The 53,787-nt window shown below is 39.5% G+C and overlaps 1 protein-coding gene across 1 annotated transcript; it reads left to right on the forward strand.

Annotated features, from left to right (window-relative positions):
- Positions 1 to 3,663: 3,663 nt before the first annotated feature.
- On the forward strand, positions 3,664 to 35,784 carry LOC127972607 (solute carrier organic anion transporter family member 1C1). Its single transcript, XM_052576241.1, has 15 exons — positions 3,664 to 3,761; positions 4,740 to 4,793; positions 5,873 to 6,014; positions 6,176 to 6,308; positions 6,534 to 6,658; positions 7,118 to 7,264; positions 8,054 to 8,152; positions 8,786 to 9,046; positions 9,160 to 9,324; positions 15,022 to 15,217; positions 26,815 to 26,980; positions 31,352 to 31,536; positions 31,812 to 31,876; positions 31,964 to 32,081; positions 34,967 to 35,784. Exons 2-15 carry the CDS (start codon positions 4,746 to 4,748, stop codon positions 35,184 to 35,186), a joined length of 2,070 nt encoding a protein of 689 aa, XP_052432201.1. The 5' UTR covers positions 3,664 to 3,761; positions 4,740 to 4,745; the 3' UTR covers positions 35,187 to 35,784.
- The last annotated feature ends 18,003 nt before the right edge of the window (positions 35,785 to 53,787 follow it).

The raw sequence follows: 53,787 nt of genomic DNA on the forward strand, positions 1-53,787 counted from the left end.
TGGCGTCTGGTAATTTGTTAACTTAGCCACTGTGCTAAATAAAAACCTTGGATTGTTTTGGTCATTTTCAATGAGTTTGTGTATATGCTCTGCCCTAGCAGTTTTTAGAGCTTGTCTATAGCTGGACATACTGTTTTTCCATGCAATCCTAAAAACTTCTAAGTTAGTTTTTCTCCATTTGCGTTCAAGACTACGAGTTACTTTCTTGAGAGAGTGAGTATTACTGTTATACCATGGTACAGTACATTTTTCTCTAACTTTTTTCAATTTGATCGGGGCAACAGCTTCTAATGTATTAGAGAAAATAGTGCCCATGTTGTCAGTAATTTCGTCTAATTCATGTGTATTTTTGGGTACAAATAGCAGTTGAGATAGATCAGGCAGGTTATTTGCGAATCTTTCTTTGGTGGCTGGAACAATAGTTCTGCCCAGACGGTATCGCTGCGACATATAGTTAATATCAGTTATACGCAGCATGCACGATACAAGGAAATGGTCTGTAATATCATCACTTTGAGGTACAATATCTATAGCAGTAAGATCAATTCCATGCGATATAATTAAATCTAGTGTATGATTAAAACGATGAGTGGGCCCGGTGACATTTTGCTTGACTCCAAAGGAGTTTATTAGGTCAGTAAACGCAAGTCCTAATGTATCATTTGCATTATCAACGTGAATATTAAAATCTCCCATGATTAGCGCCTTATCAACTGTAACTAGAAGGTCTGAGAGGAAATCTGCAAATTCTTTTAGGAATTCTGTATAAGGCCCTGGTGGTCTATACACAGTAGCCAGAGCAAGATATACATTAGATTTCTTTTGCATGTCTGACAGTGTAACATTTAGCAGAAGTATTTCAAAAGAGTTAAACCTGTATCCTGTTTTCTGGGTAGCATTGAGAATATCACTATATATTGTTGCAACACCTCCGCCACGACCAGTCTGACGGGGCTCATGCTTATAGCAGTAGTTTGGTGGAGTAGACTCATTTAGCCATCTTCAAGAATCAGCTTAAAACATCTCTTCCATCTTTATTTGACCCTCTAACTTTAAAACTCACTATTCTAATTCTATTCTTAAAAAAAAAAAAAAAAAAAAAAAAAAAAAAAAAAAATCGAACTACCTTTCTAATCTTTTATTAATCTATTTTCTTTTCAATTATTATTCAATTGTATGTGTGTGTGTGTGTTTGTGTGTGTTTAAATATCTCTAACACTAGCTTGCTGTATTCTTTTTTATTCTATCTGTTTTCTATTTATTTATTATATTATTTAAAATCCCATGCTACATGTACTGTGTTAACCTAACTGAGACTTGTTAAAGCACTTATATATATCATTGCTCTTTTTGTTGTTTTTGATTGCTTCCACTGTCCTCATCTGTTAGTCGCTTTGGATAAACGCACCTGCTAAATGATATATATATATATATATATATATATATATATATATATATATATATATATATATATATATATATATATATATATATATATATATACATACTTTTTTTGTTTGTTTGTTTTTTTTTTTTTTTCTTGTTGAATCATGATTTGAGTATGGCATTTTGTTCTGTGTATCACAGGCAATGTTGTGTGCACTGCCAGACTGACGAGGATGAAATCTCACAATTGCTGACTGCACACAGGAAGTTGAGCTGAGGCCCAGTGTGAGACACACAACATGCAATCCTTATATCTGATGTTACAGCCTGTTTGTTCTCAGCTAAGCTATAATATTTTAGTCATTATTATTTTAGACAGTTTGTTAAACAGACCACTTTGGATGTTGTTGTATCAAAGGCACAGATATGCAATCAAAAGCAATTAGCACATATCTTTCAAAAATTCCTTCCTTGAGAAATAGCCTTTTGGCCACTAGAGGGTATTGTCAGCGCAGTAATTTTTCAACAACAGGATTTATTTATTTTTGTAATTTTAATTTAATATGAATAATTAAACTATTTGCAGCTTAGGTAACTATATGCACAAAACTACAGTGCAAAACAAAGTGACAAACCCTACATCTGAAAAAAAGTATTTTTATCAAATATTAATAGACCATACAGTTTGTGCAAAATAAAATTATATTCCATAAACAGGCATGTTGATTGTCTGACATACATATGCATGAAAATCTAAGTTAATGTTACATGTGACTAACTTCAGTGTCTGTGTGTGTGTGTATTGAATATGCACAATTAATTAGCTAATTAAAATTAATTAGCTGGTGGTGTGTGGGATGATTTAGTTTAACTAAGATATTTCTGCCATTTGTACTTTTCAGTATGTTTTAAGTGAATCAGCTTTATTAATCGTCAGTCATCTGTCTGTGCCAAAATCAATGATTTTTCTTGTTATATAATACTCATTTTATTTGGTTTTGCTTCAGACCTACTGGAATTATGTGCAATATATTTAAATTATTACTTTAGTTTGAACTGTTTTTTTGTTTTTTTTGTTTTTACAATGACAGATATGAATAATGCCATATTTGTACTCTGAATGTGATATCATGACCAATTGTCATTGTAACATAACATCATGTGCCAAGGCCTTAAAGTGAAGGGTCATTTCTCAGAAACACAGGAACTAGAGTGAAAGTTTTAACTGTTCAATAAACTACACACACTATTTCCAATGATTGCACTCACCATGACCGGACTTACCAGTGGACTTGAGTAGGTTGCAGCCTTTTAAGTTTGTTTGATTTGTTCAGTTATATACCAGTCAGACATTATTAGATGCATTTCCAACCTATCATATAGAAGTTAGCCTATCACACAAACAAAAGTCCTCTTTTTCCAAATATCTGCACAATCACGAATGTAAAACAAACAACAAGTTACTGTGTAACCTTCAGACACAAAATTCTGTTTTACTCCTTTAAAAAAATAAAACAAACAGCAGATCCGCTCCATCTCTGAGCAATACAGTGTTCTGTTCCTCAGCCTTACACGGACCAGTAAATTTTCAATCAGGCTATAAGTACAGTCCTTTGATAAGTTAGCATTTTATATTTAGACTCAATATAATTTATGCAGAATTTTGCTGGAAGTGATTTAATTTGATTGTTAACAGCCAACATGTATTTTTATTCAGATTTAATTTATTGATTACATTTAAGAATCTGACATAAGTGGACACAGATATGACAATTAAATTTTATAATACTAATACATTTCTGATTTTTTTTATTCATTGCTGTTTCAGGGTTAGGGTTATAGGGTCTCAACTAAGAGAACACATTCTATTTATTTTATTATAATGACTATTTAATATTATATCTAAACTTTTACTAGGCTAGACAAGTTGCATATTAATTGTATTATATGTAAACCTCATATTTATATAAATGTATATTTACATTTTTGTATATTTTCTGTTACTGCATAATGATGTTCTAGTTGAGGGCATTTGTAGAGTTATAGGTATAGGGCCCCAAACATAACCTCAAGCCCAGGGGCCCCCGGCCCCCTAAGTCCTGCCCTGTCACTCAGCTTTCACTGTAGGAAATCCAAAGCTGTTTGTCAAAAGCATATAAGACAACATTGGTCTGCTCTGTCCTCTGTACCTGAGAAACTGAGAAACCCCAGCCCCCCTCGCTGTACAAAAGTGATCTATTGACATGATCACCAGATGGACACGACTGTTTGGTTACTGATTAGAAGAGATGTTATAACATTGAATGATAAGGCCTTCTTGTGAGCAAAGTACCAGAGTCCTCCAGCCATTCTGAGGGACACAAACAACAGCACAGGTATATTTCTGTATCTCTTACTGTCTGACTGTTTTTCTTTGTTTTTTAAAAAGATCCTGTTTTCGCATGTTGTAGAGATGATTTGATTCTGTATCAATATGCATTATATTTTTTGACTATTCGCATGTCTAGGGCTTTTTGTCACATCTGTGAATATTTCTAGTTTTATTTATTAATATTACTTAAATTTCTGTAAAAGCTCATCACATTCACATGGGTTACAGTTGCCAGTCTGGCATTGCATTACTTATTATGTGAATTCTATCAAAAAATAAGAGTTATTTTAAAAATAAAAAGGTAGCATACAAAGAAATGACAAATCATTATTTTGTCAACATAGTACAAAAATGTATAAAATGTAAAAAATAACTTGTATGTGATAACTGACATTCATGCAAACTATTCTTGTTAATATTAATATTCTCGATCCCATTTACACATTTCATTTAAAATCATGATATTTTTGATATTCGCCTAACTGCATATCAGTGCATTGCATTATTGTGTTCAAAAACTTTTTGTAACAACTCGTGACAACTAACCCTTGTCTCTTTTAGCCTAAATAAACAAATTTTCTTTTGCCAATATTATCAAAAAATTCAGTCTTTTTCCCCTCTCTTTCTTTTTTCTTACTTTCTTAAAAAAAAAAAAAATCATGTTTCATTGTCTTCAGCATCAAACCAGCATAAACAAAGTTTTCCCTGCTGTCCATGAATCTAGAAAAAAATTTTGAATTTTTTTTTTTTTTTTTGTCAAACACCCTTCCTCTTGCAGGAAATGTGGTGCAATTTCTGAATCCACTCTCAGCTCCACCCTCAGGGGTCTTTCCCCCCAGGTTATGTTTTCTTACTCCCATGAACAATGGACCCTGCAAAAAATGCTGTTTGCACGACAATTGTGTGATGCTGTTCATAATGATCCTGGTGTTGACATGCTCTGCACTGTTTTGTTATCTGTCATTCATATCCTTTGATTCAGGGCATTATGAGTGTGGAAAAGACGGCACGAGAGCCATGCTGCTCCAAATTAAAGGTAATTTTGACTCTTCTTCTTCTTGCTTTTCAGTTTCTTGTTTACATTGACCCATTATAATCGAAGACATGAAACTATAAATATTCATATTTAACTTTCTGGTTGTCAAGCATTAGTGGACCATGTTCATAGTTATTACCATTTACTACCCTTTCGTATTCTGGACACTCCGTTTGAACTTGAATTACCTATAGAGCTTTGAACTACCTTCATACATCCACCATAAATAACTTCAGCATCATTCATTTGCAACTTGATTTGATATTGTTGCCTAATATGTGCATTAAATGAGGCTTCAGAGTCTGATATACATGAGGTCAAAAACATATGTACAGTATGTGTGTATACATACACATACACACACACACACACACACACACACACACACACACAAATTGTGTGGACTAATCAGTGGCATGGTTTCTGACCCAAACTACAACTTTTTAATAGTTAACTCATGTAACGAACATACAATGGCAATCTGATGATGGTACAAATACTGAGAAAATGGTTTTACTAATCATCAAAATGTGGGTCACTCATATGTGCAATGTGTCACTGTTAAATACATCTGTCTTGTTTAGTGTTGAATAAGTGCGGCTTTCAATTATATTTACACTTATGAATCTAACAATTACAAGAACACAACAGCCTGGAAAGACCAACCTAAACCAACTCAATCCCTTTTAAACTATCTAAGAACAATAAACTAGTTTAGATTTGGCAAATTAGTACATTAGTATGCATTTGAGTCTCATTAGTTTGTTTTCGTATGATCTGCTCATGATTCACTTGGGTGAATCATGATTGATTGGGTTGAAATACCATACAATGTATTTAATATGGTATGTCTCAAAACAGCATATATAAAATTATGGACTTCCCTAAAAACAACCTAGCAAAATGTTAGGGACAAACCACAATATCTTAGCATCATGATTAGCGACTTTGCATTTCTTCTGAAAAATAAAAATTATTGTTTGTTAGTGTATAAACTCATAGTGGGTTTTAGTTACATGAATTGTTAACCGTGTGTTTGTTTGTGTGTGTGTCTGTGTGTATGTATGTGTCTTCTTCAGATGTTTTTGGCTGCCATGTGTTTTGTGTTCTTTGCCAAAGCATTTCAGGGCAGCTACATGAAGAGCTCTGTCACACAGATTGAGAGACGTTTTGACATTCCTAGCTCGCTGATTGGATTCATTGATGGAAGTTTTGAAATTGGTAAGCATAAAAATTACACATTTTGGGCCTAAATGTAGCAGTTTTGTTTCTTCTAAAAATCTTGCTTTTTCCATTTGAATCACATTTTACAAATTCATATGAAATCATCTCCTTGTCAAAATCTATGATTTTAATAGAAAACCAAATTTTGTTCTTTTCAGGTAATCTGCTTGTAATAGCTTTTGTAAGTTACTTCGGCGCTAAGCTTCATAGACCACGACTCATAGGAGCTGGATGTTTAATCATGGCCATGGGATCGTTCATAACTGCAGCACCACATTTTTTCCAAGGACTGTAAGTTTATGCAGATTAAAAAAAAAATACAAATTAATACAAAAAATGACATTTGCCTATTCAAGTATTTTTATTTTATTATTCAGGTATTTGTATTTAATTTTTTTAACACTAGTCAACTGCTCTATAAACTACTTTAGTCATCATGTTTGTGTCTACAAATATATGTTTCTAAATTCAAATTATAAGACAAATAATGTGTCAAATGTGTATTTGTTTTCCAAGGTACAAATATGAGACAACAATTTCACATTCAACTGCTGCTAATGGTACAGAGAGTATTCTACCATGTTTAACCAATGGGAGTCTTGCAAATGATAATGAAATTCCAACAGTGGAAATTCAAGCAGGTAAGTTGTTCAGCCCTGACCCTGAAACAGACCTCAGATAAGACATTAACCTAAATGATACTGCAACCCTTTTATTTATTGTGTAATTATTTTCATTATTATTGCATAATAAACTGATGGCAATCACAGGATTCTAGATAGTATCAATAGCCTCTCAATTAAGTTTCTTCAAAAAACATAATTAAAAATAAATATATATTATTACTAATAAGTTGAGTTGTGGAGTAATTTGTAATATTTGGCTTGTAATATGATTGTGCTACCCACAATCCCCTGCAACACTGATCTGTCACTCTAGTTTGCTTATCCAGTTTCTTATTTCGGAAATTTGAACTTTGGGAAGCTTAATATATTTGATTGTTTCACTTGGAATCTACAAAAATAGACTCTGATCTTTCATTAAGATGCTGATATTGAAGTGTGTGTAGTTGTTTACTTTTGGTGCTTTTGTTTTTGAAGAGTGTGAGAGAGCAGCTAGCTCCACCTTATGGATCTATGTCTTTCTCGGGAACATGCTTCGTGGAGTAGGAGAGACACCTGTCATGCCTTTGGGGTTGTCTTATCTGGATGATTTTTCGAGGGAGGAAAACACTGCTCTTTACATGGGTATGATTGATTACCAGTTTCAATCATTATATTATCAATTTTAGCATACATTCAAGCCTTGTTAACATCATGATAGTTACGTTGCAACAACATTAGATGTCAAAATGAACCAGTTTCACTTTTCCAGTTCACTTATTGATCATTAATATATGTATTTGCAGATATTATATTTTTAAAAATTAAAGAGCTATTTATATTTACTAAAAATAAATGACACTTTCATAACTGCTTCTTAACATACTGAAGTACACTTATAAAAATACTTTAAATCTAAAGTACATTTTAAAACATTGTTTTAATAATCTTTTGTCATGCTTTGATGCACACTCTCTTTAGAAAAGTCCTTTAATTATAATTATAAAAGTAGTGTGTTATTCAATATTACATTTACAGTTTATACATTTTGAATGTTGTACAAAAGAATATTTAAATATATTTAAATAAACTTCATTTCATGTGTATATATATATTTTTTTTATATATACTTTATACACACTTCAATCAAAAATAATCAAATAATAAATTGAGAATTAGTTTTTGTAGAAAATGAAGCCCCCCTTTTTTAGGATTATTAAATATTTGATACAATATGACTAGACAAACAATAAACCATTGTCAGTTTGTCACTATAAAAAATGTATAGTGATAGCATGTACAATTAATTTATTATTGTGCAATTTTATTTATATACATTATTTCAGTAACAAATTTTTGCACATGTTCTTGACCTCACCCTCCTACTTTTCTTCTGAATAAGATGATAAATCAGCATTTTTGCATTGATTTCAGCTCTCATACAGACTTTGGGAATACTAGGGCCCATGTTTGGATTCATGTTAGGATCTTTCTGTGCCAAGCTCTATGTGGACATAGGAGCAGTGGACTTAGGTAATGACCTCTTCAACCAGTGTATATTGCAAACCTATTTTTGTTGAACATCTAATGGCTGTTGCCCTACACTGATCTAACATATGATTATTCCTAGGCCAAAAAGGTGATCTAAGATTAACTCTGGTTATAAAATATGTGAGAAAAAAAAAAAAAAGAAAAAAAAAAACCACTTGAAATTATGATATTTTGCACATTCCTAAAAAAATTCCCAGAAACATTTCTTAAAGGTGTTTGATACATACAATGTAGCCTTTGCACCTTCAGTTTTATTTAGTTACTTGTTGCATGCGAACTATGTGAAAAGTGGATGTTTGTCTTTTAGTCTGATTGATTGGCTCCATTCACTTTGACTAAATAGGTTAAAAAAAAAATTTAACTTTGAAAATGCACCCCGTTTTCCAAAGAGGATTCCAAATCATAACTCTGCAGTTACACATCATAACCTTAAGTCAGTGTAGATCATCATTATTAACAAATGACTTGAATACTAATTATCATAGTCTATATAACTGATTGGCTGACCCAGTTACCCTTTGACATTAAGGGTCTTATTGCTTGTTAGGTTTTTAAATAACTTATTTTCACTGATTAATGAACAAAATTCATGTTTTTTTTTTTTTTTTTTTGAAGATACCATCACCATCAACCACAAAGACACACGTTGGGTTGGTGCCTGGTGGCTGGGCTTTTTGTTTACTGGTGGAGTGATGCTACTGGCTGGAATTCCCTTTTGGTTCTTTCCCAAGTCACTTCCAAAGCAGGGTGAGACTGAAACTGACAAAAAATCTAATATTCTAGAGGGCGAGCAGGACCGTTTCATTCCTGATAACAACAAACACAGTACTGCTCCAAACAAACCAGCTCCTGTTTCCATGGCAGTTCTGGCTAAAGGTGTGCTTTTCATTAAATATTTCATTTTAAATGTTTATTGATAAAATTAAGTCGAGATATTGAGCATACATGACCCTTGAATTTATGTAAAGCTTTTAATTTTTATATTCTAGATTTTCTGCCATCACTGAAAAAACTCTTCAGCAACACGATTTACCTGATCCTTGTATGCACCGCTTTTGTACAAGTCAGTGGTTTTATAGGAATGATCACATTTAAGCCAAAGTTTATGGAGCAAATTTATGGCCAGTCAGCATCAAGGGCCATATTTTTGATAGGTGGGTTTACATTTATTGTACATTTATTTTGTCTGCTTAATGTTAATTTCCAGTTTGTCTAAACACACGTAGTGAGGCCTTTCTACAAAATAGGTGCAAGTTGTGTCCCTCTTATTCATATATTTAAAAAAATAATAATTTCACAAGTTAGTCACCTTCTTTTTCCTATTTTTTCATGGAGGGAATGGATATATTAAATTGACATACTCACATATGAGGACTCCCTTTGAAAATTCAAGTCACCTCTGAGAAGTAAAATAAAAGGCTATTGAATATTTGTGTTTAAGAGCCGAGACTGTGTCATGGTCATTCAGCAGTGTAATTCAGGGTTGTGGCAAAAGGGACGTAACATGAGCATTCCCCCTTTAGGGAACAAGGGTTATAAACATAACCAAGACATTGCCTTTCAGTCAGTCAGGTTCAACTTTAAATCAACATACTGACATGTGAGATCCCTATGGAAAGCACCGCGACCACTGAAATGTGTTATGAGTGTTAACGATGCAGCTGTTGGAAAGTTCTTGTATGCCAAGTAACAACCAGTGCCTTGTCATGTGTAACACACGGACTCTGAGACAGAAGGTAAGAATGAGTTAGGCTTGACTGAAAGAATGGGGTATTGGGAATTTCCAGAGCCACCGGTGGGGTGACCAGGATGGCAGACACGTTGCACACACCTTAGGGTCCACGCTGGAGAGGAGGAGCTTGGAGAAGGGATAAGACACTCAGGAGGAATGATGGAGAGACACTGGAGAAACACAGTCTTGGAGTCTTGGAGAGTGGATCAATAAGATGTAGTAGCGAGGTCAGTAGTGAGTCAATGCAGGTAGATAAGCAACAGAAGTGATTCCGCTTTGCAGCTACAAAATCGGACAACTTGGGTAACTGAGGTGTGTGCTTTTATGTGGAAGTGAGCTGATGGGATGATTGTGAACAGGTGCTGGTGATTAGTATTCTGGTGAGGGAGTGTGCTGTGAGTGGCTGATTGATGAGCCTGACCGACTTGTGACATCGTGAGCCAGACAGTTTTTTTTTTTTTTTAACCAGATAGGGTTCGAAAAAAACAGTACTCATCAGGAGCTCCTTTCCCGAGTTTGTGACTTTTTCGCAAAAACAAAAGAGAGCACTTCAGGGGCCCGTTCTTCGTACGTCGCTAACTCAGTTAGCTGGATTTGAATGTTGACGATTTGGCGTGATCTTGGATCATTTGGTTCTTCGAAGCTCATCCCGGAGCTGCTGTCATAGCAACAGGTCCGTCAGCTTAAACCTGCTCGGGAGCAGGCTTATTTCATGTTAACAGGATTAGATCGCTTCTTTTCAACCAGAACTGATACTCAAAATATGTCTGCTACCACCGCTACTTTATTACAAGAGTATCGTACTGATCCAGGGACAATAATTTAAAATAATAATCATTAAAAAAATTATTTAAAAATAATATAAAAATGCTGTGTGGTCCATAACAGCCTAATATAGACAGCCAGTTTTACTCACTGAAATATTTATTTGTCATAAAATTATTACTTCATAATTGTGATAGAGTCTTTCACACATGCTATACAGATAATAGAGTCGTGCATTATTTTGAGTGATGACTGCTATTATAAAAGTGGCTTGATGGAGTGCAGGAGATGCAAATTACACGATATTGACCCTTAAGAAACTTTCATTAATGCTGTCACGTAACAAATCTTTCCAAATATAAAATGAAATTAACAGATAATTTCTACATTGAAATAAAAATGTAAAGACTGCACAACTATTATAAATTGCGATTCTAAATAATTGGGAATCATGAAAACAATTGTAATAAAATAAAAACATGCATCTATTATCTGTTTCATATATCTATTATAAAATTTATGTGGTTTTGTTTGCTTGGCTGTTTCCTTATAAAAGTCCAGAAATTTGTCAAGTTTTTCGTTAGGTGTCGTTTTAAATTATATGACGTCATTACATTGCCATCTTGCCACCAGCCAATCGCTGCACTGCTCATCATGGGTTTGAGTATCGATACATATCCCCTTTTAAGACAACACATGAACGCGCAATTATCTCAGATAACTCAATTCAGCAATACGAATCATACACAACAGTTGTGTTCGAAGAACCCAATTAGTCGGATCAGCATTAGCACGATGATATCATCTTGGATGTGTCATTTGATCTCAGATGTAATAAGCGACCTACGAAGAACAGTCCCCAGCTCTTTAAATATCTAATGTTGCTACAGCCATGACCAGTTAAATTACACTGGAGAAGGTTGTCTAAGACACTATGGAGACAACATCCTGCCCGAAGGGAGGTGACATGTAGACAGTGTTATGAACCACACTTCAAAAATGCTTGATCAGGAAAAGGTTAAGCAACATAAAAAGAATGCACAAGGCAGAAGATCAATTTAACCATTAATTAATGGCCAAACAGCTCACGAGTCACATTAATCAACCAGCAAAAAATATAATAAAAAGTTAAATCAACTAATCTAAAGCAAAAATAAATTGATATGCATCCAAAAAAAAACAAAAAAAAAAAAAAACAGATCAACAGAAACATCAAAGAAAGCACAAAAATGAACACAGAATATGATGGTTATGATATGATTATCAGCAATTCACACACAAAGCTCGGTGTAAACGCTCTTCATCAACGATAGCTGGATAGCCGGAGCTTCTCAACAAGTGGGAGTCCTGCTCAAAGAGCATAGTAGTGACTGTGGCAGACAAGCGCTGGAACAGGGATAGCCACAACACAACTCCCACCTTATATTCAGCCCAGAGCTTCCTTACTCAACAAGCTGCAGGTGTCTAGGGGCAGGCCAGCCAAGCCAGTATACACAATACCAACAAATAATTACAAAACTTTGACCGTAACAAAAGTACACACACTGACCCACCGACAGGGCACACAAGGAAACTATATATAACCATACTACACATGGAAAAGTCTCTCTGGTTGGCCCTACTTCAGAAGGGATGGAACCACAACCAGTGCAGAGACTCAGAAGGAGGAGATGCTCTGAGTGGAGTGAGCCCTCACTCCTAAAAGGCAGAGCTCACTTGGTGTCCAGTAAACCAAGATGATGGCATCCACTAATCAGTGGGCCAACCTCTGTTTAGAGTCAGACTTTCCATTCTGCTGACCCCCAAAGCTGACAGAAAGCTGCTCAGAGCTTCTAAAGCTGTATGTGCAGTCGCCGTAAATGTACAGAGTATGAACAGTACACAGCATTACAAAGGCAGGGTCTGCCTCCTCCAAGGGCAGCACTTGCAAGTTCACCACTGATGAGTGGTGGGAACTTTGGGCACATATCCAGGCCGGTGAGCTCAGGATAACTTAAGAGTGCCCTGTCCTTGAGAAAGAATGTCCTTCCTCAGGGATATTCACCAGAGAGGCCATAGCCAGGAAAATCAAGTCTGAGTGGGCCAGTTGGGTGCAACTATCAAGACCTACTCCTCGTCCTACCTGATCTTGCACAGGGTCTGACTCCAGAGGAGGAGGTGGCAGGTGAGTTACTACAGTCAATTTGAGTGTTCACTGCCGTGGTCATTGATGTATGCAACTGTCACAGTGTTGTCCATCCGAATGTGCACATCCTTGCCCTGAAGCAATGGTGGAAGGGTGCAGGGCCAGCTGTACTGTCAGAAACTTGAGGCAATTGATATGTCACTGCAGTCAAGGTCTTGTTCAGGAGCCTGAGGCTGGCTGCTCATTGCACACTGCTCCCCCTGTTCTGGAGGCATCTGTTGTTATAACAACGAGTCTGGATGCTTGTTCTAAGGGCACCCTTGCAATGGGCTGAAAGTCTAGTGATAACGATGTAGCAGTGCACAATGTACAGCAGATGTATGGGGCGAGATGTGTTTAAAGGCCTCCTTATGCTCCTGGACTGCTGAGAACTGCTGGGCAAAGTCCTCAAAAGTGTCACCGAAAAGGCCAGCCTGCAAGAGAGACTTAGACTCTTACTTTACAACCAACCCCTGAGTGGGGAAGCTCAGCTGAGACATCATCCTCTGAGGACTCTGGCACCTTCTCCAACCCCATTGAAATGCTGTGACAATTTCCTTTGGAAATCTGCAAATGCTGTCTCAGCATGGTTACAGCCCAGACTTGAGAGACAGCAATCGTAATCTTCAGGAAGTGACCTCATTCAGAAATGCATGGACGAAGCAACATCTTTATAATGACACACTGGTCCATTTTGCTCTCTAAGGGAAACTGCTCCAAACTGACAGGGAGGGGGATCACAGCACTTAACCATGCTCTAACCAGCAAATGCGTCATAAATCGTGATCCATTCCAGTGAAAAAAATAAAAATAAAAAAATAAACCCTTCCCATTCTGCTAGCTGAATTGTAAGAACAATTGTGCTATGACAGCTGCAACAGGATCAGCTGTTGATATACGCTGACATATTATATGGCCTTGTGTACAGGGAAGTGGCTGTGTATGCAAATTCCACTAGCCAGTGTTCATTGGCCTTTTCTTTTAATACTCAGAGGTGATTTGGGTCCCCAAGGAAGTCCCCATTAGTGAATATGTCCTTGTGATGTTGAACGTTACTGACTGAAAGGGATAAACAGATAATTTAAAGTTAAAGGGATGGTTGACTTTTTTTTTCTAGAGTTGATTGTGGTTATGGAGTGCAGTCTAACATGTGTTAATACTTTTTTTTTTTTTTTTTTTTTTTTACATAATTTTTCATATAATGTACCTTTATTCCACACCACTCTGTCCCTTCTCATTTGAACACTTCAATGAATTCCTGTTTTTTTCAAGCCTCTCCCTCAGAAATACATGATTGGTTAGCTGGTCCAGTGTGTTGTGATTGGCTAAACCGTCTGCTTGTCTGAACATCCCGCCCCTCACCACAAAAGCATGTGCTCCAGTTGTAAACATTGCGTTGTCTATATCGCTTATCAATTTGAGCATGATTGAGATGCGGAAGATATTAGTGAAGATTATCGCGCCGAACCTGTGCAAGCACAGCTCTTAATGGTATGTTTTCTTTGTTTCTTTGTTGTTTTCTCATACTTTTAGATACTCTACAATAAATGCTACTGCTTTGGTTAACTTTTAATATATGGGTTTACCCTGATTAAAGCTGTAAAACAGTAAGGCAACCGCATCTCATAGCTATTTGAAAATGCGTGTATTCATGTATTCACTGAGCTGATGATCTAACTGGGGGGGGGGGGGTGCACAGCATGTGCAAAGCAGGGCTACACAATGAACTGAGTTAAGAAACGCATTTGAAACTTTGAAATCACTAAACTGATAGAATTTTAAATGATGACATCTTTGCTTGCATTGAACTTTCAGTGCTGCAACTTTGCAGATATTCTTAATGCTCAAACAGCAACATTACACACAACCAAATGTTAAAAAAGTGAAATCGCTATCAACCATCCCTTTAAAACTTTACAGCAACACAAATTTTTCAAAACTTTTAATGTTATTTAAAATTGTCGGCCCTGCTAAACCTTAAAAAGGTACAATCATGTCCAATAAAATGTATACGTTTATGATATGCTGATGGAATGTTTTAAATATTTAGTTTTGTGTTTATTTATTCAATAAATTGTAAAAAGAAAATTAAGTTATTTTGGAATGTTTTACTTAAAAAAATATATATAATTAAATAAATTATTTAAATTAACAAACAATCATGAATGTACTCTACTTTTGTCTTTCTAGGCATTATGACTCTACCAGCTGTGGCTTTAGGAATCATCACTGGCGGGTTTATAATGAAGAAGTTCAAATTGAAAGTACTCGGCGCAACCAAGCTCTGCATTGGAACGTCTCTTCTGGCTTTCTCTGCACTGCTTATTCAGTATTTCCTGCAATGTGACAACTCACAAGTGGCTGGACTTACAGTGTCATATGAAGGGTAAACATGGCAAAAAAAAATAATAATAATAATAATGATACTAAACTTGTGTGTTTGTAACACCTGCAACACCTGTTTGCAATGGGTAGTCTATTTTTATGACTTGTTACTTTTCTCCCACTGCAACTGATTTTCTCTCAGCTGGCATTTCTTAGCATTGACCAGGGATGGATTTGGATCACACTCACATTGGGATGCTATATGGCCATCCTCACCACAGTGAAAACAATACCAGGGTCTTGCCTTAGTTGGCTTGTTATGTTGTGGGTTGGCCTCTCTGTTTGGCTTTGGCGTGAATATCTTAGCTGATCTTGACTGCATACTGGGCTCCTTTAACTTAGACTCTTTACATTTCTTAGATGGTTTCATTGAGGCAATCTGGTGTTGTAGCTCAACTACCGATCGCTTTAGTTCTCCCACTTCATCACACTTCTCAACAGAAGACGCAGGACTGACAGCGTGACGATTTGAGACAACACGTCTTGTGGGTCCATAGGACTCCTTGGCAATACCCAAGTGTTGGTTCACCTGCACTGATTTGATGGCTTGCTTATCTTCCTCTGTTCTCAACAACAGCAGTATATCAGAGAATGTGGGTGGATTTTTTTTTTCCGCTCTAACTGGAGCTCAGTTATTAAAGCATTATCCCAGCATCCCCGGCAGAATTGTTTCAACAGATGCCAGTCATGCTCAGCAGCAGCAACAAAGACTCTCTTTATGGCTGCATTCATGATCTTTTGTAGACTGTGCAGAAATTGAGATGGTTTCTCATCAACATTTTGGAATGTGCTCATAAACTTTGCAAAGAGCTTGTCTCCATCCTCCACAGTAGTAAAAGCTGAATCTAGGAACTCAAGATAATCACTTGGAGAAGAATGAGGACTTAAGTGTTTCACAATATCGACTGCAGGTGGAAGGAGACTGTCTAACAATTGTCGTGAGCCCTGCTCTTCCGAGAGTGTGGGGTCAGTCAAGAGGAATTCAACATTTGTGCGCCAAGTATCGTAGTCTATCTCATTAGTCGTCAAGTCACCTTTATTTATATATCGCTTTAAACAAAATACATTGTGTCAAATAACTGAACAACATTCATTAGGAAAAAAGTGTTTCAATAATGCAAAATTGAATTCAACGATGTCATCTCTGTTCAGTTTAAATAGTGTCTGTGCATTTATTTGCAATCAATTCAATGATATCGCTGTAGATGAAGTGACCCCAACTAAGCAAGCCAGAGGTGATGGCGGCAAGGAACTGAAACTCCATCGGTGACAGAATGGAGAAAAAACCTTGGGAGAAACCAGGTTCAGTTGGGGGGCCAGTTCTCCTCTGACCAGACAAAACCAGCAGTTCAATTACAGGCTGCAGTAAAGTCAGATTGTGCAGAAGAATCATCTGCTTCTTGTGGTCTTGTCCTGGTGGTCTTCTGAGACAAGGTCTTTACAGGGGATCTGTATCTGGGGCTCTAGTTGTCTTGATCTCTGCTGTCTTTCAGGGATGTAGGTCCTTTCTAGGTGCTGATCCACCATCTGGTCTGGATACGTACTGGATCCGGGTGACTGCATTGACCCTCTGATCTGGATACAGACTGGATCTGGTGGCTACGGTGACCTCGGAATAAGAGAGAAACAGACTAATATTAGCGTAGATGCCATTCTTCTAATGATGTTGCAAGTACATCGGGTGTTATGGGAAGTGTTCTTGGCTTACCTAATTAATGCTGCCTAAAAATCCTGTAATGGATTTGGATATTAAAAGCATATTAGTATTTTATGAGTAAGTCAGGTTAAAGAGATAGGTCTTTAATCTAGATTTAAACTGCAAGAGTGTGTCTGCCTCCCGAACAATGTTAGGTAGGTTATTCCAGAGTTTAGGCGCCAAATAGGAAAAGGATCTGCCGCCCACAGTTGATTTTGATATTCTAGGCATTATCAAATTACCTGAGTTTTGAGAAAGTAGCGGACGTAGAGTATTATAATGTAAAAGGAGCTCATTCAAATACTGAGGTGCTAAACCATTCAGGGCTTTATAAGTAATAAACAATATTTTAAAATCTACACGATATTTGATAGGGAGCCAGTGCAGTGTTGACAGGAACGGACTAATATGGTCATAATTCCTGGTTCTAGTAAAAACTCTTACTGCTGCATTTTGGACCAGCAAAATACGTAGAAACGTGGCTTTCTAAGGTAAGATTGCGATCAAATAACACACCTAGGTTCCTAACTGATGATGAAGAATAGTTTTTTTTATAGCGACTATGCATTCCATTAGTTTTTCAAATTGGTGTGTTTCACCGGGCCATGAAGAACGTGAGTAATAGAGCTGAGTATCATCAGCATAACAGTGAAAGCTAACAACATGTTTCCTGATGATATGAATATAAAGCGTGAAGATTAGCGGCCCTAGTACTGAGCCTTGAGGGACTCCATACTGCACTTGTGATAGATATGATACATCTTCATTCACTGCTACGAACTGATGGCGATCATATAAGTACGATTTAAACCATGCTAATGCACATCCATTAATGCCAACAAAGTGTTCAAGTCTACGCAAAAGAATGTTGTGGTCAATTGTGTCAAATGCAGCACTAAGATCCAATAAAACTAATAGAGAGATACAACCACAATCAGATGATAATAGCAGATATTTTGTAACTCTAAGGAGAGCAGTCTCAGTACTATGATACGGTCTAAATCCTGACTGGAAATCCTCACATATACCATTTTTATAATATAAAAATGTGAGGATACCACCTGTTCTAGTATCTTGGACAGAAAAGGGAGATTCGAGATAGGTCTATAATTAACTAGTTCTTTGGGGTCAAGTTGTGTTTTTTTGATGAGAGGCTTAATAACAGCCATTTTGAAGGTTTTGGGGACATATCCTAATGACAATGAGGAATTAATAATAGTCAGAAGAGGATCTATGACTTCTGGAAGCACCTCTTAGGAGCTTAGATGGTATAGGTTTTAACATACATGTTGTTGGTTTAGATGATTTTAACAAGTTTATATAATTCTTCCTCTCCTATGGTAGAGAATGAGTGGAACTGTTCCTCAGGGAGTCTATAGTGCACTGTCTGATGCGATACTATAGCTGACGGCTGAATGGTTACAACGTTAATTTAGCCACTGTATTGAGGGTTATGTTTTTTTTCTTCTAAAAGAGAAGTAATCGGATCTAGCAGTTTTTAATGCTTTTCTGTAGGACAGGTTACTTTCCCGCCAAGCAATATGAAATACATATAGTTATTTTTTCCTCCAGCTGCGCTCCATTTTTCGGTCTGCTCTCTTTAGGGTGCGATTACGCTCATTATACCATGGTGTCATACTGGTTTCCTAAACCTTCCTTAAGCGTAAAGGAGCCACTGTATTTTAAATGCTAGAAAAAAGAGAGTCCATAGTTTCTGTTACATCATCAAGTTGTTTGAGAAAATGCTATTTATAACCACTAGATAGCAGCGGAAGACCACTAATGGGCTCATTCAGCTAAGTTAAACAGTACAGTTCAAAAGTTTCACAGATTCATGCCAAAACATTATAAAATTACTGTTATAACATTTAAAATCTCATTGAGTCAAAGTTTTCCATTTTGTTAATACAGACATGTCAGTTTTTTTTACAATTTTGCCACTGTAATCATATTACAGTGAAACCTGAAAATGACATCTAAACTCTTAAAAAAACTAGTTTAATCATTTAATTTCTGTGTGTGTGTCTGTCTGTCAGCTTATTCTCCATTTTGGATGTGTTTAACATCCAGGTTGGCTCAGACCACCTCAGAGAGGTTTTGGATATGCTAAGGAATTCGGATACATCAGGAAGATCGTGGCAGAAGTTATGGTTCTTCCATACTTGTAACAAGAAGTAGAATTTACAATTTTGGCAATATGAAGTTTGCACAAAACTAAATAATGATCTGAGATATCATCACTTGGCTGCATAATTTCAACACTATCAACATCAGTTCCATGTGACAGTATTAAATCTAGAGTAAGATTTCGACAATGAGTAGGTCCTGAAATGTGTTGTCTAACCCCAATAGAGTTCAGAATATTAGAATGCTGATCCCAATGCATCTTTTTCATTATCAACAAGGATATTAAAATCACCAACTATTAAAACTTTATCTGTTGCCAGAACTAACTCGGATTTAAAATCACCAAACTTTAATAAAGTCTGTATGGTGCCCTGGTGGCCTGTATACAGTAGCCAGTACAAACATAACAGGGGAGTTATTATTAACATTTGTTTCTCTGGATAATGTTATATGAAGCACCATTACTTCAAACGAGTTATACTTGAAGCCTGCCCTCCAGAAATCCACATTTGCCTTTTAGACGCGGCTTATGTTTATAACAGTAATCTTGGGGGGTGCACTCATTTAAAATAATGTAATCATCAGGTTTTAGACAGGTTTCTGTCAAACAGAGCACATCTAGATTGTCTCTATGTGCTGAGAATTAACTGACCTCTGTGACGTGAGGCAGCTAGAGGATGGTCGGTTTAGCCAGTCTGTCTGCTTCCTGACCTGGGCCCCAGTTAGTCAAGTATAAATACCAAGACTATTTGCCATAAATCTAGAGATAAATCTAGTCTTCTCTGTCAGCCTAAATATTTCCCTGCATTTATCACATGTAAATCCCTCATCTGCGACAGAGATAGATAAACTGTACATGTGACAAGAGCTGCAAATAACAATAGCAGGAGAAGCCATTACTCACCGTGCTTGATGAAATATTATTAACAGTTTTTTGAACTTTTGAAAAACTGGAGCGAGAGAAAGAAGAGAAAAGAAAACAGCGATAGGTTCGAATTGAAACGCTAAAGGCAAGCTAACGAGTCCTAATGCAATGCAGTGTACTGCACTCACAGATATAAAATAAAAGTGAACGATCAAAATTAATCTGATAAGATTGATAAAATCAGAAATATGGTGTGAATTAAGTAATTTTTTTATCACTTTAAAAAACATTGTGAGAGTGATAGTAAGATAAAGATTCTAGAGAAAAGAACAGCTACGTGGAGCTGCGATCAGCTACAGCAAGGCCAGCAGGCCAACAGGAAGCAGAAAAAACACTGTCCAACAGCGACACCCGCAGACAGAGAGGGGTAGAGCATGTCAACCTATTTAGCAGAGTATTAGGGTTTTCCTGAGAAGGGTCTCAAGTCCATAGAAGCAAGGGAATGTGCAGGGGTATCCTCACTTCCCACAATATGCTCCACAAATAAACGCTGCATTTCAGCTGGAGTCTCGTCACCCTCGTGGTGCGTCTGCATCAGCATTGGGCCTTGAGAATGATGCACCAAGCTGTGACAGAGAAAATGAGTCAGGTCTGACTCATTTTAAGGCATGACATCATGTGGGAATACCGTCGTAGTATTCATTGACTCTATTCTTTTCAAATCACCTTGATCAGACTAACTAGCTGGGAACTCAGTTTGTGGAAGTGATACAGCACAGCTTTTAATTTAGCTAAATCTTGCTGCAAGAGCTCTTCCATGGGCTTGCCTGTTACTTTTGAGATTTCTCGTAGCCCTTCAATTTAAGTCTGAGTTGCACTGCTGCAGGTGTATACACACCGATAAGGAACTCAATACTGTAAGTAACATCAGAAGAAGTAGAGCTCTGCAAAGTACAGGGGAGAGAAGGTTCTAAAGACTGCATTGCAGAGTCATGTCTGAATTCAACTATGCGCTGTTCGTGAAATTCAGTCTCAGGATCATCAATACGAATGAATCGTTCAATTGAGCCATAACCCGACAGATTTCAGCACTTCTTCATCTCCCTCAGTGTGGGTGAGACCACTGATTATTACAGTGTTGCGGACACAAATGCCTTCAGTGTGCACTACTTCCATTTCTAAAACTAGCTAGATAAACCCATTTAGCAAGTTTGTTCTGTATTATCTGTACAACCAGGCTCCTGGCTGGCTCGCCAAGTTTTGTGTAACACCTGCAACACCTGTTTGCAATGGATAGTGTATTTTTATGGACCACTAGTTTCGTCTAGGGAACCTGAGATAATCATAGTGTAAATATATGTACAGATAAAATGAATCAGGACTTTTGGTATCAGCTGATTATTTAGTTTAAAATATAAAGATAAGAACGAGAACCATTTGTTGTAAACACTCAATAAGAACAATTACAAGGAAAATAACAACAATATGAAAAAATATACAAAAGTTAGTTCCCACAAAACCCTATAGGTGCACCTTTATAAATAAAGACACACTTATATGTATGTCAAATAAATTTTGTTCACATTCATCCAATAGTTCGGTATGAATTTAAAACTCAATCAATCAATAAAAAATTAAATGTAAAGAAAATCAATGAAATTCAAGCTGAACAGTTCTCATTTTTTTTCAGTCAGGGTTAATTTACTAGACTATCTTTTCCTCAAAAAAAGGAAAAAAAAATTGAAGGAAAACGATTTTCAGAAAAAAAAAAATAAAGAAAAGTCCAGTCTTTTGAGTCTGATCCAGGAAAATGTGATTCACTATCTCAAGTGATAGGAAAAAAATATTGAAGGAAAAAATGTGAGTGAAGATCCCACCTCAACTTTGAAGAAACAGAGTTCACAAATTGGGCTTTAGGTCTAGTCAATCAGATAGTCTAGTGTCCAGATCCATGGGGCTCACCATAAAAGGAAATATCCAGGAATTATTTCCACAGGAACAAAAACCTGACCTGTATTTTAGGTCAAAATGATAACATTACTTCAAATTACTTCAAACTTCTATCTTCTTATTTCAGAGTGAAATAATTTTAAGACAGTGGTAAGCTGCATTATCATCACATTACAGCAATAACCAAAATAAATTACAAATGCCCACCACATAAAGGAAGCTTAGATTCTTATACTCATATTAAACCATGCATACACATTATCATAAACTCAAGACTTCACTTAAACACATGCTTTATAGAACTTCATCACAAAATTCCATGTAACCCATTTACAGATCGTTATTAAACCAGCATTTATCTCACTTCAACCATAAACATACAAAACATATTTATAAAATATTTGGTCTCAAAATAACGATGTTTAGACACATTACCCACAGAAGCTCTGCTTTAACGCTCTTCTCAAAATGGAGGATTCAATTCTTCCTCTGCACAAGAGCACATTCTAGGAAGAGCAGGCTTAAAGGGGCAGTACTCTATTTTCACATACATGACATAACCAGATAAAAACACATACAAAAAAAATTCCTTTTCGTTTCTTTCTTTTCAGAAATATATTCTTGGAAATATATTCTTGTTTTGTTATAAAAATAAATTATATTTTTTTTTATAAAATCAACATAAATGAGCACTATTCTGTATTATGTAGTATATCTCTTGTCACTACTATGTAGCTAAATCACCTGTGCTACATGTTGTTTATCATAATTTTGTCTGGCAACTTTGAGTGGTCAATGGCATTGCATCTTTTAACCATGTTCTGTTTCGGTCTCAGAGGCCCCAATTATTTATGTGTAAAAATAACAATTTTGATATTAACTTATTTTCCTGCAAATTCTTTTTATACACTACCAGTAAATCTTTTTTTTTATGTTTTCAAGGAATATATAATGCTTACAATGGCTGCATTTATTTGATAAAAATCAAGTAAAACAGTTATATTGTGAAATATTATTGCAATTTAAAACAAATGTTTAATATTTTAAAATACAATTAATTCCTGTGAAAGCAAAGCTGTATTGTCTGCAGCCGTTACTTCTTTGTCTCACACGGTGCTCAATTAATCAACTAAATATATTACAACAAAACAAAACTTTTCTTTTAAATTGCAATCAAGTCAAATATGTAAGGGATAATGTACATCCAGTGTTGTTCTTGCAGAATAAACCCAGACGCAAAGCTTCGTGAAGATAGCAGTTGCGAGCAAGCTGCAAATTCAAACCAAACAGGAAAAGGTTGAGGTCTGCTTAGTTGCAGGGAGATCCCTCTTGGGAAGACCATGGCACATGAGCAGTTGGTCCCTCCTTCTCCACTGGCAGCTCTGTGGATGTATGTGTTGTGACGAGCACTCCCAGAGGAATCAGCGTCGCCCTGGCAACCAACAGAAAAGACCTGCACGTCCTTGTCACCGGCTGATCTGTCACAGCTGCTCCCCATCAGCCTGCACACTCTTAAGGAGCACACGCTGCACTCAAACGACGGTCTCGAACCGAATCCAACGCTGGTCTAATCCCTGTCTCATCTCTTCACAGAAAGCAGCGAGTGACAGACAGCCCACCCACTTTGGAGCACGTCAGGACACCCACTTTCACCTTAACTGGCACCGAAGAGCATGGAGTTCACACGGGAAGCACCGGCCACCGAAAAGCGGAGCAGCACATTTCACCAGGCACCCCAGAATATTCAATAAATCCACCCTCTGGGGCTTTTGATTTCAAGCACCTCTTGTCGAGTGATTCTTCACCCCGTGACAGTGTCCATTGCTCGAACTGGACACATACAGTTAAGCTTCTTCTGGTCGGGCTCCCAGAAGGGAAGAGGGCAGAAGGCCTGTAGCACTTTCAGTTGTGGTGTGTCAGAGGTAACCTTTGGAACATAACCTCCTCAAGGTTATAAAAATGCTTTGGCCGCAAAGTCAAGATGAGTAGGGGCCACTGAGAGGGCCTGACGGTCTCCAACTAACTTCAGAGATGTAATCGCCAACAGGAAAACAGTCTTTACAGGCAGATGATGATCTGATATCTTCAGAATCGGCTCAAATGGAGCTTTACAGAGATCATCTAACATCACAATCAAGTCCCAGGGGGGAACACGGGACCATACTGGGGGCCTCAGCCTCAGAGCATCGTGGAGGAAACTTGTCACTAGGGGGTGTCTTCCCACTGACTGGCCACCAAGGGGGACATGGTAGGCTGCATTGGCCATCACGTAAACTTTAAGGTGGATTTGTTAAACCTTGCAGAGAACCTGGCTTGCTCTGAGTGAGATGAGTTTTTCCTGGGACTACACAAGGATCTAGTGCAACAGCTTTTAAAAGGGTCGAGAATGCAGACCTCCTTTGTAGTTGATGTAAGAGACCACTGATGTGTTGTCGGTGCGCACCAACACGTGGTTACCTCTCAGGTCTGGAAGGAAGTGTTTTAATGCTTGATACATGGCCAGCATCTCCAGACAATTGATATTGACAATTGACCACTCCACTCATAACCACACCCCAGTCTGTGAGGGATGCATCTGTCACTAGCATTACACAGCGACAAGGAGCTCCCAGCACCGGGCCCTGATTCATGAACCAAGATTTCTTCCACATGTCTAAGGCATGGATGCATCGCCAAGTGATCTTGATTGTTCGAAATGGATTCCCCGTCGGGGAAAATCCCTTGGTCTTGAGCAACCACTGTAGGGCACAACTGTACAGCAGGCCAAGAAGTATCACATTGGACGCAGCTGCCATCATTCCCAGCAGTCTCTGAGACTGCTTGACAATGAGTGACTGGCCTTCTCTGAATCTCTTGACTGACGTGAGGATTGACTCAATATGAGAAGGCACTTGCCTGCATCGTGTTCAAATCCCACACCACGCCTAGATAAGGGGTCATCTGTAATGGAGAAAATACACTTTTCTTGGCATTCAGTCTCAATTCCGGCTCCCCCATGTGGGCAAGAATGACATCTCGATGTCGAACCACCATCTGCTCTGACTGAGCTAAAATCAACCAATCGTCTATATAATTTAGTATGCAGGTGCCCTTAGTCGCAGTGGAGCCAGAGCAGCATCCACACACTTCGTAAACGTGCAGGGTGAGAGTGCATGTCTGAACAGAAGTACTCGATATTGGTATGTGTCACCCCCGAAAGCGAACCGCAGAAACGTCCTGTGTTGTGGAAGGATGGAGAAATGGAAGTATGCACCTGACTGACTCGCGTCAGGACTTTTTTATCCAGAGGACTTCCTAGCCTGAAGTATGGTCCTCAGAACTGACAAGGTCAATGAGAGATGCCTCTCCGCTGCCACCATAGCTGCCATGGACCGCCCAATAGCACGGGCGGTCTCCTTGGTGGAGCGGAGAGCAAGATCAGCAGTTTTCCTCAACTCTGTAATGTTATCAGAACTAAGCTCATCCAGCTCCTTAAGCAGGTCTGCCTGGTATGCCTGTAACACAGACACTGTGTGCAGACACGCACTTGCCTGACCAGCTGCCGCATAACCCTTGCCCATCAGCACTGATGTTATACGCAGCGGCTTGGAGGGCAGTGCCAGAGCCTTCAGGGATGTTGTGGTCCTGGGGACAGATAGCTGGCTAGTATCTGTTCAACCCAGGGCATCGCTCTGTAACCTCGCTCACTCAACCCTGCTACATTTCCATAGTAATCGACATCTCAGTGTGGAGATCGGGGAAGAACAGCAGGCTCCGGCATGCAGGTGGTGACCTCGATTGCAGGAAGCGTTCATCCAGCTTGCTTCGCTGCAGCTCGGCTTGACTCTCAGTGGGCCAATTGATTTTTAATTGGGCTACCACACGAGTCACCACCTCCAACAACTCCTCGTACTGGGGTGGTAGAGGGGCGAAACCTCATCAACGTTCTCCACGTCAACCTCCTCAGAGGAAGACAGGCAAAGCGCCAAGCCTTTACCCCGGGAGGAAGTAGCCTAGGCAGATCTGGTGGGTGAGGAAGGAGATAGGGACACGCCCATCTCCATTCCCTACAGCAGATCTAACTGTGAACCCCATGAATGCAGCCTCCGCTCCCTCTCGGCGGAAGCGGGACCAGCACCTCTAGGAATGCTGCTGAAGTCTCCCTCGTCAAAGAGAGCCTTCTGGGAATGTGGCAAATGCAGTGGGAGCCTCGAGAGCTGACTGAGCGTGCTCTGCTCCCAAACAAGAATGTGGTCACGCAGAGGGCGTTCCCCATAGCGTTCGACGCAGCTCGAGTTCCTGGAGAGGAACCGCATACACAACATTTCATCACAAAATAATTAAGGCAATAAAATAATTAAGATGAAAATGTTTTAAAACCTTACCAGTTTGTTAGTTCTCTTATAATCCATTACAGCGTACAAAACAGTTGTAGCAAAATGGCAGCAGCTGCGTTTGTATGAAATGAGAGTGAGTCCACGATAACATAATTAAACAATTGTACACCATTTTGAATCAAGTTTCAAAATCAAAATCAAAATTTTATTAGCTAAACAAATGCAAAGCTTCCACCAAGGAAAAAAATGTTCAAACAAGAGTACAGCGCAGACTGCTGTTGATGAGCCTGTGTAATTAACTTTTACAGGTTGTTATCCAGGGATAATATACAACAATATTGCGAATGACCAATCAGAATCAAGTATTCCACAGAGCCGTGTAATAATCAATAATCAATTATGAATTAATTATTAATCAATAATTACATCCTTGGTGCACATAAAATACTTATTTTAGAAGAAACTTATTATTTATTCCAAAACATTTCACTAGTATTTTTGAGACATTAAAATGGCCTTAAGGTTCTCCCAGATCCCCAAGGGAGCACAACGATGATTTTTGTAAACCAATGAACTCACTGTCATTTTTAACTCTAATAAGTGTAATTCAACAGACTTTTAATTATTCAATGTATTTTTAACAGGGCCCCACAGGTGTCCTACCAGAAAAATACACTAATTTCTACATGTAACATGGGTTGCTCCTGCTCTATCAAACACTGGGATCCCATATGTGCCAGCAATGGCTTGACCTATGCCTCCCCATGCCTCGCTGGCTGTCAGACCTCCACTGGATATGGCAAGGATATGGTAAGCTATTCTTTCCAGACATCTACATGCCTATTGCTGAATCAGTTTTGCTAACAGACCTCTATACAGTTATGGCCAGAATTATGGACACCCTTGGCAAATATGAACAAAGTCTGTGAAAATAAATCTACACCGTTAATCCTTATGATCTTTTATATAAAATAACAACTATCTCAAAACCTAACCTTTCATTGAAGTAAAACAACCGAAACAATTAAATGAATAAAATAATGCCCCTTTTATTGTTGCCAAAAGAACAGCTCTAAGTCTTCTCCTATAATGCCTGATGAGTTTGGAGAACACCTGACAAGAGATAAGAGAGCACTCCTTCATACGGAATCACTCAAAACCCTTCAGATTCCCAGCTCCATGTTGGTGCTCTTCAGTTCACCCCACTTTTTCTATAGGGTTCAGATCAGGGACCTGGGATAGATGCTTAATAGAACAGAAGCTTAATTTTGTGCTCATTTAACCTTTTTTGTGTTAATTTTGAAGGAATTTTTATTTATTTATTTTTTGGATGGAAGATCCAACCATGGCCCATTATAGTCTTATAATCGGCCATGGTCTTACTCTATAGGCTTATTCACAAACCCATTTTGAGTGTTTGCTGATAAAAAGCTCATTTTTATTTTCATCTAACCATACAGAGAGAGAGAGAGAGAGAGAAAAAAAATAATAAATATAAAAAAAAAAAAAAAAAAAAAAAAAAAAAACAAGTCGTCCATGGAATGTTCCTATTTAGATAGCTTAATGTATGCAGGTGTGGATGTAAACGTAAATAAAAATAAATAAAATGAATACAATGAAACATATAAATAAAATGAGTCATCAGCCCCTAAAACTGGGTGCAATAATTTGGCATTTAGATCAAATGTTCCGTAAAGTGAGATTACAGTTGGGCCAAGATGCCCCGGAGATCTTTCATAATTTTCATTTTTGTGCCATTACAACTAAATTGTTAATTATTTCCAATTGATTCCCATAAAACTCGCATATAAAGGTGTCAAAGTTTATCAGTATATGGACATTGCTCTTAAAGGGATAGTTCATCCCAAAATTACATTTGGATGTTTATCTGCTTACCCCCAGGGCATCTAAGATGTAGGTGACTTTGTTTATTCAGTAGAACACAAATTATGATTTTTAACTACAGCTGTTTCAGTTTCTCAGCCGTACAATACTTGGCAATGGTAACAGAATCAATCAATCAATCAATCAATCAATCAATCAATCACCTTTATTTATATAGTGCTTTAAACAAAATACATTGCGTCAAAGCACTGAACAACATTCATTTGGAAAACAGTGTCTCAATAATGCAAAATGATAGTTAAACGCAGTTCATCATTAAATTCAGTTATGTCATCTCTGTTCAGTTTAAATAGTGTCTGTGCATTTATTTGCAATCAAGTCAATGATATCGCTGTAGATGAAGTGACCCCAACTAAGCAAGCCAGAGGTGACAGTGGCAAGGAACCGAAACTCCATCGGTGACAGAATGGAGAAAAAACCCTGGGAGAAACCAGGCTCAGTTGGGGGGCCAGTTCTCCTCTGACCAGACGAAACCAGTAGTTCAATTCCAGGCTGCAGAAAAGTCAGATTGTGCAGAATAATCATCTGTTTCCTGTGGTCTTGTCCTGGTGGTCCTCTGAGACAAGGTCTTTACAGGGGATCTGTATCTGGGGCTCTAGTTGTCCTGGTCTCCGCTGTCTTTCAGGGCAGTAGAGGTCCTTTCTAGGTGCCTGTCCACCATCATGTCTGGATACGTACTGGATCCGGGTGACTGCAGTGACCCTCTGATCAGGATACAGACTGGATCTGGTGGCCACGGTGACCTCGGAACAAGAGAGAAACAGACAAATATTAGCGTAGATGCCATTCTTCTAATGATGTAGAAAGTACGGTGTTATGTGAAGTGTTTCCGGTTCCGGTTTACCTAATTAATGCAGCCTAAAAATCCTTAAACGGATTTTGATATTAAAAGCATATTAGTATATTATGTGTAAGCCAGGTTAAAGAGATGGGTCTTTAATCTAGATTTAAACTGTAAGAGTGTGTCTGCCTCCCGAACAATGTTAGGTAGGTTATTCCAGAGTTTAGGCGCCAAATAGGAAAAGGATCTGCCGCCCGCAGTTGATTTTGATATTCTAGGTATTATCAAATTGCCTGAGTTTTGAGAACGTAGCGGACGTAGAGGAGTATAATGTAAAAGGAGCTCATTCAAATACTGAGGTGCTAAACCATTCAGGGCTTTATAAGTAATAAGCAATATTTTAAAATCTATACGATGTTTGATTGGGAGCCAGTGCAGTGTGGACAGGACCGGGCTAATATGGTCATACTTCCTGGTTCTAGTAAGAACTCTTGCTGCTGCATTTTGGACTAGCTGTAGTTTGTTTACCAAGTGTGCAGAACAACCACCCAATAAAGCATTACAATAGTCTAACCTTGAAGTCATAAATGCATGGATTAACATTTCTGCATTTGACATTGAGAGCATAGGCCGTAATTTAGATATATTTTTGAGATGGAAAAATGCAGTTTTACAAATGTTAGAAACGTGGCTTTCTAAGGAAAGATTGCGATCAAGTAGCACATCTAGGTTCCTAACTGATGACGAAGAATTGACAGAGCTTAGACAGTGTTCTAGGTTATTACAATCAGAGTTTTTAGGCCCTATGATTAACACCTCTGTTTTTTTCTGAATTTAGCAGTAAGAAAATACTCGTCATCCAATTTTTTATATCGACTATGCATTCCATTAGTTTTTCAAATTGGTGTGTTTCACCGGGCTGCGAGGAAATATAGAGCTGAGTATCATCAGCATAACAGTGAAAGCTAACACCATGTTTCCTGATGATATCTCCCAAGGGTAACATATAAAGCGTGAAGAGTAGCGGCCCTAGTACTGAGCCTTGAGGTACTCCATACTGGGCTTGTGATCGATATGATACATCTTCATTCACTGCTACGAACTGATGGCGGTCATATAAGTACGTTTTAAACCATGCTAATGCACTTCCACTGATGCCAACAAAGTGTTCAAGTCTATGCAAAATAATGTTGTGGTCAATTGTGTCAAACGCAGCACTAAGATCCAATAAAACTAATAGAGAGATACACCCACGATCAGATGATAAGAGCAGATCATTTGTAACTCTAAGGAGAGCAGTCTCAGTACTATGATACGGTCTAAATCTATGAGAGTAAAAAAAAAACATGCACAGACAAATCCAAATTAAAACCTGTGAGGGTTTTGTGGAAAGACACAAAATGGTCGGTCTGTGCAAGAAACAGAACAGTATTATTATTTAATTTTTTTTTTTTTTTTTTTTTTATACCTCTGATTCACGCAAAGTCCAAACTGTTAAAACTCTTGTGAACGCACTTCACAGCAGCAAGCGAGGCTTCTTCTTCTTCTTCTGCTTTTTGGTGGATCACAGACTTATAAGTGCATTACTGCCACCTAAACAGTTAGGGCATTGCATGAATCAGAGGTAAAAAAACAATATTAATACTGTTCAGTTTCTTGCACAGACTGATCACTTTGTGTCTTTAAACATCAATGTATCATCACGAGTTGCAGGGTTTAATATGATTCGTCTGTACATGTTTTTTTTTTTACTCTAATATATTGTTACCATTGCATTGTATGGCTGAGAGACTGCAACGGCTAAAGTTAGAAATAATAATTTGTGTTCTACTGAAGAAACAAAGTAACCTTAATCTTGGATGCCCTGAGGGTCATAAGATAAACATGAAATTTTCTTTTTTGGGTGAACTTTCCCTTTAAGGAGGGATTATAGGCTATATGTGTGCTATATATTGTGAAATCCTAAAAATAGGGTTCAATAATCTGAGACCACTAGTAAAAATAACAGGTAATTTCTTTCTTTCTTTCTTTCCTTTTTCTTTTAATCATAAATTATGTTTTGGTATTTACTGTGCCCCCATTTTTACAGCAGCTCTTGAGCTTCCATGGGTGAGTTTATGTAAACCTGATGATACATGTAATGCCAGCATGGATTGAGAATGTTCCAAAGAGCATGTTGTGTGCTTAAATGAAATCTGACCTTTTGTATAAAAAAAGTGAACATGGTTTGCTTATATATGATTAGTGACCTAGAATCAGTGTTAAATATGTGTTTAACCTAAATGTCTTCATTGTCCTTGACTGTCACAAAAAAAAAAAAAAAAAAAAAAAAAAAAAATCCTGAAACTGTTTATAGGTGTCTAGGTTTAAATGAAACAAACAAACAAACCAAAAATGTCCCAGATTTCATATGTACTGTAGTCTCAGATATTTAGATCGACTAAATTTTTTGGTATTGTAGTAGGCCTAGTTGACATAATGTTATTCTTTTAAAGGTATTCCACAACTGCACCTGTATTGGAGAGGCGCCGCTCCCATTTGCAAACATGTCAGCAGTGCTGGGCCAGTGCCCTCGCAAGAGTGATTGTGACTACATGTTTAAGTTCTACATGGTGGTGACAGTCATTGGTGCCTTTTTCTCAGCTTGTGGAGCCACACCAGGTTACATTGTTCTGCTCAGGTAATGAATCTCCCAAAAGTAAAACAACAGACACCTTTAGAGACTTAATTGTCTTTAAGGAAGACTGTGTAATATAGTATGTGGGTCCTCATGATACAAAAATAGGTTTCTTTATTTTTATAGACTTGTATATACTGTTTGAAATTAACCTTCCTGTTAGGGACAGGGGCACAAATCAAAATTAAATTCTGTGATATGGGATCTTTGTTTTAGAACCGAATACAACAATTTGGCTTAAAAATGAATACATGTTCTTATGACTGCTCTTTTCATAGATCCATAAATCCAGAACTAAAATCTTTGGCTCTTGGTATTTATATTTTGATTGTTCGGACACTGGGTAAGAAGATTGATTTCATTCTGTACACAATTTTATTAAACAACAGATAAAAAAGTATATTTAGCTGATCTGAGAAACTTTCCAAAGGTGGCGTGCCCCCTCCTATTTATTTTGGAGCCTTGATTGACAGGACCTGTCTGAAATGGGGCACAAAACAATGTGGAGGAAAAGGAGCGTGTCGTATCTATGATTCTGGTGCCTTCAGGTTAGTTAACTTACACTGGCAGAAATTCAGCATTTCCATAAACACTTTTCCAATCATTGGCTAGTTGGTCCACAAAAAAAAAAAAAAAAAAAAAAAAAAAAATACTGTATAATGTCTGTCTAAAACCTTAGAGCCACAATATTTATGTATTTATGTAACAATGAAATTACTTGATCCTTCTGAAAATATTCACATTGATGGTAATTTTCACCGAGGAGCTGAATCCGTGACCCGGCGACTCAGCAGTGGTCCAGTAGCAGTGGCAATGGGACGTCTCTGTTCCCTCCTTCAGGGAACAAGGGTTACAGATGTAACTGAGACGTTCCCTTTCAGTTGGTCTCTCTCAACGTCATGTCGGTGACTGACGAATTGGGATCCCCACCAAAGCGCCATGAATGCTACCCCTTCCAGTGTCCTGTGTGAGCTGCCTGCGCCCCTTTTTGGTGTAAGCCGGGGCTCATAACAAGAAGACCAGTCACTGTTGCCATAGCACTACCCGCTTGGTGAGATTGGTTAACACTGGGGAAACCTACACGTTCCAGTTGGAACAGGAATCTTGCGGAAGCCCTATCCTTCCCAAAGGTGGATTTGGAGGCACTTGGAAGATCGAAGTGGCAATTTGAACCCTTTTGGAAATGGCAGAAGTCTGCCAGGGAAACACAGACTCTGAGGCTATACCATGGACTTTAAACATATGGGAACCACTTAGGTCTCTAAATATGGAAACCAGCCCTCTACCTGTTCTCACTTCATTGAGTGAGGGCCTAGTGTCAGATGTTCTGCCACATCTGGCTGCCAAGAGGATGGAGGAGCTTGACAGGGTCTACAGTACGGACACTCTGAAGCAATCATAGCAAGCTGACATTAAACCGGGGCCTCTCAGTGCCTTTAACCATTTGAGGTCAGAACACAGGAGGACACCAGCTCCACATGAAGACTATAGAATCTAGCTCACCACCTGATTCCTGAAGGGGGTAGTGGAAACCTTAGGCACATAGCCAGGCCAGGGCCTCAGGATACCTGGGAGACAGCTGGTCAAAACTCTAGGCATGAATCATCAACCGAAAATGAATGCAGGTCCCGTACCCTCTTGATGGAGACCAGTGCTGTAGTGTTTTATGCACCAGAGACAGGTCCCAAGAGGGTATGAAGGGGGGCCGGGTAGGATTAAACCTTCTCACCCTCCTTTCTTCAGTCAGGAAGTAGAAAAACTGGCAGTGAGAGGTTTCTAGAGAGGCAAACAGGTCTACCTGAGTGCCCCAGAGATGTCTCCAAATCAGCTAGACCATCTGGCGATGGAGTCTCCATTCCCCCCGGGAGCCTAAATCATGACAGCTCGTCTGCCATATGGTTGAGCAGACCAGGAATGTGAAAGGCATGAAGTTACCTCAGAACCTTTAAACTTCAAAAGAGTAGGTGGTGTCCATTTGGACCAGTATGTGCTTGCATTCTAAACTTGCCCTCTGAGTGTGCTTGACCTTTGAGATGGTTCAAGGCAAGGTGCACTGCTAAAAACTCTTGGCAATTAATATGCCAGTGTAGATGTGGGCCCGTCCACACCCCCAACACTGCGTGCCCATCATATGTGGCCCCCCAGCAGGCGGTGGTGGCATCCGTGTTAACCACAGCATGCCTTGACACCTGTTCTAGGGGCACTCTTGCCTGGAGGAACATAAGGTCTTATCAAGCATCCCCAGTGGTGTAACTGCCGCTGCAGCTGCCATATACCCCAGGAGCCTCTGAAATAGTTTCAGTGGGACTGCTGTCTTGCCCTTGAATGATCCATGCTCGCTCCTCTGTGAGGCGTGCTGTCTGTTTGACCGAATCTAACTCAGATCGAGATCATCTGCATTGGGGACAGTTTGCCCTGCCGGGTGGAGGTGGTATTAGGACAGAAACTGTATCCCATTGACCGCTCCACCGGGGGGATCCCTGTGTACCCCCTAGCTGCACCACCATGAAGAAACCAATTCAGGAAACGGTGGAGTTTTCCTGGAGGAAACGATGCCTGGGCCACATCTCCAAGATGGTCATCTTCCCACAATGGGAACATGACTCATCCGCGAACGCCACCTCAGCGTGTTTAATGCCCAGACATGTGAGGCAGTGATCGAGTGAAAAAAAAAAAAAAATCCATCGGGTGACAGAATGGAGAAAAAAACCTTGGGAGAAACCAGGGTAAGTCGGGGGGCCAGTTCTCCTCTGGCCAGACGAGACCAGCAGGTTAATTCCAAGCTGCAGCTAAGTGAGATTGTTCAGAAAAATCATCTGGTTCCTGTGGTCTTGTCCTGAAGGCCGTCTAGGAGACAAGGTCTTGACTGTTGATCTGTATCTGGGGCTGATCTAGTTCCACTGACATTCAGGGATGTAGAGAGGTCCGTCCGCCTACACAAGAAGCTCCCTAGAGCATACTATACTCCTCACACAAGAAGCAGTTAGGTAGGAGCAGAACAATGTTATCACTCAGTTCAGAAGCATAAAGCCTGGTATGCTTTGCACCTGCTGCCTTTTTATGCTCACATTGTGATCATTGGGCAACTGGATGCAATCATTGCATGCCAATGTCCATTGGCTCGTTTAGTTTAGACTCAAAGTGGATTGGTCTTCATAAGCGAGTTTCCAATTTGTTGGTCACAGACGTGATGTCAAGAGTAACTGACTGACTGGTAACTGTTTTAAATGACCACAATTATAATCCTCAGGTGCCCACTAACGCCACCATCAGCTCAAAATTTGACTTTTCTGCAACTCTTTATAAAACATTTGAAACCTTTTGTTCTAGAAAATATTTCATTACCTTTATGTTTGTAGTCATAAAGTCTACAAAACTACATACAAAACTTTCACATATATAGAGCTTCTGTCTTTATTTTTTTGCCCTACAGAAATGCTTTCTTGGGTCTTATTTATGGCCTGTATTCCTTATCCTACGTGTTGTGGGGAGTCCTGTACAACAGACTGTCTCATCGTGAAAAGAAGCTTGCAATAAAGAACCGATTAAAAGCTCCAGAACAGGATGACAATGGTGTTTCTTCTGGCAATAGGAATGTATCTTCAGCTATTGTAAAATGCAGCGAAAACCCGGACCAGGAAACCACTATCTGAAGTTTTGCTTCCAGCACTTTTGGAAAGTCCAATGTATGTATTGCTCCAAAGAAAGTGCTAGAGGAGTTATCCATATCCATATAAAATGTAAAGGTTTTAGTAATGAAATTTTGTTAATTTGTAGATTTATATATTAGATGCTGTTATTTCCTGGATCTAATGCATATATTTGTATTTGCATTATTTACACATGTAAAGAACAACAAATAAGTAATACCAAAATTAATATCAATATATTATACTCAAAGTAAACATGCCTAGGTATGCATAATATGGTTAATCAGACCAGAACATTGTTACATAGAGTTACTGTTATTGTGTCAGGTCATTTTAAGATCACAGTATCATATGTGTTTCTTGTCATGTCCTAATGGTTTACATTAAGGTCATATATATCATCACACTTTGTCATTTTTATATGTATATGTGTTGTTTTGTAAAACCTAGAGAATTCCTGGATGGAATTGTATACAACTGATAGCAATGGACAGGGTGTAATTTACATTGGAGCATTTGACAACATTACTTATAAACTGTGATTGTGTACTTTATAATACTTAAAATCCCTTATGAAGGAAAGATAAATGCTTAGTAAGAACTGGTAGCACTTTATTTTACAGTCCTGCTCCTCATGTACATACTAGGTACTTATTATAGTAATTACAATAACTATGTAATAACTAGGTACTAACGCTGAACCTACCCCTAAACCTAACTTTACGCCATGTAGTTACCTTGTATTACCAGAACTTTCTTAGATAAGTACACTGTAAGTACACTTTAAGTACACGTATAAATATATATATATATATATATATATATATATATAAAGCCACCGACAGCTAAACGGAACGATCACTCTGGTCAGTACAATGCGATTAATTGCTATAAATCACAACCAATAATGTGATTAAACATGATTAAAATACATAAAATATACCTTTAGTGTAAAAAAGCACTTACCTGTTTCAAGTGACCAATCTCAGATCTTTAGGATCCAGTTTTTTTTAGGATCCACTTGTGATGTGTGTTTTAAATACTTATCTGACCAACTTTTAAAACTATTTAAAAGTTTTTGAAAATAATTCCCTTCTACTATCTTGTCTAAAAGTCAAAAATATGAATTAGTGTAAATGCTCATGTAATGTGTACACGTAGGCTATTGCATCTTTAGTCTATTGGAATACGTATGTACACATAGTACTTATTTGCAAAATGACATCACCATTTACTGACCTGGGATAAATAATTACACTTTCACAGATTTTTGTGAATGGGGATCATTTTGACAACAATGCCACATATGCAAAACGTTTAAAAAACATGAAGGTAAAACGTTTCCATTTACAGTACAGTATAGCTGTCAAAAGTTATATATGCTTATTATGTGCTTGTTACCTAATTTTTGCTGCAATTGGACTTTGCATTAGAGGTCTTCACAGTGCACCCGAGACCCGTCGACCCCGGACCCGACCCGCGACCCGTACGGGTTCGGGTCTATATTTTAAATCATCAGCCGGGTCCGGGTCGGGTCCGAATCTATTACCTTGGGTCCCGGGTCTGTTTAACATTGTGTGTAATACCCGTGCGATCGCTGATCGGAGTCATCGGACTCGAAGAACACCCGGCCGTGATCAAAGACTGCTTGTGTTTTTTGTAACTTGCAACTTGTAAAATCGCTCTCTCGCTCGCACACATTTAATATATTTCAAATCAGCAACACAATCTGAGGTGAACTGTCACATTAATGTTTTCTATTACGCTCAAATTGCGTTAAAGCATTTTAGGTTGATACAGCTAGCACGCATGTGCAGTCTCGAGTGCGTTTCATGTTTCTATGGCAAGCAGTGAGGGACACTTCGACTGCCAAACCGCGTTTTACATTTTCTCCCATTTATAATATTATAAATGAACCGTTTAATCTTAAAGTTTTAGTAGTTCAGATTCAGACTCGATGCAGAGCAGAGAGCACAGAGATCAGATGAATAAATAATCAAGTAAATAAATAACGTCCGCGGCCATGGCATTGTACGGGCGATCGTTATTATAGTTCAAAAAGGGCAAACAGTGTAAGTTATTATGCGAATTAACTCGAGTCAGAATGTACATGTGCACAGTAGCATTTGTCATCCGTCACCGTGACATCAAGTGGACTTCAGAAGCTGAAATAATGAGTGGATTCAGCTTGGACTTGGAATAACGAGAGGAATAACATGAATAACTTTCTTGTCGGAGGATTGTAATGCATCACAGGCAGTCAGGTACAAGGAAGAGAGACTACGGCTCTGTAAATTAGGTAAGACAAAAAGCTGTTTTCTTAGCAACAGGTTTATTTACTTGTAATAGCAATTTAAGGTGGAATATGTGAACGTCGGGTCCAGTCGGGTCTGTGTCGTCCCGGCGGGTTCGGGTCCAGATTTCAATTGATATACGGGTCCGCGTCGGGTCCGGGTAGACATTTCCCGGATCTACACTTGTCCGGGTCCAGCTTTTGAAATATTAGACGGGTCCGGGTCGGTTCGGTGTAGTACATTACGGGTCTCTGTCGGGTTCGGGCAATAATTTTTGGACCCGTGAAGATCTCTACTTTGCATGACAATAGCATAGGTTTATACATAGGTTTATAGTTTCCACGAATAATCCTTTCACAGACTCAAACTAATGAATAATCATTCAAAAGTACAAATGTTGATGTTTGAAATGAAAAAAAAAAAAAAAAAATATATATATATATATATATATATATATATATATATATATATATATATATATATATATATATATATATATACATATACATATATATAAAACATTTCAGTTGAGTCTAAATTTAACTGAAATAACATCAAAATTAAAAATAAAAACCATGCAAGAACCATACTACAGCAGGGCCATGACCTGACTGCTGTTCCAGAACATTCACAAAATTCTGAAAGCTTGAGGACACAAAATCAAAGTTTCTACTGCTTTGGAGCAAAGTACAAAAATCAAGCCTGTTTGGAATGTTTTAGTGAAGCACGACAAAGGCTTCTTATCATTTTCAATGATCCTTGACTATAAAGTCACTTATAACGCACTCTTTAAACTCCATTAATCTTAATTTATGTCAGATGAGTTTATCCAGATGGAAAACTAAAATTATCAAAAACGAACCAAAAACTAAAATTCTCTTTGGAATGCACTTTTTGTTTATTTCCTGCAATATTATGATATATTTAGTTAATTATCAGCTATTTTCAATAGTATAGTATTTTAAATTAAATAAAAACCAACAACACAATGAATAAATTATCTTAAAATGTATAAATGATATATATAAAAATGTGTATATATGAGAATAAAGGCTGTAAAATATCTAAATAATGTTCAGAGCTATTCTTGGAGAAAAAAGTTGTTTGTTCAGTTGTTTCTAAACATACACGGCAAAAGTCTGAAAACACTAAATTTTGTACAAACTGGGCTGCAATAATATGTAAATAGCATGTATGTACATGAATGTGCTTTTGAGAAAACAGCGTTTATGCGTGTTTAGTGAAAAACTAAAATTTTGAAGCCACTGAAATAGGGTCATAAAACACATACAGAACATTTGTTCATAAGACCGTCAAACCTGGAGCTTGTAGCCTAGAATTTTTGCTTCAAAATTATGTGAAAATCATCCTGTTTACTCAATCACAGAAAACAATAGATTGATTCAAATTTTCTAAGACACTTTTTGTTTTGAAAGGGCATATGCGAGTAGGCATCAACTATCATGAATATTATTGTGATTTATACCTGAGAAGACAAAGGCCTGCATAATGAGCTGCATAATGAGCCTTTCAGTCAGGTGTGTGATTGATAGGGAAGAGTTACAAGAAAGAATGTGAGGACAAAATCAATGTCAATATTTTTATGTTTGTAGTTTATTTATATATTTAATTATCCCACATATAAGCATCCCACAGTAAATGCAGTTAAACAGTTTGTTAGAAACAATCAAAGCTGACTTTCAAAGCTGAATTTTTTAGCATCATTACTCCAGTGACACTATCCTTCAGAAATCCTTCTATTCTGATTTCCTACTTAAAAACTCAAAGTCTTTATTTTTATTATATTTATAAGAGAAAGATAGTCTGTACCGATTTTTCCCGGAAAAACACGAGCGCCTAGATGCGTGACGTGTGGGCGGAGCTAAAGAATCACGAGCGCGAGTAGGCTTTTGCGTTGAGAGCATTTGGAAGCTGTGACACAGATCCAGAGGCTGAAATTTAACAAGAGCAGCATCAGCAAAGGCGTCTCTATGTGATGTGGTATGGACTGAAACAGTATATATTTGCTTAGCGGTTTTGGAAAATGACTAAGTTCCACTTTATGTCGTCTTTTTTTTTTTTACGCTGTTTATGTGGAAAGTGCAGTTTGATGACAACATCGCATGTTGTTTACTTGATGTGCTTACACGCTGATAGCTAAATTAATAACACAGAGATATTTGAAGCAGTTTTACTCACCTAATGCAGTTCCAACACACGATCGTGACCCTTTTTTGTTGGGACTGCATTATCCTTAAGAAATAAACGATGTGCAAATCCAGCGTCAAACTGGGCCTTATTTGTAAAAAAAAGCATCTTCGAAATGCAGGGAACAAACAAAAACACTTGCACAACTCCGTTGATGCTCTGTAAAAATAAACTCCATCCACTGGTCCCTTAATGCTGTTTCTCTTTTGGTAATCTGTGCAGGGTTGTCTTGCCCTGGCAACCAAAGACACACTTCTTTTGTGACTTTTCGTGACGCTCTCGCTCTGATCAGTGAATGCCTGTGCTCAGCCTCTCAGTGCTCTGCTATACGGGAGCGCGCACTCTTCCGGCAGTAGTGCCTTAGGACCCATATAAGGAAATTCTGCTCCATTTAAAAAAAACTTTCCGAAACTTGTGACAAACCGGAAGAGGTTTTTTTGGAACAAAAATACTCCTTCAACTTAATTTTTGAAACTTTGTCCATCTTTAGCATGGGAATCCAACTCTTTAACAGTGTAAAAAACTGAATGAAATAGCATTTCACCCCACCCTTTAAAAAAAACAAAAAAAATTTGTTATTATAATTATTATTAATGTTGAAAAGAGCTGAGAATATTTTTTCCAGTCATTTTTTTTTTTTGATAAATTGCAAGAACAGCATTGTTTGTAACATTTGTTGTTTAAATCGTTTTTATTTATCATCACATGTGTGCTAAATACAAGTTTTAATTTCTATATATATATATACTGACTCCAAGCTTTTGAATTGTATAGTGTATATTGTTACACTTGGAGTACGACTGGAGAAGCTTTGATCACAGGAATGAATTAAATTGTAAAATATATTAAAATAGAAAGCAGTTATTTTAAATAGCAAAAATATTGAACAAAATTACCTCTTATATTACAAATGTCATGTTGAAATATATAAATGAATATCACATAACTAGCATTTCCAAAGTGTATATTGTTTATGAGCTCTTAAACTAAATGATAAACTACATTAATAACATTATTGTGATGGTCACTGATACTAGTAGTACAGTAGAATGTGAATAAAACTTTATAATGTTTCACTTAATTATACATTTAGTCAGGAATTATAGTTTGGAAAAAGTCTAAGTTTAAAATGTGTACACCTTATGTGAAACCTAATACAAGTAAATAAATAAAAAAGAGACTTACTCGCGTTTATGATTTCTGCAGGGTAAAGTGCTTCATTCTTTTTTTTCTGAGGAAATCCAAATCTCAAATCCTGACGTAATCCTCAGCGCATCATCTTGGGGTGAATTATGACTTATTCCTCTCAGCGCGAAGCAAACAGTTAAATAAAATGTAAACGTGAACAGACTCACTGATTTGTTTACAAGCCGCAAACTTCACGTGGAACATAAAAATATCAATACATTACATATAACGCACATTAGATTAGATATAACGAAAGGAGACGTGAAAGATTGGCCTCCCTTTATTTTCATATGGCTTACTATACCACAGAATATTTGTTTTCGGTAGCACTTGCTTAGTTGTCTCTTCGCTGAGTATTTATTGTATTATTGCTGAGTTACAGTTCATTTTAATGACGCATTTCTAAATGAAGATCACTGCAGACCAAGGCTGCAGACAGCGCACCTTGATACAAATAAAAGTAAACCCTTTACAGATTTGATTGATGTATTGCTCTTATCTGTATGATAAATACTGAAAGTGTAATTTCAGGGTTATCAGGAGAAGATGCCTCATAACGCATATATTTGGGAATCGACTCCAGAAGGTTAACCCTCTGTACATTCCAAAGCACATTGTATTTTTTTCTTCACTACAATTCATAAAACATATCATTACTCCTAATAATATATAATGTGCTCTGACATGCAGAAGCGGTGCCCGATTCAAGAACAAACTGATTTTTTTTAATGAACCTTTTAAATCTGTTTGCAAATCGCACAAATTATAATGATCCGATTGCAGCTGTTCTCATGTCGACAACTCAACTGACTTGATCCATTTAGTGCGAGTCTCCAGTGAACTGAATTCACAAGTAAGAACCAGTAGATCTTGTGAGCATGCGCACGACTGAGGTTGCTAAAAGTCACTAATGTTGAATTTTAGGATTAACTATTGTAATTGAAAATCATATTTACCGTACGCCCTTGTATATAGCACTGTTAGAGAATCAGCGCTGACGAGCGCACAGAGATTAGATCATATTGAAATTGTAATTCTGTAATTCCGCTATCTAAACAGCAGAGGGAACTCTTTGTTTAGAAGTTTCAAGTTACGCCCTGCCTCCTGATTCCAGCTTGCATGAGTGCAAGTCCGCCATCCCGTGGCCGTTTCAGATAATGCGCTCGAATTGCTAATCTCTATTTCCCCTGTGATTTATTGAATTAGATGTCTAAATTCTCGATAAATATTAGCATTTACAGCTTTGCTCGTGCAAATATTATTACAGGGAAACAAAATAATTTTCCCTTGCTTTGACTGTTTACATTTACTTTGAATTTGGTTCAAACATGATTTGAATTTAAAAAAAAATATTGTTTAATAGTTGAAATCTAGATGTTTCAGGTCAACCACTGATTGACCCACTTAGAAGATAAGCCATCTAGTAGCAGTCTCCTGTTAAGTCAGTTAACAGCATGCAGCTCTCGGATCTCCCTTTTCAATTCTGTTTTGAATTGCATGTCTACTTTTACGCTTTTGGATTTATTTCATAACTATTAATGATTTCTTACAGCTATCATTGGTTATTATATGATATTATTCAGATTTTCCTTTTAATTCTTACATGCTTATTTAAAATTTTGATTTAACCCAGGTTTTAATTTTTAATTTGAATTAAGTTTTCTGCTCACCAGGTTAAGCACAGAGAGGCAGTACTCCCCCTTGTGGTGAAAACCAGCTACTTCTTCTCCCATGTTTCATTCCTGTCTTTTATTTAGATTTTTATTATTGTTCTTCTCTTTTTTGGCTTAGGTTATTTTGACAATTACCATCTTTATCATAATGTTTTGTTTGTTGTTTTATCATTATTAGGTAAAGCTGTTACCTTTCCTTTCTACATATATATTTACTCAATTGATGTTAAACAAACCAAACCTTAATTAACTTTAGGTTTCCTTTGTTCATCCTTTGTGTATTTGATTGTAGAACTCCCTTGGTGATTGGTCATCTCAGGTTTCCAGTGAGTAAGGCTGCCCGACCAGTGTTACCGACACTATCTGTGAATGAAACTCGGTTCCTCTTATCTCTGTCCGTTGCGTACATGCAGTGGAGAGATCAGCAATTTGGCACTCCAAAGGTTGTGTTAAAAGTCACAAGCTGTTCGAGAGGGCACAACACCAGAGTAACGGAGAGCCAGGGACACTGCGGTTAAATGTTTTGGGGAGCGCCGGAGAGTTTGACCAAGCTGCTGGTTTCCGCCTGAATGATTTCAATTCACCCAGGTGAACCAAATGTGATAAAACCCATCCACTTATTATAAGCCACAGAATATTAGATATTCCCCCAGATATATTTTAAGTGTTTTACCCTTTTGCTTTTTCAAGGCACACCATCTCTCTATGTTTCCTACCCAGATAGCCCCACTCACCTGTTGGCCCTATCTTAAAACCTAGCAGTAGGCTTAGGCCTCCTTATTCCTACCAACACATTGTGTTTCTATTGTTTTTATCTCATTTCAAGTGTTGTTTCACTTTGATCTTTTTCTATCCTCTGTTCTGTTGTGATTTGTTTCTTTCATTTCACATAGAGACAGTAACCTGTGAGAGCCACCAAGGAAGCTAAATAGTAGAGCGACAACCAGAAGCCGGTGTCATCACGCAACCTGCTAGGCTACTGCCTGTCAAATCTCCATTTCAGGTCCTTCGTTGACCCAAGTTAATTGGCTACTGAACTGTCTGACTCTTTGCATCAGTTGGCCACAAAATTCTCATAAACGGCACAGCCAGTATGAATATAGCTCATTAACCGTAGAACGAACTTGCATTGGTCTTTTTGTGTGTGTGCTGTGCTTCTCTCACCAACAGGGAGTCAGGATGTTCCAGTCATCCAGTCCAGCAGTCCACGGGGGCCACCTCTCGACATGGTTGAAAGCAGTGACGACCCCCTTCTTGCCCAAGGACGCCAATAACCTGCAGCACCCAGAGCAACTAGACACCGAACTAGATGAACTGATGGCACACGATCCAACCCAAAACGACTACTACAAAGAACTCGCCAGGATCTTCGGAAGCCTAGTTCACATTCTCGTCGCCCAGGCACAGCTCAGTGAACGGAGCAACATCGACCTTGAACAGCAAGCAGCAATGCTTAAACTTCAAGCGGAGGAGGCCTGGAAGGACCAGGCCCCAACCCAGAGTCGCCTTGATCAGCTCCTCCTCAAGACCCAGAGCGAGTGCAAGAAAGAGGACGACACAGATCCAGAGCTACAGAAAGAAATAGAAAGACATCAAAATGCCCTGCAAGATCTTCGCCTCGACACAGATCAAAGAGAACAGCTGGAGAGAGAATCCAGAAAAGAACTCAACAAAAAACTCCAGCAAGGTGACGCTCTCCTAAAAAGAGCAGAGACTGAACTGAAAGAAAGTAACTATAAAACCTGCTAAAAACACACATGCAAGTGGCCCGAGCTAAAATCAACGAGCTTACTCTGCAGAGAGATGAGCTCCAAGATGAACTTGACACTGTTTACCCAGAACTGAAGCATTCTGACAGATTACAAAGTGGCTGGATTGGAGAAACGCACATCACAAAGTTTCTCCCGGCCCGCCACTCCAACCCTTTCAGCCAAGAACCCAGAGCTGAAAAAGGGGGTGTAAGCTCATGGCTCAAGAAATCACCAGCCAGCTTACATGAACACCTGTCAACAACGGAGGGGGGAGAACCCTTCCAGAGAACACATGTCACTAAACCCTGCACGGCTCACAGAGAACTTGACAAGCTAGCCAGAAGCATCTCTACGTTCAATCCAGATTCTGCAGGAGGACATGACGTTCATGCTTATTTACAAGACATTGACTTTCACTTGCAAACTGTCACCAACGTGACAGATGTGAACACATTGTACCTGTTAAACATCACGTCCAGCCATGATGTGCATTGTTTTCTGGATCGTCAACCAGAGACTGTCAAAGCGTACTACCAACAACTGCTACAGACTTTGATTCTTGAATTCTCTGATCCAGACTCAGACCATGGGCTCCTTATTGCTATGGACCTCAAACAGGGCTGACATGAAAACCCACAGACTTTCTATAGTCAGCTACAAAAAGCCTACTTCAGAGCATGCAATGAACCAGGTATGGAAAAGGATGTCGACTTAAAAACTCCGAACCTCCGAAACCTACATGCCAGTTGGAGTTTTCATCCCGGAGTCCCAACGTGTCCGCGTAACATGACTACACAAGAGTTACGGAACTTAGCCCTCAAAGCTTGCACCAAGCAAAAGACTATTTATGAAAAGACTGTGAAAAACCCCAAAGTCTCTGTCTCTGAGCACTGCTTGGACTGAACCCTAGAGGGCGCCCTACATCACCACAGTCACAGACATTTTTACAGAGAGTCATTACCGTTCCAAGCCAGCAGAGGGCAACACAATCGTGGTGGTGCTTGTCCAACGCACCAGAGCGAGCGATTCTGGGGCGGCGAGCCAAAAAGAGCCGATCCCCACCATCCAGGACACAAAGCCCCGACAGCCGGCAGTAGAGCCACTCTCGACATGACACTGGTAAGATCAATCCTGAGCCCACGTCAGAAAAACACAGGGCAGCCACGTCTGAGACAGCACAGATCCTGAGGATGCTGAAAGAGCTTCTTTACATGAAAACTCACAAGAAAGACAAGGAAGATGAACCAGACATCATATGTCTAAGCATAAGAACTGAAACCAACACCCTGTCTAACTGCCACCTGTATGAGCCAAGCACCCAGAACACTGCTCTTCATCCACAGACCACAGGGCTAACTGTCACATCACAAGGTGACAGCATCACCCAAGCTCCACAGCTGACAGCTGCACACCCTGAACGAGACAGAACAGGTCCTCACACCAGGTACCACAAACACAAGGTACCAGAAAATGCTGTTTTGACTACTTGCCTTCGCAGCGAGCTACACAAGACCGGTCCTAACCACCCATCGATCGTCACACCTGCCCTGATGCCAACATTCCTGGGCAGCCTTGTAGAAAAGGGGGTGGGCCGAAAAGGAGTGAGGATTGTATACCTGATAGACACAGTATCAAACCTGACAGTGATCTCATCTTACCTTTTCAAAAGACTCCAATTTGAAGCTAAGAGACAAGATCGAACTCTTACACCTCAAACTTGTGAACTGAATGTACAGTCGTACAGCCGTGGCTCAAGTTCAAATTCGAGCCTCTGCACCTTAGTCAACGAACAGGGTATGGTGGTACCAGCTTACACCAAAAGGGTCGCTGTTCAGCTCCACCTGCAGTGTGGTCAAACCTTAAACCACACGATGGGTTTCTTCCAATCCTCACCAGAATGTGTGGAATTCGTACTCACACTTGAAGCCACACCCCTCACTGAAATGTCATCTTGTATAGTCTACATCCTGTGCAACAACTGCACGGTAACTGACATCAACATTCCCAAGGCCTACCGGCTGGGATGGCTAGTGAGCCATGACTTTAATGACTTTGAACTTGTACTACCTTTCATTGAGCCCATTCCACCTGCACTGATACCCGAAGGGAGTGCAAACAACACATTGTTCACTGCACCCTTCAAATTTGTCACCATCACATCTGTCATGTCGGTGAGCAAAGACCAGGTGTGCAGAATGGATCTAACAGATGACCAACACCTCGCAGTATACACAGTCTCCCACCAGAACGTCAGTGAGACTGATGAAGCTGCTACACCTCTCAATACCAAACTGACTGATGACACACCAACGGAGGAGCCTTACACAGGTTTTCAACCTCAAGTGCAGCAAATTCTACGAGATGCTCATGCACTTTCGAGCGATACAGATCACCAAAGACTCAGACAAGTTATTTATAAGCTCAAAGAATCCTGTGCCAAAGACTTTTTAGACTGTGGTCTTACCAACCTACACACGGTGCGTATACCTACGCACCCTGATGCTCCTCCCACTTCTGTCAAACAGTACAAGATTCCCATCGCCCCACACAAACTAGTGCAGGAGATCATCGAATCTATACTGAAGAAAGGTGTCATCCATCCATGCAACAGCACCTACCCAGCCCTCAAAACTAACTGCGAGTGGCGACCCACTAGTGACTACAGGAATCAACAGGTGCCGCTGTCAAGAAATGCCCCGACCGTGACGACCGTCAGTTCACCTTCAACAGGTGTCTGTTCGACTATGCCAACTCACCAGCTGAATTCAACATCTGTTTGAACAAAGCCTGTACAGACTCTAACTATGCTAGTTAGAGTCTGTAAAGTTTCGTGAGCCATCTTCCATGCTGTAAACAGAATGGTTTCAAAACTGCAAACAACAAGCCAGTTAAACACCAACACCTGTTCCAGCAATGTGATAACATCACAAAAACACACAATGTGACCGTGTACTGGAAGAAGGTAAAAGGCCACTGGAAGCTACCAAGTCTAGACAAGGACTTAAAAGATCAAACTGACACCCTTGCCAAAGCTGGCCCACTAAACAACATTCTGTGTTCACTCTCAACCCACCCACCCACATTCAAGGGTGAAGTGATTACACACAGCATAAAAACTTTCCTAGCTAAACTGCCTACCTCAGAATTGCTTACGCTGGCTCCATTGTCTACACAGACCAACATAGCAGACATGCGGGCTTCTGAAACCTCCATAATGACTTTGCTTTACCACCTCTCAGACCCCTCCATCCACCCTGGCAACCAGTCTACAGTCACTGAAAACCAACGCCCCAGACCACTGCATGATACAAAAAACATGCTGCGTGCACAGAACAACATTGTGGGTTGTGCATCGTCAGACATCACAATGCCAGGCCTTGTAATGCCACGGAGCAAAAGGGGGATAATGCCAATATATTTCCATGACGCAGCATGTGCTGCACCACGCAGCACCAGAACCACTGACAAAACACTGAAGCAAGCGTCATGCCAGCAGCAAGATGTGGCAAAACAGGGGCCAGTGCGAGCTAAACCCAGTCGCCGCCCACGAAGCAAAGAGACTGCCCTGTCCAACCAAAGACAGCCCTCGCTTGTTTCTTTCTCCCCTTTCTCTCTCTCTCTCACTATTATCTGTACCAGGATTCTGCTGTGGTTTGCCGTGCTGTGCTGTCAGCCAAAGAGAGGACAGCTGCCACCTAGAGAACCATTGAGACTCCTGATCACCGACGACAGGGCACACTACCCCAGCACTGTAACCGAATACAGATGGACAGGGATCCGATGGAGAGAAGACTCCCTCACTCACACTGAGGCCGATGTCAAACACATGTTCAGCCAACATGAGAAGGTGACTGTTACACAAATGGAGTTAAGTGGACACCACCACCGCTCCAAACAGTTCCCGGTAGCTTTGCTCAGAGCCGCTGCTGCTGCCAAAATGTGTGCAGAATGGATCTGACAGATGACCAACACCTCGCAGTATACACAGTCTCCCACCAGAACGTCAGTGAGACTGATAAAGCTGCTACACCTCTCAATACCAAACTGACTGATGACATACCAATGGAGGAGCCTTACACAGGTTTTCAACCTCAAGTGCAGCAAATTCTACGAGATGCTCATGCACTTCAGAGCGATACAGATCGCCAAAGACTCACACAAGTTCTTTATAAGCTCAAAGAATCCTGTGCCAAAGACTTTTTAGACTGTGGTCTTACCAACCTACACACGGTGCGTATACCTACGCACCCTGATGCTCCTCCCACTTCTGTCAAACAGTACAAGATTCCCATCGCCTCACACAAACTAGTGCAGGAGATCATCGAATCTATACTGGAGAAAGGTGTCATCCATCCATGCAACAGCACCTACCCAGCCCTCAAAACTAACTGCGAGTGGCGACCCACTAGTGACTACAGGAATCAACAGGTGCCGCTGTCAAGAAATGCCCCGAATCAGAGGAGCCACAATCCTCCCTACACTTGACGTGGCCTCTAGATTCTGGACCATTCGGGTGCACCCGGAAAACCAACACAAACTGGCATTAACACTTGGCGACCGTCAGTTCACCTTCAACAGGTGTCTGTTCGACTATGCCAACTCACCAGCTGAATTCAACATCTGTTTGAACAAAGCCTGTACAGACTCTAACTATGCTAGTTAGAGTCTGTACAGTTTCGTGAGCCATCTTCCATGCTGTAAACAGAATGGTTTCAAAACTGCAAACAACAAGCCAGTCAAACACCAACACCTGTTCCAGCAATGTGATAACATCACAAAAACACACAATGTGACCGTGTACTGGAAGAAGGTAAAAGGACACTGGAAGCTACCAAGTCTAGACAAGGACTTAAAAGATCAAACTGACACCCTTGCCAAAGCTGGCCCACTAAACAACATTCTGTGTTCACTCTCAACCCACCCACCCACATTCAAAGATGAAGTGATTACACATAGCATAAGCACTTTCCTAGCTAAACTGCGTACCTCAGAATCGCTTACGCTGGCTCCATTGTCTACACAGACCAACATAGCGGACATGTGGGCTTCTGAAACCTCCATAATGACTTTGCTTTACCACCTCTCAGACCCCTCCATCCACCCTGGCAACCAGTCTACAGTCACTGACAACCAACGCCCCAGACGACTGCATGATACAAAAAACATGCTGCGTGCTCAGAACAACATTGTGGGTTGTGCACCATCTGACATCACAATGCCAGGGCTTGTAATGCAACGGAGCAAAAGGGGGATAATGCCAATATATTTCCATGACGCAGCATGTGCTGCACCACGCAGCACCAGAACCACTGACAAAACACTGAAGCAAGCGTAATGCCAGCAGCAAGATGTGGCAAAACAGGGGCCAGTGCGAGCTAAACCCAGTCGCCGCCCACGAAGCAAAGAGACTGCCCTGTCCAACCAAAGACAGCCCTCGCTTGTTTCTTTCTCCCCTTTCTCTCTCTCTCTCCCTATTATCTGTACCAGGATGCTGCTGTGGTTTGCCATGCTGTGCTGTCAGCCAAAGAGAGGACAGCTGCCACCTAGAGAACCATTGAGACTCCTGATCACCGACGACAGGGCACACTACCCCAGCATTGTAACCGAATACAGCTGGACATGGATCCAATGGAGAGAAGACTCCCTCACTCACACTGAGGCCGATGTCAAACAAATGTTCAGCCAACATGAGAAAGTGACTGTTACACAAATGGAGTTAAGTGGACACCACCTCTGCTCCAAACAGTTCCCGGGAGCTTTGCTCAGGGCCGCTGCTGCTGCCAGAACGTTTAACATTGGCATGTCCACTGTCAAAGCAGCGAACCAGACCGTAAACTCCATGAAACCACTGTTTACTGTCTTCCAGAATGACTTTACCCAGACTCAGCTGTTTACAGTGTTAACAACAGACATGCTGTGGGAGGTTAGCTCCTCCAATGACAGCCTGACCATGGGTAAAACCAAACCATACATGATACCCTTAAGCCTTGTGCTAACTGTGCTGGCTTACGCCATCACCACGCCAGCTGACCTGCTACAAATACACCTGGCCAACTCTCTGGACAGTGCCATCCTACTGCACGTCAACCGCAAACAGAGAGAAGGAATGTGCTCCTGAACCAACCCATCAGCGAGTCAAGCCAAGTCTACAGACTTAAAGGGGGGGGGGGATGCTCGTTTTCACTCAATATCCTGTTAATCTTGAGTGCCTATAGAGTAGTACTGCATCCTTCATAACTCCAAAAAGTCTTTAGTTTTATTATATTCATAAGAGAAAGATAGTCTGTACCGATTTTTCCCAGAAAAACACGACCGGCTGGAAGCGTGGCGTGTGGGCGGAGCTATAGAATCATGAGCGCGAGTAAGCTTTTGCGTTGAGAGTGTTTGCAAGCTGTGACATTACCGTGAGGAAAAAACATCCAAAACAAACCATGGCTAACAGTCAGATTCAGCGTATATTTATGATCCAGAATCAGATCCAGAGGCTGAAATTTACCAAGAGCATCATCAGCAACGACGTCTCTATGTGATATGTACTGAAACTGTATATATTTGCTTAGCTGTTTTGGAAAATGACTAAGTTCCACTTTATGTTGTCTTTTTTTTTTTTTAAGCTGTACATGTGGAAAGTGCAGTTTGATGACAAGTTTGGCTTGTTTGTAAAACAAGCATCTTCGAAATGCAGGGAACAAACAAAAACACTTGCACAACTCCGTTGATGCTCTGTAAAAAATAAACTCGATCCACTGGTCCCTTAATGCTGTTTTGTTTTGGTAATCTGTGCAGGGTTGTCTTGCCCTGGTAACCAAAAACTTCTTTTGTGACATTTCGTGACGCTCTCGCTCTGATCAGTGAATGTCTGTGCTCTCATTGCTCTGCTATACGGGAGCGTGCGCTCTTCCGGCAGAAGTGCCCTTAGGATCCATATAAGGAAATTCCGCTCCATCTAACATCACACAGACCCATACTCGAAAAAAACTTTCCGAAACTTGTGACAAACCGGAAGGAGTATTTTTGGAACAAAAATACTCTTTCAAACATACAACTTAATTTTTTAAACTTTGTCCATGTTTAGCATGGGAATCCAACTCTTTAACAGTGTATAAAACACAGTATGCATGAAATAGCATTTCAACCCCTCTTTAAAGACATTGTCAGTGTCAGGTTGTGGAAAAGCAACACCCACACCAAGACACACATTCCAGATGTGGTGGCCTACCATGACAGCGACACACAGCTGTACCTGGCCCCAAACCTGCACATGTGTACTTTGACCAAAGACATTCATTATCTCTGCCTTAGCAAACCCTTCCTCAGACACAACGCTGAAGGAATCTGCGGGTTGCAACCCCTGGTCAGCGACACACACTGCCCTGCCGAAGCCAAGCCTCGTACACAAGTCACAGAAACGCAAGCAGAGATTGCAGGTGACAGATGGCTCGTCAACACTCCTGTGCGCACAGCTACACTGACCTACGGCCAGCATGTGTACTGCCACCCGTGTCAACCTGCTTGACCAGAGCATGTGGATTCAAGTACTGAAAGGTGCCACCCAACACATTGACATTACTCCCGTCGACACAGCCCTCCAAGCACTGTCTCGACAGCCTGTTCTGAACCAGTCATCTGCGGTCCAAGCCTGGACTGCTGCCAACACTGCACGGTGCATCTCTACTGTCATTGGTCACACCCTGACCCTTGGCATGACCTTCATCCTATACAGGAGACTCAACAAGACTCTCAAACTCACGACAGCCATGGCTGGAGGTCTCCGATGGAATCCCCGGAAAGGGGGTGCCAAGTCATAGACAACACCAAACCTCATCAAGCTGAATCCTCAGCTCCAGGAACCACCTGCCATCATGATCCACCTGCTACATGACCATCATGATTCACCTGTCATCTGCCCATCCTGATGATTGCCGTCTGATGATGTCCACACAGGGACTTCATCCGACGAAAAGGGGGAGATGTAACAGATATACAGGTCATCGATTCATGGGTTGAATTCAGGCATATAAAATTAAACCATTTTACACTAAATGCCTGGCCTGGCGCCAGCCTGGCTGGATTTAAATTATTTACGACAAGAAATTCCAGAGTCACGTGGGCAGCCTCAAAGGAGACACGAAACCCCCACATTCCACAACACACACACACATAAGCACACACACCTAAACAGACCTTTATTAACGTCTTTACCTTCGTCATTTTATTAATAAGATGTATTTTGAATATGTTTGTGTATTGCATAAAATGGTTAATCCTTGTTATGCGAGGATTATAATTTTGCTGAATGTTTATCCTCATTTTAAGGTTCTCAAATAGAGTCATGATTCTGTAACCCTACTCCTGACCAGGTCGTAAAAATGTATGACCTAACAAACAGGACAGGAAAGCTAACTCTTAGAAAAGAGAATTGTAAAATGTACTCAAATGTAGTCTAAATGTAGAGAGTATTGCCTTTTTGGTACATTAGATGTTCCCCATATAAATTGGAGTATCTGCAGTTTTATCATGTCTTAATCAAATGATTAAATGTGTGTAATTCTGCATTTGAATGTAACTTTGTGTTTCTATCAGTTATATATGTACTGTTTTTTGGAATTGTCATGTTGTGACCCAGCTATCCACCTGTATAAAAGGTATGTAAAATGTATTAATCTGGAATTACGAACTTGCTGGAATATCACTGCTAAAATCTGATAAGCCCTAATTTATCAGGATGGGTGTTTCCACAGAGACAAAGGAACTTTTTCCCGCTTCAAATCGCGGACGTTCATTGGTTGTTCACGCGAACAGGCATGAACTATTTCAAGCCATAAGAGCTGACCCAGGAAGTTCCTCCCTCTCTCACATTTAGTTCTTCTTCGCTTCCACGCTTCAGACACTGCTCGTCCTTCTTCGCGGTCTCTGTCCGCTCTCCTATTGCCGTCTGTTACATCCCCTTTGGTCTGTTTATGTGTGTTAGGCTTTGTGGGAGGTGTTTGTTTTTATCCAGGAAGAAGACCGGATTGGTTCCTGCAGTCTGATTGGTGTCATGCCCTGATTGATCCGCTGACACCTGGACGTGTATAAAAGCCTCCTACATTACTGTCTTCATTAGCCTTGTGCTCACTCGATACTTTGTCTTGCCTGACTTTGCTTCGATATTTGGTACGCCTGTTGAGAGTTTGTTTAAGTGGAAAGAGTTTGTTTAAGTGGAAAGAGTTTGTTTAAGTGGAAAGAGTTTGTTGAAGTGGAAAGAGTTTGTTTGATTCTTGTGAACTGCCGTATTTGTGATAACGACCACCGCCTGTTTAATGACTTAGATTCCAGATAAACCCCTGAACTGATACCTGTTTATACTTTTGTTTTTATTTTATTTTGGGAGGTAGGGAGTCCGACGCCAACTCTTTGTTTTGATCTTTATTGCCTGTTTTTGATTAGGGAGTTGGGGAAGTAATTGTATTTTATTTTATTCTATTTTGTGGAGTAGGGCAGTAAGAGG

The sequence above is a fragment of the Carassius gibelio genome, chromosome A4 (assembly GCF_023724105.1).
Source record: "Carassius gibelio isolate Cgi1373 ecotype wild population from Czech Republic chromosome A4, carGib1.2-hapl.c, whole genome shotgun sequence".
Classification (NCBI taxonomy): domain Eukaryota; kingdom Metazoa; phylum Chordata; class Actinopteri; order Cypriniformes; family Cyprinidae; genus Carassius; species Carassius gibelio.

Excerpts from the sequence above, each read along its gene's own strand:
- LOC127972607 (XM_052576241.1), top strand. The coding sequence starts at position 4,746 with ATGAGTGTGGAAAAGACGGCACGAGAGCCATGCTGCTCCAAATTAAAG. Across the intron at positions 6,309-6,533 it reads CCACATTTTTTCCAAGGACT|GTACAAATATGAGACAACAA; the intron begins GTAAGTTTATGC and ends TTGTTTTCCAAG. Across the intron at positions 32,082-34,966 it reads TATGATTCTGGTGCCTTCAG|AAATGCTTTCTTGGGTCTTA; the intron begins GTTAGTTAACTT and ends TTTGCCCTACAG.